Source organism: Carassius carassius, chromosome 12 (assembly GCF_963082965.1).
Source record: "Carassius carassius chromosome 12, fCarCar2.1, whole genome shotgun sequence".
Classification (NCBI taxonomy): Eukaryota; Metazoa; Chordata; class Actinopteri; order Cypriniformes; family Cyprinidae; genus Carassius; species Carassius carassius.
Genome location: NC_081766.1, coordinates 19,118,101 through 19,190,189, shown reverse-complemented (window position 1 = coordinate 19,190,189; position 72,089 = coordinate 19,118,101). Strand labels below are relative to the sequence as shown.

The window sequence follows — 72,089 nt, the reverse complement described above, 5'->3', positions numbered from 1 at the left end:
CTTCAGTCAGATGAGTTTGAACATAGTGTCATTCCAACTGTTAAAAAATGGTTGAAAAAGTAGCTTTACATTAAATAAGTTGTCACTTATTTGTAATGTTATGTTCCTTTCCAAATACACCTCATTGCATCCAATAAGTCTAGATTAGGTCCGTGTACTTTCCTAATTGGTTGACCTCTCTCAAGTTAACATTGATGGACAAGAAGCGTGTTTATCAACGATCCCAGTTTGAGCTTTTTCTAAAATGATCTAAAATCTATATTAAAATTCCAGCCATCATTCCAATTGCGATGCCTTTCATGTGGCTTCTCCCCACAAGCTGGGCTCGTTCCATCCAATTTACAACGGAATCTTTATGATCCAAGCAGTTCATAAGTCAAACCATTTCCAAATACAGCCGTACTCTAAGGACCTGCAATATACGGGATGTTCACTTTGGACAGAAAGCCATTTCCTTTTATTTCAACAGTTTTAACTTGACACAGCACTCTTTGAACCATTTATATCAAGGTCAATGGGCCTTGAAGGTTTCTTAACAAACTGAGTCTCTGGTTGGAGGATTTTTAATGACACATGCAGAAAACTGGACGGAATTGCTACTGTCCTCACGCTTACATCAACCTAACACCTAAGAATGAATTTATGACTCTAAAACGTGAAGAAGTTTTCTCCCGTAATGTTCTCAGGTGGGCTCCTATGCTCATATATGTTTGCTCACACTTTTGATCCTAGAAATAACAAAAAAGCTCTGCTTGCGTCCCTAGGAGAGTTGTTAGAGGAAGCCACTAGAAAAGAAAGAAAAAACAACTTTCATGTTGTCTCCTCTGTCCCCCTGCATGAGCGTCCATCTTACCTTTCACAGCCTGGGCTCGCTGACCCCAAGTGCTTCCAGATGTCTGGAACTCTGACCTGAGCCCCAGCGGCCCAGATCATACATCCACCCCACCCCCACATCCCTCTGCACCCTGCAGCCCACTGACAGAGCCTCCCCATGGATGGACAGCTCACACCCATCAACCTCCACATCTGGAGCCCATTAGGAAGGAGACAGTCAGAGAGAGAGAGAGAGAGAGCGCTAAAGAGAAAGGGGTGGGGGTTCAGTTAAACTAGAGCTTGGCTGGAGTTGCGGTTTGATCTCTCCTCGTGCCGTTACCTTTGAAAATCCACTTTTCTTATGTATAGCTCTGTATAGTAATAATCACGATGCTCTTGTGTTGATAATCTCAGAGGGAAATATCATTTTTTATGGAAAAAGGAAAATAAAAGTTCTTGCCATATAACAATTCATACACAACCCCCATAGAAGCACAACAGGTCAAAAATAGACTTCTTAATGACTTTTTTTAAAAACTTGTTTTCTAGTAAAAATCTCTAAAAATCATTAAAAACTAAAAAGTAATTTGAGAAGCAACACTGCATAACATGGAAAAAGTCTGCCAGTTCAGTAAGACAGAATACACTTAGGCTTAATATCTTATGTAGTTTTGTTCTCAGTCAAATTGGTATTGTTTCACAGATATTTCAATAATGAAATATTAAAATGAATTTCAGTTGTTTTTCTAACGGATATTTTGATTAGCGATTTTAAAAGGAAAGAAAAAGTACATAAGACACACCCATTAAGAATTTTTTGTAGTTCATGAAAGAATTATAAATATTCCTAATGCAATATAGTTCAAGTCTTTTGATGCTGAGTCTTGAAGTCATAATATTCACCCCCACTAAAGTTTTAGTTGACATCAACGTCCAGACTTGAAAATGGTGTGTAAATATCACTGACAGTGACAGTAAAACTCGTTTGGAATATACTTGAGCTTGGCCCATTCAAATATAAAATAAAATGTAAACAATAGAATGTAAATGATAAAATCTGCTTTTCAAATGAATTATATGTCAGAATATAGAAAGAAATTGCTTGTTTCTTGAAGACGGCATTCCAGATCGTGTGAGTTATGAGTCTTTGAACGTTGTTATGAATTTTTCAGGGATGACGAATGCTGGAGACGATGAATGCAGGCTTGAAAATGACCCTGGTGATCCTCAAGCATTGAAAAATATTCTCTGAAAGCCCCGAAAGAAGCCACTCCTGACCTCATGAGATACACTGACCCAGCAACAGTCATGTCTGATCAATATGTTGGAGTTTAGAGAATATTAAATAGAATTTCAATTTTTTTTCTAATGGTCTGTCCTCAAACAACCTCTAGTTTCCTCGATGGAAGTCTTCCAATTGCCTTCAGGAGAAGTTAGTTGAAAAGGACATCTCCAGTTGATAATAATGCCTACTGGGACAGTTCAAACCCAGAAATCATCAACGCAAACAATCCCAACATTCTCCGCTCAGTCTCTGTTCTCTCTCAGAGCAGCACAAACCTGTCTGACTCTCATTTCCTCACCTTTGTCACGGTTCATTACTTTAGATACACAGGCGTTCAGGGCGAGAGAGTGAGCCAGATTTGAGGTGAAACTATAAATGTTCCATATTGGAGGAAATGTGTCTGAAATGATTCAACAGCTGTAAGGAGCATAAGTTAACTAAACCATTTCAGTCTCTATCCATTTTGGATCTTGTGTATCTGAAGAATTTTTGGATTAATGAATAATTTTGAGAATAAACAGGTCGGTTCTTTTAAAAAAACAAAATAATTAACATCCAGTGGTGTCAGACATGAGATTCAGTTTCATTGGATAATGTGATGGCACTCTATAATTCAGTGGGTCAAAGAGTTTATTATAGATCTATGTATTATAGACCATTTGTATATCATTATAATTTATATATTATTATTATAGATCATTTATTTATCATTATAATTTACATATTATTATTAGAATTATTATACATTTTTATTTATCATTATAATTTGCAGTACATATTATTAATAATAATAATATAGTTGTTGTTTGGGTTTACCATTTTAGACTGTAACAATAGATTATATATTATAGATTTTTTTTATATAGCATTATTAGTTATTATTCTATATATTAGTATATTATTATATGACTACTATATCATTATTATTTTAGATTATATATTATAGTTATTTTATTATAATGTATGTATATATGTATTATTATTATTATAGATCATTTCTAAATTATTATAATTAACACATTATTATTCTTATAGACTATGTATTATCACTTATTTATATAACATTATAGGTTATATATATTATTATTATCAATATTTTATTTATAATTGTAACTTACATATTATTAATTATTATTGTAATTCGGTATAATTATTATTATTCTCTCCCCCACATTTTACAATTTTATTTTTTAAAACATAGTAGCCTAATAAAACTTTTACATTGAGTGGGTCACCTCATGTTGGCCTCCATATTGAGATCACATGACATGTCAAAACTGGTCACTTTATCTCTGTAACTGACTTTATCACTCACTGCAATCATGAGAATACTGTGTTTCTACAAAACATTAGCTTTTGTGTGATGCTGGTAAGTCTAAATGATGGTATATGGGCCAGTACAACATCAACAAAAAATACTGAGTGTACCAAATGAACTTCGCCTTTACTTTTCTTCTATGTTGCTTTAATGGCAACTCCCTCCTTCCTAAAGTGAAGGAAACAACACTACACTAAAACTCCAGGAGAAGGAAAACAGGTTGGGGCGGAAGACGGCATGAGAGAGTTTTTCTAACAAAGTAGCCACACCATAAATCTGCAGCATGGGCTTATAGAAGGAAGTAGTGATATTATACATGTGTCCCAGAGGCTTTGCACCTTCCTCCTCAGGCTGATTAAGTGGGCTCATTCATAAAGGCCAAAAACAGGCCTACTATTGTGCTACCTTATCATAACTCATCCGTATATTCAATAAAATCAGCCCCCTGCTGCAGGTAAAAAAAATCCACTGATTTGCACGCTTAATTACAGACCTCACTGGACCAAAGATTTGGGGACAAACTAGCATGTTATCACTTTGTTGAGTTTGTTGAGAAAAATGCATTGATAGCAAATGATCACATTATGGAAAGTTATTAACGAGCAGACCCTGGAAAATGACCCTGACTGAGATAAATCACAATTTTTAGAACGTCTGATTCATTTCAATAGTAGTTTGTTCGTTATATTACTTTGTTCGATCTTGTTTTGTACCAGATGAATACTACTTTAAAGAAATGAATACTTTTATTCAGCAAAGATGCATTAAATGGATTAAAAGTGTTGTTTGATCCAAATAAGTACATCTGATAAAACTTCAAGCGATTAATCTGGTCGATGTACTTTTATCATGTAATTTTTTTACTTTTAATTTGATAAAAAATGTAATATTTAAAGATGTACATTATACTGTACAAAAAATATATTTTATCGGTTATAATATAATATCGGTGTTAAACTGTACTTTTATTTTGACAGGTTGCCATGAAGTTTCTGTGTGTATACAGTATGATGATGCTAGTATTCTGAAATGAAACAGTAAAATTCTCACGAAGTGACTCTCACAGCAGCTCTGGAGGTTATGCTTTTTTGTTCAAGGCGTCATATAGTGTGACGCAGAGATCGAAAATCACTGCGAGCATCACGCGTGCTTCAGTATTTGTGTAGGAAACAAACACACGTATTTATAAATGGACTCCACGGTCCTGTCTGCATTTTTGCCAAAACCATATGGCCCTAGAAATGTAACCACACTTCAGAATCTTTCGGTTTGCCCTGTGTGTTGTCTGAACCAGTTGCAGGGATGACAACACATCACAGGGTCTCACTTTCTCAGGAACCAAAATTTAGCACCGATTGATTTAACGTGAATCGGTACTCGTTAGTACCACTGCAATTGTTCTTACAAGTACCGAGTTTGGTACCCAACCCTAAATGTAACAAGGACACCGTGAAATAAAGTGTAACGAGACATTCCTAAGATTTCTAATTCTAATGTTCTTTTGAACATTTTATTAATTGAAGAATCCTGACTAAAATGAATAATGGCTCAACAATAAGTTTTTTCTCAAGCATCAAATTAACATTTAAGAATGATTTCTGAAGAATCGTGTGACACTGAAAACTGGAATAATTCATCACAGTAATAAATGACATTTTAAACATATGAAAACAGAAAACTGTCATAATATTTCACAATATTACTGATTTTACTGTATTTTTGCTCACGCCTTAAGGCCTTTTCACACCAAGGACGATAACTATAAAGATAACGATAAAGATGTAGTTCTAAAAATCTTTCTCAGTATTAAAGTATAGCAGAGTCCACACCACAACTATAACGATAAAGACACAGAGAATATGTATCTTTGGAATCACTTTCTAAACGATTTTTCCAATCAGCCAATCAGAATCCATCCAATGAGTAACAAGCTCAATAATTAAAGAGGCAGACGAGCATGCGCTTAGAGTAAACAGACGATCATTATGTGGACGCTAATATCGTTGTCTTTATAGTTATAATTATAGTTATCGTTCTTCTTGTGAACAGGGCTTTAGCGAGTATAATGGTGCTTTCAAGTACTCCTGGGAAGTTGGTAGGCACGAGGTGGAAAGTTGTGCTTACGACCAGGGTTCTAAATTAACACCCGCCAACCCGGTGTTAATTAAAACTTACTAGCCAGTTTGGCTGGTGATCCATGGCATGAGGCTCTGTTCTCGGTCATTTATCCCCCTGGCAGCACTTCCTACATTTCCCATGAAAGAAAATGAAAGTGAAAGTGACATGACATTCAGCCAAGTATGGTGACCCATACTCACAATTTGTGTTCTGCATTTAACCCATCCGAAGTGCACACACACAGAGCAGTGAACACACACACACACACACTGTGAACACACACCCGGATCAGTGGGCAGCCATTTATGCTGCGGCGAACGGGGAGCAGTTGGGGGTTCGATGCCTTGCTCAAGGGCACCTAAGTCGTGGTATTGAAGGTGGAGAGAGAACTGTACATTGAACTGAACACTGTGCTGTAATGCTACGTGATGACGTTTCATATAACCATTGGCTGCACGCAGTTTGCAGTTAAACCAGCGCGAAAAAACATGGAAACGATAAGAGCGTCCATCAGAAAACACAAGGAAGAAGAACGAATGGAGCCAGAGCAGGGAACATAGACTGAAAGAGGAGGGAGTTAGCTATTAAAGAAAAAAATTACGATTAAACTAAATGCGGCGGTGGTTGGGACAGATTTCTGGGGGCGAAAAGAGGAACGAGTCAGGGGTTGAGGATATTACGGAGCCGAAAAAACGAAAAAACAATCAATCCGTGGCGACGGTTTTGCAATCCGTCCCCTCAGTTTATAAACCGTACTCACGAATTCATAAACTCTTCCTTCGGTTTAACAAACCGTGCCCACGAATTTCCAATCCGTGCGCTCAGATTTTGTAAACCGCACCCTCGGTTTTTTAATCTGTACCCACGAATTCATAACCTGGGCGCACACTTTCGCAATCCATTCCCATGGATTTGTAAACCGTACTCACAGATTCATGCAGCAAGCTCCTACGTGTTAACATACAGTTTTAATGAATATTATTATGTGGAATGGGTCTACAGCAAAGTGTCTTCAAAAACCGAGGGTACGGTTTACAAAATCTGAGCGCACGGATTGGGAATTCGTGGCCACGGTTTGTTAATCCGTGGGCACGATTTGTTAAACCGAGGGAACAGTTTATGAATTCGTGAGTACGGTTTATAAACTGTGGGGACGGATTGCAAAACCGTCGCCACGGATTGATTTTTTTCTCCTACAGGTGATGTGCGGGGCTCCGTATTACGGACAGAGAAACAAAGAAAAGAAAATTCAATGCCAAATGGCTGACGGGTCATGAATGGCTTGTGTTTGATCACAAGAATGTCGTAATGCTTTGTCAGGATTGCCGCATGTAAGTTACGCGAAAGAACAATGTTAACAATGTTAATAAAATGATCAAATGCATTCAGTGGCACTCATAATTTGTTATTTTTACCGAAAAAAAAATGGCTAGTGGAAATTCTGATTGGCTGGTAACTTTAGAAAGTTACCAGCCACATTGGCTGGTGCTCAAAAAAGTTAATTTAGAACCCTGCTTACGACGGCATGTGCATTCAAGTCACTTTTGTTGGAGCAAGATGGCGGAGTACTTTCTTTTAATTCTTTTAAAAAATGTTCTTTCTAGAAAATGAAGAACAAAGAAATGTGCATTAGGTGTACTTCATTTTTTTATGTTTTAAATTAATTTATGAAGCCACTGCCAACTTTATTGTTACAAGTTGCATTGTTATATTATAATGCCATCATATAATGCGTCTTCGATTAACTTACTGTGCTGTAAATGGAAAAGCCTGACAATATCCCAGCTAAATACCTTTAAGTATTGTGTATTCCGCCATGTTAATCACTGACACGCCCCCAACTCATACAGATCAGGGCTTAAAGAAAATCCCGAACTCCCCACTGGTATTTACGATATTGTGGTGGCGTTTATGTGCATTCAACTCGTAAATACGATCCATACGAGATGACTTGAACGCACCATAGAGACTCCTTTCAAAACGTTCAAACAATTTTACCGACCCCAAAACTTTAAACAATATATAATTTGCCACCTTAGGTTAATAGTATTGTTATTTTAGTGTAAGAGCAGCAACTTGACAGAAGTCGAGCTATTTTAATTCATGAGTACCTTGACAAGCAATAATTTAAAAGTAACTTCCTGGATATGAAATCCATTTTAGGTTTCAGTCATACTAATGAGATATTTAATTATATCACATCCCATGTATGTGAGTGTTCGTTCCAAACAGGGTCTGGTCAGGAGGCCGAGGAAAATCTGCCTTCAATTTCCTGTCTGGCAGCAAACTGACAGCACGTGGAAGTGAACCGTGATGTTTAGCTTTCCAATTACCAATTATGACTCATTGGCAGTGTGGCGAGAAGATCTCCATGATACTAAATGCTATTATCAAGCACTTTAGATCTGATAGCAGCGTTTGTAGATGCTGATAGCAGTCAGAGCTGATTTGCTGGAGAGCTGATTCAAGTCTGATGTAGTGATTTTCCCATATTATTATTATTTCTTTCATTATGAAGTCTTCTAAGAGACTTTCAGAGGATCAAAAGAATAAAAATAAAAAAAGCAACAGTTCCTAAACTAGTATTCATAGTATGCAAACTTCTTTGTCATATGTTGACTTACAGACGTTACATCATAATAACATTATCTTTGATGACAGTTTTCATTCACTTTTATCATAATCAGACGGGAAGTAGTTAGAAAGCCTGAGTAAACAAAAAAAATAATGTGTAGAAATTAATCTGGTTGATCTGGTAAGACAAAAACATGCTTGTGTCATCTGTTTTAAATCTGCTAGTAATTGCGTTGGATAGTATTTTAATGACGTTCACTCCCTTTCTCTTTCTCTCCTTGCGTTTTCTCACTCTCCATCTCTCTCTCTCTTTTCTTTCTCGCTCTCATTTGGTTTTGATTAGGGTTGATGAGGATCTCTGCCAGAGTGTTTCACAAACACACTGGTGGGCAACCGCGGCAAGCCCTGCAACTAGATTCCAATGTGTGTTTTATTACATGCTAGATTTACAAGATTCCCTAATTCATTTTCCAGTCCTCCATGATTAGGGGTAAAATGTTGGGTCCTCAAGCCCTTGTTGGTGATGTCAGTGTCAGATCGAATACAAGTGTAAAGCTGCACATAAAAAAACATACAAATTTTATAATAGAATGCAACAAAAAAATAAATAAAATGCAAAAAAGGGAGGATCACATTCAAAGGTTTTCCTTTTCCTGAAAATGTGTGTTATTTGTTGCTTCATCCAAAAACATCTCTCATCATTTATTCACCCTCATGCCGTCCCAGATGTATATGAATTTTCCTTCTTTAGATGAACACAAAGGAATATTTTTAGAAAAATAATCCATCTCTGTGAGTTCATATAATGCAAGTGTACAGGATTTCCAATACTAACGCTTCAAAAACAACACAAAGTGAACACAATGGTAATCCATACAACCCCAGGTAATGAATCAATAATGTATTATAAAGCAAAACGATAGGTGTGTGTAAGAAAAACATTAATATTTGTGGTTTGTGTGGTTTTTGACGTGTCAGATTTGGAGGTCCCATACACTTGCATTATATGAACACATAGAGACAGATTATTTCTCTACAAATATTTGTTTTTGTTCATCTGAAGAAAGAAAGTTTCTACAAAATACAAAACTGGGATGGCACAAGGCTAGGTAAATGATGAGAGACTTTTTATTTTTGGGTGGAGTATCCCTTTAAGAAACACACACACACACACACACACACTCTCTCTCACACACACACACACACACACACACGGAGCTTTGCTCTCTTCACACGAACACTGCTCCATTGCAACTCATACCTACCACAATTGTCGAGTTAAGTTGCTAAGAAAGTCGTACTGACTCTTGACTCAGAGTGGAAAGAATTCCCTCCTTAAATCTGGAAACTCTGACTACAATGTCAAGGGGAATAGCTGAAAGACCACTTCAAGGGTGGAGAGTGAAAGCGTGGGTTTTTGTTTTCCATCATCATGCGAGTCCAAAGAATGACTAAAGAGTGGGATCAGTTATCCTTCGCCGCCACTGCACAGGAGAGGAGGTGTGAGGGAATTATTATTTATCCCACACTACAAATGCTAACAAACACTCTTCCATGCCTGAAGTCTTTAACAGACTGACTTGATATGTGCCACATGGTTTCTGACACATTAAAACACCACACACAAACGTGCACACAAACAAATGCACTGTGCTTCAGAGGTGTGGGTGCTTTGAACAGAACTGGGCTAAATACAATTTAGACAAAAATCATTTGCTTAAACCATACATCTGAAGCCCAAATTCCTACTTTGAAGTTCATATAAATACAATTAACTCTGTGTAGCAATTTACAGTTAAACTGAATTAAGAAAAATGATGTTAGTGGTAGAGAGTGATTCTGAATCGCTCTTTCATGCCGTGCTGTTTGAATCTGGCCCTTGTAACCATGCCGTGCGCTGTACATCAGTACTATCAGTTTTCAGCCAGTCCTCAGTAGGGATCGTTGAGGAATGCTGTGCATTTCCCCTCTCCGAGCCCAGCCTGGCTTCAGCCTCGTGTCACATGATCAGCTCCTCATCAGCCTCACAAACTCCAGCCAATGACAAATTATCTGAAATGAGGCAAATATTAACACACCGGAGCGAGCTGCTGGGTGACTCTTAAGAATACATTGGTGTTCTGTGGGATGATCAGAGAGTATACACACACACACTACTACTACTACTACTACTACTACTACTACTACTACCACCAATACTTAGTATACACTAAGTACTGTATAGCACCATATTTTTAGTATTTGGCAACTATTTATAATGCTGTGTCACCTCAAAATTGGGCAGCAAGTGACCCATGTTTTAAGCATGCAGTAATGCTAAATCCTCTTCGGTATGTACTGTATGACATGAAAGTGCATGTCCTTTTCAAACAAAACCTACTCCACTTTTCACAAACTTGATGCTTAAATATAATAATCATATTTGTTAGTGTAGGCCAATTGTTTCAACGTATAAATGTGGTTTAATTTTTTCCCCCTCCAAAATAGCACTTTTTACTATTAACAAACTGCTTAATATTATGCTGTAAGTTCAGCCAGAAGGTTAAAGACCTCTTTCCCCGCTTGACATTCATTTATTCCTTCGTTCATTAATTAAATGTTTTTTACAATCACATAACTCGATTACATTTATCTTCTTTGTCTTCTGTCTCTTTTCTCAAATGATTAACTGAATCCAAAACAAACCTTTAAAACCGTCCGGTTCGAGTGCAGGAAAAACGTCAACACACCCAGCATGTTCACATCTACCACATTTTTGACATCATCCATCATCATACACCTAGGCCAGGACAAAATGTAACTTTTTGAGAGTCTGGGGCACTGTGAAGCTTTTGCTGAGTTTTTGCGGCTGTGATATTTGGCATACTCTTTTCAACATACTAGGTTTTGAGACACTCTAATCTCACATACTATTTAGGATGGATACCATATACACAGGGACAGTGAGTCATTTACTCAACTGATTCGTTCAGAAACTGATTCCCTCAGTAGTAAAACACCAGTGCTGTGTGTAGCTCCGCTCTGTGCCTTTGTTTGGAAATATTTTAGAAAAAACTATAAAAACTGTAGCTGTCTAAAATGTCAGTTACTTATCAAGGACATGTTTATTGAACTGTTGTGTAAAAGCAGTTTCACGCTTTAAACAATGCTGTTGGTTTGAACATCAGTACTGAAAAAACCTAAGAGCCCAGAGAGGTGTCAAACAAACCAATCCAGTGGGACATGCTTGCATGTCAAAATCATAACATGGTACTGTAGTTTGAAGAGGCAATTATTATTCTGTAAGTGTTCTGCAGAGATCTCTGTAAGCTTTACCAACTCCATAATAGAGATGATTTACGGCTATGTGGAGTGCATGTTTCTTGTCCACAGGCAGGTCATTTGAACAGCAGCTGTCTAAACACAACACACGTGGTGGGTGTGATGATCCAGTGGCAGCATTCTCTCTTCCACTCTTCTCCATCTCTCAATCGTTTTATTCACCCGCCGCAGCAAAAGTGAACATGCCAATTCCAACTAAGACCTCAACAGAGACATCAGATGACACAGATATGCGTGATCGAATCCAAACCTCTTCTCAAAACTCAAAAAGTTTAGATAAATATGCAAAGCTTAAAAAGACTTACTTCATGACTACTAATACAATTATGTAGTTATTCATGGATAAATTCCAGTTAATTTCCCAGTTTTTGTTTGTAGCATATTTTAGAAGTGAATGTTGAATTCTGGCTTCAATTTGTAACATATGGCACCAACAACAACCAACACCAAACAGATTCTCCAGAATCAGCCATTGGAAATATGAGCATGTTACTCATTGATAATCAGGCCTTGGGGCCTGAATCATGTTTAAGAAGGGGGATGAATACATGTCATTCTTGGAAAGCACCACTAAGTTCATGTTTTTCCCAGGCCCTGGTGGTTAGAGGTCCAGTATGCTGAGATATCTAGAGGAGAGAGCTGCCTCCCTCCATAATGGTGGCATTGACAGCTCGTTTTCTATAGGCTCTGTCAGTGCCAATCACATCTAATTTACAAAAAGCTACAGTCATATTCAAACATACTACAGAAGGGAGACTTTAAATGAAAAAAAATGTAAATAGTCTATCAAATCCCAAGATTGGTTCCTTGGAGTATGGTGAACCTCAGTTAAATTGCAGTTGTCTTTAGCCCACACCAGTGCTGTTTTACACATTAGAATGCTGAAATGTGCACTTGCACAGAGATTTTTGGAAACTGACCCATGGTGTTCCTCCTGGATCGGTACTACATCCACACCGGTTGTCTTTGGATGGAACAACAAACTTTTATAGCCCTGGACAAAGTAGCTTGATGCATAATAAATAGACATATGTCTAAAGTGCCAGATGATGTAATATGATGAAAAATGAATATAGCCATATTTTACATAGTAATAAAACATTGAAAGCTCTGAGTGGGCTGATCAATACACCAGAGAACAATAAATGAAGATGATTAACTCATTCATTGCATGAATTCAAGTACAAGGCTAAATGCGAAGCCAAAGTCGAGTCCTTCTTTATTTGCAAAGCTGAAACTATGAAACATTCGGTTTATTTGAATTTTAAACTATGAAATATTCCGATTATTCAAACTTTGAAACATTCCGATTATTCAAACTTTGAAACATTCTATTTATTTAAACTCCAAACTATAAAGCATTCTATTTATGTAGTGACTTTATTTCTAAAAGAAAAAATTACCTTTGTTTCTAAAAAGATAAGTAATAAAGCTGAGGTTTTATGCACTAAATGCTTGATCAGACATTATTTTAAAATCAAACAGAACAGCTAAGAAACTCCTAAGTTTCCGGCTGTTTTAGGGTAGTTATTATCATTAATTTAGGCCATTTTTTGCAAAAGCCTCTCTTTTTTACTTTCTGGACAACTTTGTTCATTTCAGTTTCATTCTGTCAAGATTGATCATGTTCTTTAACAGCTGGATTTTATTTATTTTTTTCCAGCAACTGTTTCTATTTCCTGTTGTTGTTTTCAATTAGGTTATGAAGTCTTTAAATGTCCCTCACCATTAAAACCTGTCTGATCTGTTCCCCGTGATGGTTTTAATCATCTCTAATGAGTGTGTGCAGTAAATGTTTAGGACCTGTTACATGTTTGATTGCTGCCAATATGGATGTGATTGTGGCCTCTTGGCATCCTCCAAATAAAAACCATATCAGCATTATTATCTCTCTGAGGTTTCACCTCCTGGATTTTTCTCTCACTTTAACCAGCAGGGCACTGCTTGCCATCTGACAAGGCTTTAAAGCATTGTGTTCTAACAGGGGAGTGAAGAACAGGCCCTTTCTTGTCAGCTGTGAGAATATGCCGAAGGTTAAATGCTTGATTTCCAACAGCACACGATCAACAAAACACTATTATTCAAGCGGTGTGAGCCTATATTACAAAGGCTGAGATTATATACCTTACGATCCAGGCAACTCACTATAAAAATGTCTTTTGTAGACTTTAGATGCACGCAAACAAATATTATTTTAGTATATATATATATATATATGATAATTAGTAATACAGTTTATTTCAAATAATGGATGGTTTTAGCTAACTATAATAAAATATGGTCCAATTTTTGCACCTGCGGCACTGATTGACTAAAACATTTTAATCATGTCCTCCCATTTCCAAAATTTGAAAAAGTTGAAATCAGGATATGGCACCCTTCACAAACAAGCAGTTTTGGCTCCACTCGATGGCCATTAAGAGGAAGTCCATCCATCCCTTTCACAGGCACAGAGGGCAGGAGAAAAAAAATGCTGTATAAGGACAGAAAACCTACTTGACCACATATTACACAACTGCAAGCTTATAAGCTCAAATCAAAATGTTGCTTTTGCTTCCAACATAATAATAAATTAAATGCACAGTAAACTTGGCTAAATAAGAAAAGAATAAAACCTCTATATTTGCCATTCATTAACAGAATATCTCGAAAAGTAGGGTGAAAGGAAAAAAGCATTGATTAATAGCATCATTAGTAGTTTACTTTAGAGAGTGTTCCAGATCTGCAGGGAGCAGTCTAGTATTATTACACAAAGCATATTAGAAATACACTGGCTGAAAGGCACAGCAATATGTATGAATATGTATAAATAAAGCAAATTAAAAGAATGGCTTGCCTGTAGATTTTGGTTTTCATTGCAAACAGATTTGTGCCTAATGAGGAGCAGATTATGGAATGATTCTTGTGTAAATTAAACAGCAGGTGTTAAGGGCTGCGGGAGGCACAAGCTAATGTATACTGCATGTTTTTTAATGTGTATCAACAGTACTGCACTTAAAGGAATATTTCACACACAAAAGCTAAAAAATTAATTAATAAAAAATTGCTGAAAATGTACTTATTACTCCTCAGGCCATCCAATGTAGACAAGTTTGTTTCTTCTTTAGAACAAATTTGGAGAAATTTTGCATTATATGACTTGCTCACCCCAGTGGTCCTCTGCAGTGAATGGGTGCCGTTAGAATGAGAGTTCAAAAAGCTGATAAAAACAACACAATAATTCACAAGTAATCCCAACAACTCCAGTCCATTGGTCAACGTTGTTCAGAACTGTTTTCACTAGTAAACAGTGCTTAATCTGAGCATATATCTTTCCTGATTAAGACAAGATGACTTTCACTGGAGAAAGTGGCAATATATATTATAAATAATAGATAAAGGACTCATTTTTAGCAAAAAAAACAAAACACTAAAAGATTAATTTGATTTAAAAACAAATTTAAAAACATGCAGCTTTTCAATCACTGAAACAAGACATTAACTTATGAACTGGAGTCGTGTAGATCACTTTTGGATTATTGTGATGTTTTTATCAGCTGTTTGGACTCTCATTCTGACGGCACCCATTCACTGCAGTGGATCATTTGGTGAGCAAGTGATATAATACTTAATTTCTCCAAATCTGTTGTGATGAAGAAACAAACTCATCTTGGAAAGCCTGAGGGTGAGTACATTTTCAGCAAATTTTCATTTTTGGGTGAGCTCTTTCTTTATAATGCAATGGGAAAACTTAATGTTTTCTCAAATGATCCACATATAAGAGATCGGTCCAAACATGCTGAAGGTTTCTCTCCGAAAGTACTAATAAAAAAACCTGAAAAGGCGGAAAATAGGCTACATCCGTACTGACAAGTAACTTCTACACAGCACTGTTATTGTTTAAAGCTCAAAGAGAAGCAAAGTGTGCTGTGCCGTACAGGGTCTCTTTAACAATCTATTGTTACACAATAACATAATGGATAATTCACAGTGGTTTCTATAAACGCTGTTCCAATTAGTGATAATTGCCCCTTAATAGAATACAGCTGAAGGCATGGTTTTGATTGTTTTCTTCCCTTCAAAACAAAGATGTTATTAATAAATATTTGGTGGGATTTTCCGGTGGTCAATTTTGAGCAGTGTTGTACATGAACGGAGATGAATAGATCAGGTGCAACTAAAAATTATTTACACATTAACAAACGAATAAACTCCAGTTTTGGATAAATAACCAGAAATCTCATGCTGCTTTTATTTTTTATTATTATTATTATTTTTTTACTACTTTTTTACTGTTTTATAAAGAGAAATTATGCATTAATGTATTGAAGTACTATTACTCTTGTATACTCTTGCAACACTCATATTAAGCAAACTTTGATTACTATTATTACAATAATGTCTGAACAGTATTAAAACAAATGAATGAGTCTCTTTTATAATGTGTGTAATTGTTTGGAGCATCAGGAAATGAATGCAGTCACACAGCCAGCACACAACAGGCATTAGTTAACATTTTAAACATGAGACTGTATCCACCTCTCGGACTCTTTTGCCACCTTGTGGACAAAAGCTACACATAAGGGACATCCAAGATGTCACACTCCTCACCAAGGCTGCATGTATTTGATCAGAATGCAGCAAAAACTGTATCATTGTGCAATAATATTACAGTTTCAAAATGATTAGAATAGGTTTTAAAATGTAATTTATTCTTGAGCTGGCAAAGCTGTATTTTCAGCATGAATTACTCTAGTCTTCAGTGGCACAGAATCTTTCTAATATGCTGGTTTCGTGGAGAAACAAGATTTATTATAATTTTTTAAAATTAATTATTATTATCAATGTTGAAAAAAGCTGTGCAATTGAATGATTCCCTGCTAAATAAAAGCATTTTTTTTTTAAACTCTTTTATTTAAAATTAGTTTTGAACAAGATCTCAAAAATAAATTACAAATAAAAATGCAATCATCTTTTACAAACAATGATTTTGTTGACTGATTCCACTACAGTTGACTATTTGATCCAATCCAGTTACATTAGAGAGTCAGCCTTTATGGTTTATTTGAAGTGTTAAAAGTCTTGAGCATCACGCAGGATCAGCTGACCAGATGTTGAAACTACTCACAATGACACTGCATTCCTGCTAAACAGTAACTAGTTACAAAGACAGGTTACATTGCATCACCTCTAGATACAGAAACGTCTGTTCATAAAGAACATTTATTCTGTTCAGTAAATTATATGAACAGAAAACATGTCAGACACAAACGTCTCACATATGAAAACATATTTATGCATATACATTTCTTTTGAAAGATAACAAAATGCTAGTGGATATGTGGAAAAATGCTCATTATTGACTCTCTGGTGATAAGCCACGTATCTCAGAGCTGAAAACATGCCTCGAAATGCCAAAACATGGCTTCATGTCACCTGATTTAAAATAGCGATTCTTCCCTTTTCATGAATTCCCTTATGAAACATCAGTATAATCTGAAATCCTGCATCCATCATAACGTGCATCTTGCGTTAACTTCATGATAACGTCAATAGTTTTGCAAAGAATTTAAATAAATTCCCTTATTTTTATGGATTGGATTTTAAAAAAAAAACGTAACTAAATTTATAATCATATATAAAAACAAAACTGTAAATTATAAACAAAACAAATGTGCGTAAGAAAAATAATCCCTTCATTAAAGAAAAAGTGTCTGTCTATGGTGGGTTATGTGAGAACTATGAAATGAGAAGCCACAATTGAACACACGATAGTGTTCAACTAATCAGGTCTAAAGATTCACCACATCTTTGGGTCTCAGTGAAATGATCTTGTGTGTCGAGATGTGGCCGCCCTGTAGCAAAACTTGGCCTGTGTTAATCTGATTTGAATTCTAACCTTTACCACTGTGATGTAAGTGTCAACTAAAAGCTCTCTGCATCTCAACTGATGAATCTGTTGCGTGTTCAGTTGACTGACGGCTGCTCAGAGCTCTCCAAGTCCTCTCCATCACTCCCCATAAGGCCAGGCACCTCAGGCAGATCTGAAAAACATTACAGACATTAGATACTGCATGTACAAATTCATGTGTCAGTCAAATGTTTGGGGTCAGTACAAAACATTTTTTTTCAAAGAAACTGATACTCTTATTCATCAAGGGCACATTAAATTGATAGTAAATATATTTATATTGTTACAAAAGTTGTTTTGAGCTTTCTATTCATCAATGAATATTAAAAATATAAAGATAAATGTACCACCGTTTCCACAAAAATACTAAGTAGTACAACTGTTTACAGCGCGGTTGATAATAATAAGAAGCATTTCTTGAGCAGCAAATCAGCGCATTAGACTGATTTCTGAAAGATCTCGTGACACTGAAGACTGAAGTAATACGTGTCGAAAATATAGCTTTGATCACAGGAATAAATTACATTTTAACATATTAAGATCAAAAAGAGTCATTTTTAAACTGTAATATTAAACAATAAATATGACTGACCCTAAACTTTTAAAAAGGTAGTTTAAATATTTAGTTTAAACCTAAGGAAACAACCTTTTATTATCTGATTTGTTTTTTTTGTTTTGTTTTTTATTAATACTTTTAAAGAGGACATAATTTAGTTTATCAAGACCATTTTCCACATTCTTCACCTTCAGTAGCACAAGGTTTGGCAAACTTTCGCAACATTGTATCATTAGTTCTTCTGGGGTTTTTAACAGATGTGCTTAGAATAACTGCATCAGAGTATTTAGAATAGATCCGGGTTATATGAATTCACACTGATTTTTCTTACAATCCATCATCTCAAAACATTTTCAATCATTTCAATTGCCTTGTGATTTGGCCCCTTTAAATTAAAGGTGGAAGATTGATGCTTCCGATTGTTTTTATGTGGCGAAAATCATTCCGTTCAGATTTCTGATTGTAATTTCAGATGCTGACGTGTGGCCCTCACCCTTTAAGTCTTTGCTGTTTATTGAACCATTCATATGATCCTGCTTAGATACTGTAATACAAAACATCACGTCAGCCATGAGGTGAAGCGGTTATCGAGTAACACTATTAAAAAAAAAAGTCAAAGAGGAAGTACATGTTTAAACGTGAGAAAGACAGGAATTGTTTAGGTTCTTACAGTGGACAATCTTTATAGGCCAGATAAGGATTGTGCAGAGGCTCAGAGCTGCTAAAACGGCCACTCCACCAGTGACGATGACCATGATATAGTGATAATACCACACGCAGCCTGGACAGCATACCATTGTCCTATAAGAGAGAAATCACATGTAAATATAAATATTAGAAATCATTTCATTCATATTTAACATAAAATGAAACCATTTAAACAGTCTCTCACTTCAAATTCTAGTATGCATCCATGCAAGCATGTGCACACTCACCGGCAGGGGTGTAGCGTCTGAATAATCATAACTCCTAGCCCATTAGCCACCTTGTCTGTGAAGCTCATAGCTCCATAAACAAAAGCCCCACTTTGCTGTCAGGAGGACAAGAAAAGTCTTATTAGAAATTTGAACACTTCTTTAAAAGCATATTTTTAGTTCTCTGCGACCATTTTTACACTTTTGAGTCACTCTGAAGCATATGCCTTTTTCACTGCTGCTGACGTTTGCAAATTTTACTGGCTCGATCATGCGTTAGTGTTGAAGCCGTTAGTGCTGAATAAGCTAAATAAAACATTAGCTTGAAGTGGTTCCTTCTCATTTTCAGTTCCCCAACACAGACTGAAATCAGCACTTACTGTTTGGTCTCCTATGAGCTCAGCCGTCATGGCAAGCGACATCACCAGGATGGTAGCAGAGCCCACCCCCAGCAATACAGCTGTGCCGTACACCTTTTCTCCCATGTGTGCATCCAGCAGCACCCAAAAGGAGAACGCCATAATCAACAAGAGTCCCAAAAAATAGGTAATCTATCGATAAGGGACAATGAAACTTTAATGTAAACAAAATCCTTCTATCATATTGTATTAGCTTCCAATACTGTACATGAAATATCTAGTGAACTGTTTTATCTTTGTCCTTTTAAAAATTTAATGGTGACCAAGGGACCCACCAGCTGGCCTTCAGAGGGCTTACAATGATTTAAAACAAGCTTTAAATAAGCTAAAACAACTATACGAGATATTTCTTATTTTAATTGACCCCCAGCTTTTTTACTTATTTTGAGGAAGAATCCGGGTTCTTGAAAAACCTGCAAATCTTATTTGGCAGTTACAAGATCAGTTGATTAAGAGTAGAAGGGAAGCATTGCAACATGATTTAACATAAATTGGCTGCACTAATGCAACGAGGATGCACTTCATGGGTGTTTTTAAAATCTATAATTGACACCTCCAACTCAAGCTTGGGCTCAAAGAAAAATCACACATTCCCCCACTTGTAATTGCAGCTTTACAGTGGTGTTCGTGTCTGCTCAACTCATAAATTTGATCACACGTATATGACGCAGCAAAACTGACTGTATCTCTGGATTGTTAATCACTTCCAACAATGGGAAGAGGTATTTTAACTTCTATTTCAATCAAAAGACACGCATGCAAACTCATACTCACACATTTGCCTATTAGCTTGCTTAGAGGCTTCATGATAAATGAGGAAGCAAAGCCACTTAGGAACATGACCAGGGGAATGATGGCTATGTACTTCTGCAAAAAAGAGGATCAAACAGAAATCAGTGACTTTTTCTTCAATGCTTTTGTTGATGAACTGGGTGCAAACTAAGTGTAGTATACTATCGTTGTTTTACCTTTGGCAGCATTAGTGTGTAGGTCAGATACATGGATATGTATGTTTGCGACAGGTTCACTATCAGTCTGGTGGACATATAAAGCAAAGCCACCTGAATAACAGAGCAGGGATTAGAGAGGTTGTCAGTTATAATGGACAGTTGCTAAATACAGTCCTGAATGTTTTCACACCACTGTGATTGAGTGATAACATTGTGTTTCAAGCCACTATTCAGATTAATCACAAAAGAAGAGTGCTGAGAATTGCATTACACGCCACTGAAGAGTAACAGGGGTCCTGCTAACCTGGTAGAATGATGGCTGTCGCAGCCAGTGCTTCCACTGCAGTAGATTTGTGGGAGGAGCGACAGTGGTGTTGTTAAGAAGAGGCTGGCGCTCCCCAGGACTAGACCCCTCCTCCTCCTGACCGGGACGTGCCCCCTTCTCCTGTGTGCCCAGGTGAAATAGCAGCGAGAACAGAGCTCCAATGCCCACTACTGTAAGACTTAGACCCTGAGTGTGAACAGATATTAACAAAATCAATTTAATAAGTCATGTCATCTCTGAAATGCTTTCTGGCATGCAAGTGCAGCTCCTATGTCTTTGAATGGGGAAACATCAAATTGTCCAAATATGTTCACCAACTTTATGATTAAATTTCCTATTTGAAATCACCAATGAAATCTGACAACAACGGTCTCATAACGTTGTTGCTTAAGCACCAATAGCATTAAAAAAGGAATATTTTTCAGGCTAGACCAGCCAATGCACAAGCACAGTCCTAAGCGTGCATCTCCAGAACGCTGACTTGCGGGGCTTCCTTCGATAGAGCGGCCATACTGAGCATTGCATTGTTCCCCATTCAAAAACGGTATGAGTGACACGTCTTGGGTATTCTATAGTCTTTGATATCACTGCATAAAACTTGTTTAAGAGCTGTTTGACCAGGCCTACATTATGTAACATGTTAGGTTAACATCAACAGAAGCAAAGAATGAAAAGACATTCTAATATGCTGATTTAGTGCCTAACATTATTTTTATATTATAATATTTTTGAAACTGTGACATTTCTTCCAGAATTCTCTGATGAATAGAAAAAAAAAAAGTATTTTGATATTTTTTGCAACATAATATGTCTTTACTGTCTCTTTTGATCCGTTTTGTTTCTTTTAATTTTTCTTAAAAAAAAAAAACTTTGCATGGCAGTGTTTGTAACAGAGTATAGTTGTAAATATATTTATTTGATTAAATATAATTTAGGCTGGTCGCACGCTAGACGATTTTAACACTGATTTGCATCCCAGAACGATCGGGGGGTGTGGCTTGATTTGCGTCTTGTCGTAAATGATTTTGTGTGGTGTCATTATGATTATTTATTTGCTCCCGATCGAGACCGAGCGTCGCCGAACTCAAACATGTTTGATATTTATGACTCTTGATCAGACTGCCTCTGACGTGATCCCTGCAACAGCCAATGAGAGTGAGAAAGCATCATCTACCAGATGTTGCATGCTGCCTCCTATAGCTGAAACTTGGCAAGCAACAAACATGCTATGAAAGCAGAGAACATCACCCATATTCTTTTTTTATACTTCATTTTTCACTGTGAAACAGAACGCGCCCCAGGAGAGCCAGCTGACAACATTACTTGTCCTCTATTTGTTTTTCCTCTCAAGTCTCTGTGAGATCAAGTGTCACTGTGAAATCGTTCCTACTATAATCAAGTGTGTGGTCTCGTGGTCTGGTCTTCTTGCCTGTGGTCTCCCATGGTTTTAAAATCGACTCAGATTTGAAAATCGTCTAGTGTGCAGCCAGTTAAAAGAGTACACTAGCATACACAGTCACAACATTTTTTAAATCATGGGATCATCTTTAAATTGAACTGTTTTTAAAACAGGATGAAATGACCAAGGAAATCGTTCAGCATTATGCCTTAAACTCACTCTGAAAACAGGGATGTCAACCAGGCCAAGGTTTTCCATAATGGCAGGATCCTCTCCTTCCTGAGTCTGAAAATGAAACATCAGCCAGGCCACTCCATACACTGTGATGTTGGCTATCACAGTAAAGGCATACCTAACGGATTCAAACGAAAAATACAATAAAAAGCTAAGACATCATCCCGGTCACTACAGACAAAGTCCTCCAAACAACATCACGAGAATAGTTGATCATTACATGCGCAGATGTGCACGAGTTTACCTGTACGCAGTGAGCTCCACCTTTTCATGTTCGCAAGTCACCAGCTCGGGAATGAGGGAGAGATGGGAAATCTGGGTGGCCGCCCATCCAAACTGGAAGATGACGATGAAGGGGGTGAAGTAGGTGAGACTGACCCACTGTGGAGTGTCCACATCACAGCCCAGGCACTGGTTAAATATAAAGGGGAACGACAAGAGGACGCTAATAGTTCCTAAATAAAGTAAAAAGAGTAAATTAGAAAAATATCCTACATAAATATGCAAATGATAAACCTTAAACAGACAATTTACCCCAAAACAAATTGTGTCATAATTTACTAAAGACATACTATGAAAATTAAAGTGAATTCATTCCTGAGGTCTTTTTTTGAAAGTCATAAAGGTCTATAACAACAATGGTGAGGACAGACTCATTTTTGGCTGAACTGTCCCTTTAAGTTCCTCGTCACTCACCGACTAAATGCCATGTTTTTCTCTTCCCATATGATCCACAGCCGGGTGTCTTATCAGACTCATAGCCGATGAGTGGTGTACACACTCCATCCGCTATCTGTCCCACTAGCAGTAACAAACCAGCATATGTGTTCTCAAAGCCCAGCACTGAGTGATAGAACACCAGCAGGTATGTGAACCACATAGAGGCGCACAGGTCGTTGAGAAAATGCCCCACTGAGTAACTCAAGCGCCTGAACGCGGGTAAAGACTCTCCTGAGAAGTCCGGCATGATCAATGCGATACAGTCAACCCTCAGTCGGCTAAAAATACGTATTTCCTTTTAGCAACCTCAGCATATTGTCCTCTCCAGCGCTGGCTTCCAGACTGAAGGGAGAATGAGTCTGGTGTGAAGTTCAGGGCTCTTCCATCACTGTAGAAAAAGAGTCCGTTCCTAAGGATTTGGTCAGCTGACTTCGTAAATGAGTCACGATGGAGGAGGCGCGAATCGACATCGTAACATTCTCTTTCATGGATCGAGGCTTACAGTTTTAAATGTCATGTTGGTAAATGTTAATGCAGCATAGTTAATGTTGAATTTGTCTAGTGCGAAAAAACGTAGTATAGCGTAGTAGCGCCATATTTTCAATTCGTGTTGTCATGACGTGTTTATTAAGCCACACCCTCTCTCGTCCTTATCGTGTTGCCATATCCTCTTTAATACAAGCGACTGTGGTGGTCGCAAAATATGAACAGTCGTGGTTTTTAATGTATTTTCCACAACACGCGGTTTTTAAGCTTATTTCCATAATACAGTCGCGTATTTTTTGGAGTACTAGTGTATGAGCAACATAACACAATGTAGCTCTTGTCAAATCCCCCTCTGCTGTTCAATCAGTACTCTATATACATGTTATTTCCGTGTTTCTGCTTTGCTTTCCTTATCTCATGTGCGCTCGAGAGATTTAGTTTAGCAATTTATTTTTGTTGATTTAATTATTGTATTTTTTAGGGAAATCTGGCAACACTGCGTCCACTCATTCATTCACACACACACACGAAATGTACTTATTGCCACTCAGCTACACTAAATTCAATGCGCATTTAGTTTATTTAAATTGTCTAAGTTTAACCCCAAAAATTAATTTACTCAACTTAATGTTATTGCAGACCTGTACGACTTTTGGTTCCTGTTGACTTCCATTATGTTCTCATATAGTGGATGTCAATGGGAACCAGACCAGTTTGGTTACCAACACTCTTCAAAAAATCTGTTGTGTTCCACAGAAGTCACACGTCTGGAACAACATAAGGGTGAACAAATGATGACAGAACTGATTTCTTTTGTGATGAACTATCCCTTTAGTTCACCCACTCAAAAAAAAATTTTTTTTCCGTTAAAAAATGTAAATTAAAACGATATATGAGGTAGTCTGATTTTAAAAGCATGATTTTCTAGACCCCTTCTAGTCATTTAAATTAATACAATCATAACGATTCATGGACATCTTTATAAAAAACAAACAAAAACCTTATTTATCATCAACCAGTAAATCATGAATTAACTGGTAAAGAAGCACTGCTCTACACTAGATCTAAAAACAAGCCATTCATGTTTCTTGACATTCGGTTATAAAAGGTTAATGATTGAATAATCACAGGATGTCTTAATTTGTTTCCTTTTCTACATTTAAGAAATGAAGAGGAAAATGGTAGTTTGGAAGTATAAAAAAAACGTCCTGCTCTATGACAACCTTTTTATTTTGAAGATTGCTGGTAATCAAATAGTTGGTGGTTGCCATTGACTTCCATAGTATTTTTTATTTTCCTATTATGGAAGTCAATGGCAACCACAAATTTTGATTACCAGCAATCTTCAAAATATCTTCTTTTATGTTCAACATAAGAAAGCAACTCATACAGGTTTGGAATGACATGAGGGTGATTAAATGATGACAGGAGTTTCATATTTGGGTGAACTATCTATCTACCCTTTAAGGCACTTGCCCAGCAGCTCCATTTGTATTCTATTGCACCGCATCCCGGTGATTCACTGCAACTGCCTCTGTATGTCACATGATGTTGACTGTACTGAAATAATTGTTGCAGAAATAACCGCAATGATTAACCACAACCATAAACTTAAAACAGAGATTGTGCACAGACACAACATGTAACATGAGGCATAAAAGGAAAGCAACATTTAATAGGCATGTAAATCACTACACATCCTCATTCCTCAATTATAAACCCACAGACTCAAATCGTGGAGCTTTGCTGTGATGCACTTTACAACAGTGAAAAAAAATAAAAATCAGAGAAAAGCCAACAGGCTCCATTAGGCTAGCATGGAGCACACAGTAGAGAACAAACAATCTGAGAGGGCCATGGACACTTCACCTGGATAGGAACCATAGAGAGGGGACACATTAGTGTTAAATGTTTTACTTGGAAAGGCACAAACTATGATTCCCAGGTAAATTAATCTAAAGCGAAAAAGAAATGAAAAAGCACAATTTTGACTGAGAGAATCACTTCTGTCCCTTTGGGAGAGACCAGCCTGCTGTATAAATGATCCAACATCTGCCTTTATTTCTGTTGCTTTCGGTTCATTTCAATGCCGAACGGTTGCTTTTCTCCCCCCAAAAGTGCAATTCACATAGGAGAGATCCAATGCATTTCTCTCCATCTCCCACAGTACCTGAGACCAGCCACTGTGCTACAACAACATCATCCACATCAACAGGAAAAAAGAGAGGATGTAAGAAAACAAAAAAAGAGCAAATAAAAAAAACACTAAGAACGGTTAAAAAAAAGAAATGTTCACACATTCTATAACATGAGTAAAACTGGGAGAGCAGACCTTCAAAACAACTTTTTAAATTACAAAAACAAAAAGGAAAGACAGACTTTACATTGGTTGTCTGAAACGGTGTACTTTCCTCCATACGTCAGTCAACAACGAGTCTTTCCCCACCTATTTTAATCCCATAAAAAACAAAAACACCTTGGAGCACATCACTCACTCATCCAGCCAGCGTCAAAGTGAACAGATGTCTGTGTGTAAGTCTGAGCCTGGTTGCCTTTTAGTTCTCAAATAACAGTTTTGCATGTCATCTAAAATACAAGATTAAACAGTCCACCTGGGTTTAAGTCACATAACATATATCATCTTATTTCTGACCACTGAAGTCTCTTCTGGTGTCCCACATTGTACAAATATATTTATTTGTTCCACTGAATTGTTTCCTTACAAAGGTTGTCAGAGTACTGAGGGGTCCTCTCTGAGCAGATGCCAAAAGTGAGGCAGTGAGTTTCTGTTCTGAGGTGGAGCAGAGACAGAAAGGGAGAGAACTCCACATTTCAGCTCAAGTCCTTTGCTTTTGTTTTTAGTTTATACGCACCAGTGACTCTTAACGTTTCAAAGATGCCCCTCCTCACTTGTGCCGCTGGAGCGTTTTCCTCTTCCTCCTCTTGAAGAAACAACAGCACCTGAAAAGAGTGAATGAGTTGAAGACAGTTTTGCAATCTCCTCTCTTCATTTTCAAACAGTTTTAGTTAAACAGTTGAAAAAAATAAATAAAATTAGAACAAAAACAGGACCAAATGTCTCCTAATGTTAGCATGAATCAGACTGCACAAATGTGTAAAACGTTTGTAAAAACTCTACTTACTTTGTATCATCAGCCACCTCTGCTTCAGCAGGGGCAGTTATGGGAGCGTTGGAGTGTCCCGCTGTGGGATCGTCTGTATTCACTTCTCCGTTGGTTGAGCTCATAACCTGAACATTAATTTAATGCAGCAGGTAGTGAGTTTTTAATACAGTTTGGCGAAGATGAGTAACAACACAAAACCACAGTACACACTTGAATTTAATCTAACAGTGCTTTCACACTAGCACTTTTGGTGCGCACACGGTTTCAATTGACATCAGAGCTCGACTCATTTGGATGATGTGATCGCTGTCTTCCAAACTCGGGTGCGCAATCTGTGAACCGTACCATAGTCCAATTAAAAAGGGTGGTCTGGGGTACAGTTCATGTGAACTCCAGTATGGTTCACTGCTGATATGAATGCAATCTTACCAAATCACGGATGTGAACTGCTATTAATGACGCATTATTTGATAAAAATGTGTGTTTGTGTGTGTGTGTTTCACTCACTTTCTTGACAAGCATGACTGACACGCTGCAAACAGAGAGCTGAATATATCCAATTTCTGTTTGCCTTCAGCGTTATTTAGAGCATTTGCAGTACATTCGTTAGACAGACGTAAGTGCCGTTATGTACCGCAGCTTTGTAAACAAAATGAATGGTTAAAAAAAACGTAAATATATAAAAGTGCAGAGAGCACTTACTAAGTTACTAAGCAATGGGGAAAACAGCTGCTGGCTTCATGATGCAAAGGAAACCGTGGTTCGGACCCAAATAAAATAATATGAATGCAGTCCAGCAGGAGGAGGGGGGAGCACCCAAACTCGGGTTCGGATCAGGCAAGCGAACCAAGTGTGAAAGCACCCTAAATTACACATTATATTTATCAGTTCATGTAACTTGGGTTGGGGCTTAGTAACCTATTAAGGACACTTTTTTAAATAATTAGAGTTGTTCCGATTCCGATATTAGTATCGGAAATATCACTGATACCACAACAAATTCTGGCAAATTCTGTTCATTCAGTTCATGAACTCATATACCGATCCGATACCATTTTCTTAAACAAGACCTAGTTATGACCGCTAGCTTTGCCTAACCGCTGCACAGTTCTTCTCCGCTGCTCAGAATGCATTGCAAACACAGGAAGTTGTGCTGTGTTGCCACAAGCAACCCCTGTTTAGAGCAGCGAAGAAGAAAATAAAACGCGTTAGCAGTATGTCCACTGTTTAGCAGTATTTCAGACTGGACCAACCAGACAGTAAAACGGGGACTAGGGATGCCCCAAGTACTGGCACTTTACTACCAAGTCGGTGCTGAAAATTAAAAAAATATGATACCAGCGTCTCTGTAGTACCGTTAGTAAGTTACCGACTCCCGAGTGTATTCGATACGCGCAGCTGCGTTCAGTCACTTCAGTGTTAGTCTAAGCGCAGGGCTCCAGACTGTAGCCGAATATATACTAGTGTCTTAATATATTGTCAATGACAGTTTTCTCAATTGAAACGGTAAATTCTCATGAAGTGACGGTTTATGCGTTCGTGTCCTCATATAGTGACACACGGCAGAGACTACAATAGAGCGAGCTCCCGCGCACCTGCGCCCATCACCCACAGAGATGTAGAATTTGCAGGAGTAATATTTAAATAGTATTTAGCAGTTTAATATTCACAGACACTAGTATATATTCGGCTACAGTCTGGAGCCCTGCGCTTAGACTAACACGGAAGCGACTGAACGCAGCTGCGGGTACCGAATATACTCAGGAGTCGGTAACTTACTACCAGTACTAAGTTACCAACTCCCGAGTATATTCGGTACCCGCAGCTGCGTTCAGTCGCTTCCATATGAGGACACGAACGCATAAACTGTCACTTCATGAGAATTTACCGTTTCAATTGAGAAAACGGTCATATCATAAACACAGACACTCAAAGATCTTCATGGCAACCCATCAAAATAAATGTTCGGTTTAACGTGAGCTTAATATATTAAGCTACTGTTGTAGCCTACAGCAGATTTAGCTACGTCTCTATGTAGTAATAATAATAAGTCTCTATTAATAATAATAAATATGCCTAGATGGTTGCTTGTTTTTTACTTGTTTTGTTGTAAAGAGATTATCTGATTAATATATCATTTTTTATATTCCTAGACTTATTTGTTGCAGTCTTTTATACAGTTATAATGTAAAACTAAAATCCCTTTTTAAGTTCTTTTTCGCTTAAGAAAATAAATAATATTACTGTCAAATTCATGTCAGATAATAAAAATACTGTAATGAATACAGTAGTTCACCATGTATTTGTTCATGTTTTATTAAGTCTGAAGCACACCATAAAATAATTCTAGCAATTTACACAGGGCTAGTAGTATATACAGCTGTATATACTGAACAGATACACACCCAGGTATCGGATAAGTACTCTGTATCGGCCGATACCCTGAGCCCAGGTATCGGTATTGGGAAGAGAAAAAGGGTATCGGAACATCTCTATAAATAATTAAACGATTCAAATTAAGGTTGCTTAGCACTAACCAGGGACGGTCAAGTCAAATAATGGAAATACGTCAACACAGAAAATGAGCACGTTTAGTTGGAAATCTAATATATTTAAAATGTAAAAATTTACACCCTGGATAACTAGAAGTACACAAGCAAACATCCATTTGTCTTGCTGAGCTACTTATTTACAATACAAGCAGTATTTTCACACTGAAGTCATCAGATCCCAAGCCTACCCATCAAGAGCCTGCAAGTGATGTGTGTTAGACAAAGACAAGAGAGGAAAAGACCATTTAAGTGTTCACAGCTGGAAAATGGACAGAGGTGTCTCAAGTGAGAGGATGACAGGAACAGAGAACAAGAACAGAGAAAGGAGGAGATCGACACTAACGGCATGCAGTACTGCGCAAACACCCAGTACCTGGACAGAGCCCCCCAGCCTATCGGCCGTGAGGTGCGACCCCAGGAGCTCCCTGTTGGTCACAGGAGTGGGCTGGGACTCACTTCCTTTAGGTTCTGGAGACTGGCATGACAGCGATGGGGGAAAGGGGTGAGGGGTGGCAAAGGGCATAAGAGATGTTTTTGAAAAGAGTTGAGGGTGTAAAGAAAAAAAGAACAGAACGAGTTTAAAGAGGAACGCCTTTCATGCACAAGCAGACTATTCTAGCTAACAGGATTGAGGTGGAAATATAAGTGTGAGTGAAAAAACAAGAGATCACACGACATGCAGAGATGGAGAGGGAAGCTAAGCTCTTCCACAAAATAGTCAATCATATCAAAACTTACAATGTAATGGCCATTTATCTAAGGGACTGTGACCAACACATGAAAAAAACCATCTAAAAGAATGACAGCATTTGAGGAAATTACAGATCTTCAGACTAGCAAAAACTACTCTGGCTGCAGGAAGCTGTCTTGGGATTGTTGATGAGTGAAACAAAAAAATACTATTGACATGATTTAAGAGAGAATCATAAAACACTGAGATAACATTCAAAAAATTACACTGCATAAAATAATGTTTCTCCAAAAATAACCAAAGAAAATTAAAAAAGGGAAGCTGGTACATAAAAGTAATAACTGTGGCCCATTCTTCCTCTTTTAGATCAACAAGGATTTGACCGTAAAACCGAAAGTGAAGTATGCCAAATATAACACCGTAATTATAACAAAACAAAGAAGTCAATACTAAAATGTAAACTAAAATTACTTTGTCAAATTGATAAATAAATACATTTAAATTGGTTAATGTTTTTTTAAAAAGTTAAATTAACAATAAATTAATAAATAATTAAATTAAATATTAAAAAAATGCCAAAGTGCAGTTTATGCAAGAGTACAATAGAAATTAAATAAAAAAATAGATAATATTACAAAATAATAATAGTTTTAAATATGGATATTAGCCAATATGAATAGTTATTTCATTATTTAATTCCTTCATTTTATTTTAAATTGCCACCTTAAGAAAAGCCATTAAATTACTTATCGCTTGACCACATACTGTAAAATTGCACAAAAAAGGGATATGTGTAATTTATAATTGCATAAAGGTATAATGACTTATCCCACCTGGTTTTTGGTCTGGGGTTGTGCTTTGTCTCTGTTGCTGGGCTGCAGAGGTGTGTCACTAGGCATGGGTCCTATTGGCGTCGGCTGTATAGACGCAAAGAAAACTCAACATCCATGTACTTTTTTACATCATATACAAGTGGTTTATGATAGGACATCCAATTAGGCTCACCAGCGGCTTGCCAACCCAGTCATATTCATAGTCAAAGACATAGCCATTTCTATCAAAGAGGTCTGTAAAGAGCTTTCTCAAGTAGTCGTAATCTGGTTTTTCAAAGAAATCCAGTCTCCGGACGTAGCGCAGGTAGGTGGCCATTTCTTCTGTGAAAGGATGTCAAAGTTAAGGCAATGCACTGGAGATGAGACAGCATGAGATATGTGGCCATTTGAAAAAGAACCGGCTTACCAGGGAAACTCTCACAGAGCACTTCTATAGGGGTTGACCTTTTGGTATCTCCAATTTTCTGATAGCGCTCCTTCAGTGTGTCAGCCTTAATGAACGAAACGGGACACAACAAACATAAGAACATTTTGGGAATCAATGAAGACATTTGTCTAGTAAATTGCTATCTTTTATACCATTAGCATTAACCATTTCACAGTCATGTTCGCTATGTACATATGTATTTACTACAGTACTGCTAGGGCTGTACAATATAACGATATATATCGGATGGACGAAATAATAAGTCTATCGTTTCATATTATGCTCTATCGTTTATTTCATGGACTCGCAAAATACATTGTTTATGGTAATACGTTTTAATCATTTGAATGACTGCGATATTTAAACGCCACCACGACAGAACCAGGTGGAGAACGACCAGCCAGGACAAAACGAGGAGCTCGTTCCTAAACAAGGGACTACATCTGTAGCATGGACACGCGTTTTTAAGCACCGCAGTTTTAAAACAACCGATGTTTAAGCCATTGAAACAAACAACAGAGCTAACTTCTGTCTGTTTCTGTGTGAGCACATTTTTTTGTCGCTTTATTGGCTTTGAATGATTACATAAACACACTTTTGTGTGTCAGAATCCCTGTCTTTGCAAGTATCCTCATAAACACAGAGATTTAGGTCTTAAAAGAGAGTAAACAGCTGAAAAGTAATCGCATATGTAACAGTATATTGGATCTGGACTTTGGTCTTAAAGGGGAAGCTGTCCAATGTTCATCCTGTCTCTCATTTATATCAATCAAATAACAGTGAGAGAAAATCTTTTGTAACTTTAATAATAAGAAGAAAAAAGTAACAATAATGATATATTTATCTACCGTATTTTTTGGACTATAAGTCGCACCTGAGTATAAGTCGCATCAGTCCAAAAATACGTCATGATGAGGAAAAAAACATATATAAGTTGCACTGGACTATAAGTCGCATGTATTTAGAACCAAGCACCAAGAGAAAACATTACCGTCTACAGCCACGAGAGGGCGCTCTGTGCTGCTCAGTGTAGACTACAGGAGCACTGAGCAGCATAGAGAGCCCTCTTGCGGCTGTAGACGGTAATGTTTTCTCTAGGTTCATTTCTCTCGGTTCATGCCAAATTAATTTTGATAAATAAGTCGCACCTGACTATGAGTCGCAGGACCAGCCAAACTATGAAAAAAAGTGCTACTTATAGTCCGGAAAATACGGTAGATGTATAGAATCTATATTCATAATACACGTGTTAATTATATCAGATAGCTAGATTAGAGCTGAAAATCTTTTCCCGAACCCGACGGGACCTGATTGGACCCGACGGGTTCGATCGGGTTCAGGCTTAATTTATATCATCTTACTCGGGCTCGGGCTTGCGCTCCGGTTCGCGAGGTAAACGAGCAGTTATGTGATGTGTTTTGATTAGCGCGAGAAGATGCGAAAATGAATGCGGAGTAGGTGAAACGGAGGCTTGCCTCTGGCGATTATGTTTTGGTTGCACCAGCAACTAAAGCAAAGTCTGAGGTTTGGAAAAGTTTTGACTGTGATCATAATGAGAATAATGAGTGAATAACGCACCATCAGGCTGCAGTGGCTCAGTGGTTCATGTAGGTTGTCTACAAACCAGAAGGTTGGTGGTTCAATCCCCGGCTCCACCTGACCAAGTGTCGAGGTGTCCTTGAGCAAGACACCTAACCCCAGCTGCTCCCGACGAGCTGGATGGCGCCTTGAATGGCAGACACCGCAGTCGGTGTGTGAATGCGAGTGTGAATGGGTGAATGTGAGGCAAAATTGTAAAGCGCTTTGGATGGCCATGTGGTCTGTTGAAAGCGCTATATAAATGCAGTCCATTTACCATTTACCATCAGTGAGCGCAGGAATGAGCTGAAGACATCTACAGTGGATTCAATCATTTTCCTCCACAAAAACATGTAGACTTACCCTAATCTCTGTGAGTAAAGGTTTTTTTTAAATGATAACTAAATATTAATTGAGTCTTAAATGCATAATGTGGACAGAGTATTTACGCTAATGTTGGCATTATTCTTTTATTAAGTATCATCTGCTAGTGCGAAGCAAATCTGGCGGAGCCTTTATATTAATTTCGTTATTGCCAAATAGCCTACCCATCTTTATTTAAAATTTATCTTAATTTAATTTGTTAAAAATGACTCGTTTTTATTGGTGTGTTGGTCTATTTATAGGTTAAATGAACCTATGTCTAGAATGCTGAGATGTTACGATGTCACAGAGGACTTATTTTATTTCTTTATTCCAACTTCCAAGTGGTCTAGTCTACGTTAGTTATGAATAAATTATGTTAAAATATGTATAAATGACTCATTCTTGACAAAGGCAAAAGAGCTGTCTGCATGTGCACATTTAAATAATGTCGGGCTGTAAACGGGTTCGGGCTTTTGAAGAGCTGTCAATCAAAATGTACTTGTCGGGCTCGGGCCGAAACCTGTCGGGATCGGGTCCTGTCGGGCCTAACTTTTAAGGCCTGATTACAGCTCTAAGCTAGATAGATATAATTAAAGTGAAGACTAATTAATTTACACAATGTAGCATGTCTTATTTATTGTAGTTTTTTTGTCCTATTGCTTGCAATTAGTTTCTTAGTTAAATGTTCCATATAAAGTTTATGCGGCAAAAGTGGAACGAAACACCGCGACTCATTTGAAGCATGCCACATGAACCCTTTATCCGCTCGGATAAAAGTTCAAACTGCTATAAACAGCGCTGTGAGATCCAGGTGTGAAGCGCTTGAATTCAGCGATTAACACAAATGACTCTAGTTTAAAGCCAAACAGGAGAAACATAGTCAGAAGGCTTTTCAATCTACACATCGCCATCATTTACCATGGATTTACTGTAGTAACACTCACTGCACCATGGTATTGTGGCAGAAATTTAGGATATTCACACTGAATTTTAATACAGGAGTAATGATAAGTATAGTATGTATTTGTGATTAAGCTATAGCATGTGTGCATTTATACTGAATGTTTTAGACTACTGTTTTTCATACTAAGAGGCTACCTAAAAAACAGTTATATTTTTACCATGGTTTTGAGGACATTTTAACTGTTTATCATGATTTAAATGTATTTTACTATGGGAGGCCAATGCTTAATAAAATTTTTTTTAAAAACCTTAGTCAGTATACATTTATCCATAGGTTGCTACAATTGTTACAGATGTTACTGATTTTGATAGTGAACAAAAATTTACCTCTGCATCCCAACTTAAGTTATTATCAAATGTGTATTTCTAAGTGATATTACTATTAATATCAGGCAACCCAAATCTGTTTCTTGATTTGAAACAATATCACTCATTAGAACATGCAGACACTAAGAAATACATTTTTCTATTTAGATATTTATTTTCTTAAAGAAAATAAATGGGTTGGTTTCTGCAGCTTTCACTTTGAAGCATAAATCTGGCTTTAAACTTGAAAGATTTGACGTGATAATTATCAATATTGACTGATATGAAAAAAATGTTGGCCATATCGCCCAGCCCTAGTACTACCCCTGAACCTAACATTGACCCATGTAGTTACCATGTGTCTCCTGTACAGCCACAGCTTTCAAAATTATACTGAAATGCAGATGAGCATGCATAGACAAGTTTGATACATGCTCAGTACCACCTAGTATACGCAACATTGACCGTGCGCCTGTGCTGTTGTTAAGAGAATTATACAACTGAATAGAGCGGAAACTCTAACCATAGATTTTTACTTTACCAGACTTTAAGTATCTGTGTATTTGCAGAAGACATTGATCTCTCATACATGACTGTCACGATTCCTCCATTCAATTTGAATACTCAATTTAAAAAAAAATCCTCAAATGCAATTTGCCTGCATCAAGTAAGGTAAACCATTTATAAACCTATGCAAACACACAGGAGGACACATCAGTATATTTCTGAACAACTGTTCATGACATTTTCAAAATAAAACTCAAACTCGCACTCTTGAGTTTGCACGTTTTGATGTCCACATATTCAAGAAATGACAGTGGCTGTAGCATTTCTGACATTAAGAAATGGCCCAATATTAAGATTAAGTGTACATTTGAATTAAATGTTGTTTAGTCAATATTAAACAAGGATAAGATCTTGCAGTAAAGTGTAAAAACAATCGTCACGCCATTGGCGCCCTCTGCAGTCATTTCTATTGTTCTATTGTTTATGATACATTATGTATTAACAGTTTTGCTCAATAAAACCATAAGCTCACTTGCTTTTGATACTTAATTTGAACTAATTATTTTTGCGTCATTGCTATTATATTTTAAAGGCTATTGTTCACTTGTGTCTATTTTTATTACCACAAAGAAATTAATATAATTATCCAATTAATTGTCAGAATAATCAACTGATTAATCGATTACCAAAATAATCGTTAGTGCCAGCCCTACTCTCATATATACAAAATCTGGTTTAAAGCAATGTAACAGAATAAAACAAACTGCATTTTTCTAAAATGCTATGATTTTCACAGTAAATGTTTTGAAACAAACCCCTAAATCAAAATGCATGAAGGCAGCAAACATTTCTTTCAGTCCACCTACAACAGTACCTTTAAACCTTGCCAGGGCAGACTGCCTCGTAGGAAGTACATAAACATATGACCCAGCGCCTCCAAATCATCCCGTCTGCTTTGCTCTGCAAGATAGAAAGACATGCAAAATTATGAAACTGCCAGCTATACTAGAATCTGTCTTCAGTCAGACAAGAAACTTGTGCAACAATGCGCAAACTATTTTCTTTTTGCATTTAGCATAAATAAACAAAAAAAGGCTAAATCTATCCAATGCATCATGATTAAATCTAAGTGCTGTGCCTGAACATGCAGAGATTTGTGTCAATAACAGTCTAGTCTTTATCCCCCCATGAAATTCTAATAACCCTAAGCCCTGACAGAGCGAATCTTCCCCGTGTGTGCGGCGGCTCTTACCCTTCCCCAGGTGTGTGTTGATGCTCATGTAGCGAGCTGTCCCTGTTAAGCTTTTGTGCTCCCTGTAAGGAATGTGTTTTTTGGTCTCAGGGTCAATGTATTCTTTGGCAAGCCCAAAGTCGATGATGTGGATTGTATGTTGCCTCTTGGTCCCTGGCCGGCCCACCAAAAAGTTCTCGGGCTTAACGTCCCTGTAGATCAGACTTCTTGTGTGCACATACTCCATCCGTGTGATCTATGATAGAGGTAAATGTCATATTAGGGGTGGGCGCTATACTGGTATTGTTGTTCCATGATATGGATTTTGCTATACTGTGGATACTGTTATATATTCATGAATTCAAATATTGCGTTTATATTGTTTTGTTTAATTTGGTACGCTTTGCAAATTTTAACACAAATGATGATAAAGAGGCTAGGCTGAATGTTTTCGCCGTACTCGAACTAATAAATTTAAAAAAAAAAATGTAACATCTTTGTCTCATAAGTGAGAGACCACACTGACCAGCTGAATTGCGATCATGAGGACAGTCTTGAGGGAAAAGGTTCTGTCGCAGAGGTCAAACAGGTCCTCCAGACTGGGGCCCAGCAGCTCCAGCACCATGGCATTGTATTTCCCACAAGGCCCAAAGTAGTACACCTGAGGAACACCCTCTGAACACATATATATGCTGTTAGAAAACAGATCCACAGAGCTCTGAAATGTAAGTACAAACTGGCAATTAAGCACAGCATTAACTAAAATGAGGTTATATAATAAGATTACATAAAGACAGGGAACGATAATCTTTTGTTATGTGGTGTTCAGACAGATGAACCTTAAAAATCTTGAATAAATAGTAAAACATTTTCTAACAAAAAGTGCCAAGTAACAAGTAGAAAAAAAGAAAAATGCACAAATAACTTGTATGGAGATTTTTCCCTGACCTTCTTTTCTCTGTAAATTCAGGGTGCACAATATTGCGGAAAAACACAATCACTATTTAGCAGTCAGATGTCCGTATGCACAAAGGCACAGATCCCTAAACAAGACCATATCTACAGATGAAACAGAAAACGACTCTTTGCTGTCTCATCTTGCTATCTGACACACACCTGAAGCGCGTACACAAGCCTTATCTCGGAGAGCGTCTCATCCGTTTTCTGTGCGCATAGCCGCCGCACACACATAGACATGTTTCAGACAGCACGTGAACTAGGGTTGTGCCGATAGACGATAGTATCGTGTATCGACGATAGTCAGAGATATCGACATAAGCAGATTTCTCTGTCAATAATAAAGACGATATTAGGCTCATTTTCCTATTATTGTATTGGATTATAATAATAATAATAATAATAACAACTATTATTTTTATTAGGCAGCTTATTATAATTAGGCTTTCAAACTGCCCAGCAATTTCACTTCAGCACCGCATTTCTCACACACACATGCACACACACATGCGCGCACGCAAGCGCAGGAAGATTAGAGCCTGTAGTTGCTGAAGTTGTCCACTTTGACTCGGATAACTCGTTAAATGCATGAAATGAAAGAGATAGAAAACGAGGAGTTGGTGTCCCACACATTTAATGGCTGCTGCACAGCAAAGCGCTCTTCTCATTCATGAGCAATTAACTCTTTCTTGGCGTTACAAATAAAGTAAAGACAATATAATAAGGCGGCAGAGCAAACTTATCCATAGTGGTTCTCATGTAGTCCTTTTCTTAAAGACTGATCACTTATAATGCACACTATGTGGTGATGACATAGGAGGACTATGTGAGAACCATTAAGGATAAGTTCGCTCTGCCGCCTTATTATTTTCATGCACTCCGCACTATATGTGATGCATGCAAAATACAGTTTTGGCCGTTTCAAATTTCAATCCACAAACAGACGTACATCGTCTGCAGATATAAGGTATTTCATTGCACTTTAACAAGTAATCTGAACGGCCTATATATGTGCAATATTTTAAACGAGCCCACACTGAGTTAAATGCCACAGTTATGTTAGAAGGCATCTCATTCTTGTTTCTGTGACGGTGCATCACTGTCATCATGAGGCGCGTGGTCCATAGCGCTGTATGACTGATGCAGCAGTTCAATTCAACTTTACTCCAAATATATGAACTTACCTGTTTTGAATACTTTTATATTTAGCATGTTCGATTATGTCCAATATTAGTGTCAAACTGTTGAACTTTAAATATAAACTATATAAACTATATGACTATATAGACTATATAAAACTAGCTGTTTTAAATACAGTATTTTTATATTTAACGTTAGTTCATCAGTATGTTTGAAAGTAGACTTGTGCCGGTATTCGGTAATGCGATATATTGCGGTGATTAATATGCACGATATTGTTATCGTGGTCACTACTAAATACCGTGAATAAATATACATTACAAATTATTCAGAATTTGGAATGCATTTTAAGAATAGTATTCCCATCAGCTGCTTAAAATGCACAACATCGCTGCGTGCTGCTTGAAAGAGCACATGTGTGCTCTGATGTAAACAAGCATGCATGAGAAGCACATGGAGGAACACGTGAGAGACATGCTGAATGAAAGCAGATCCACTCTCTGACAGCAGATGGTGCTAAAATGCAGCCCTTACCCTGTAAACACAGTAAATAAAGCAACTGTTACTTTCTAAACCATATTTAAATAATTTTTAATTACCATTCAGATTTGTGTTTTCCCTATGGTGTCTAGTACAGAGCCAACTACTGAAATATTTTTTATTTTATTTTTAATCTGGACTACAAATGCCCTAGATATTGTTTGAAAGTGTTTTGATCTTTTGTTGTTCATTGACACTTTACATTATGGCTTCATTAGTTAAACTGCCAATGAAAAAATTATTCTGAACATTCATTAATCTTAGGTATTCCAATATTTAATAACACAATGTTAAAATTGAAAGTTGCAACTGTGTTATTTAATGAGCTAACATGAACTAAGACTTGTATTTTTTTAACAAAGATTAATAACATCTCTATCAAATGAAGCTATTGCTCATTGTTTAGCTGTGCATTTATTGAATGAGCACTATGCGATGTCCGAACTGATTACACTATATTTTATGTATTGCACTGTATTTTATGTAAAATCATCTGTCTTAAATTCATTTTAAGTCAATTTTTAAATCATTTTCATTTTCAAGTTCTTAAATTGCTTGTTTTATTTTTGTAATTATTGTTCTTCATGACTTTTTTTATACTTTCTTTTATGTAAAGCACTTTGAATTACCATTGTGTACGAAATGTGCTATGTAAATAAATTTGCCTTGCCTTGAATGTTAATGCATTAACTAAGGTTAACTAATAAGGTCTTATTGTAAAGTGATACCTATTGGTCTTTATAGTTCTTTTGCACTTTAATGTGTAAAACAATTTAACTTTTATATATTTTTTCTGTATTGCTTTATTGTTTTAAATGTTTAGTTATTTTTGTTATAAGAAAAAAGTTATTTAACCTGTTATACTGTATTATGACCACTTTTTTTAAAACAAAATTGCAATACTGTGATAATACCGTATACCGTGATTAAAGCATTATCAATTAACCGCAACAGGAAAATTTGATACCGGCATATCCCTATTTGAAAGTATATTTTTTCAATTATTGGTGATTCCATAGGCTCTCTCTCGGCGCATCTGTGCGGTTTAAAACACCAAATAGTTATGCTATGACAAGAACAAAGAGTCTCTCTCTTGCTCCACCCATGCACGATAATATCGTGTATCGTTGATCTCACAGGCTGACGATATGAAAAATGACCATATCGCGAACACAGAGCTGATTCGTCTTTCACATCTCCTCTTTATGTTTAAGCAGACACATACACACAGAACTGTGCCAATAGTACCCATCATTCTCATAAACGCAGCTGGTTAGGTTTTAAATGAATGTAAACAGCTGAGAAAGATATCGGACGTGTATCATCATACTGGATCCATCCAGTCAGTCTATTAAAAAAAAAAGGGACAATGGCCTATAAATACCTGCTGCTGAAAATGTCACTTTTGTTAATCAAACAACAAAACACAGCTATAACAAAGATAAATCTAAATTTAATGCATACAGTGAACACTATGCAGTGTTCTCTTACGAGAGCTCTCTCGTACTGCGTCTTAGCTAAGACGCTACGGGAAAAGTCTCTTTTGACGAAATACTGAAGCAAAAAATTATCCTTAATTTTGTATTTTTGTAAAGCGCATTTGCAGCAGTACACAGCCATAGGCGAGACGGCTCGTTTGCTCATTGGCTTGTTCTGCGGCAACTGCACAGCCTATCGAGCGTGGGCTGATGCAACCCTTCGCGCACTTCGCGCCACTTCCCGCCGAAACAGGTGTGGCCCAACCTATAAAAGGAGCTCGAAAAGGCTGACTCACCTGATTTTTCATCTCTTCAGCGAAGCTCACGCATCGCTGGATCACGGAGGAAGCAAGCGCCGTCTGAGAAAGCATATCAGCAGGACGAGCCATTCTGAAGCTGCTGGCATCGCCGCCTTCCACTGCCGTTCCTGCTGCGCTATCCGGCGCCTATATCCTTTCAATTCTGTTATATCCAGCTGTTCTTATGTGTGTGTGTGTTCGCCCTGCGACACACACTCGTAAAAGAGCTCGCGTCTTTTTTAAGATGCCTTCCTGCGGCTCGTCAGAGCCCCACTCAGCGAGGGAGACTGGTACGTCATCTGTGTCTCCTGCCTGGGTGAAGATCATGCAGCGCTCGCGCTCTGAGGACTCGTCTGGCCTTTTTCTCTGAGCCTGCATTCTCCGCTGCGCTGAGGTGCCATAAAAGCATCGCTTCCAGCGGATTCCAGAACCGTCTTCAGCTCAACCGAGCTCGCCGGTTTGCCCTGCTTCACCGGCCACCCCTGCATCGCTTCCCGGCTGTTTGCCGGCGCGTCGTCCGAGGAAGTCGATCTCAGGGCCACGTCGGGGGAAGAGGACACGCGCTCTCTGCTAGCTTCGGGCAGTGAGGGCTGGGCGAGCTCCGAGGATCTCGCGCCTTCTGCTCAGAAGCCCAGCAGACGAGCTGACATCGAGAAGGAGCCGGGGCGAATGCCCGTGTTGGCCGCGACGAGTCTCGGCCGCGAGTGGTCTGCACCAGCGCCCCCCCTCTCGTTCCCGGCTGGATGGTATTTCCCTTTCGGATGAGCGTACTTCTCAAAGCCCGCCTCATTTCTTCCTGAGCTTCACGAAGAGGTGGCGAAGGCTTGGAACGCTCCATATTCAGCGCGAACTCGTTCGTCTGTCTCACTAGCATTCTCCACACTGATGATGCTAAAAACAGGAACTACAAGTCACTTCCGCCGGTGGATCAGGCGATAGCGACGCACCTTTGTCCGCCCTCTGCTGGACGGCGGCAAAAGCGGTGTTGCCATCTAAAGCCTGCTGTGTGACGCTGCGGCTGCACTACTCGCGATGGCTGCTTCATCGAAGTGCAGGTGTACAAGTTCCGCTGTGGCCGAGCTCTCACTCAAGCGCGCCGCTGTTTCAGTTCCAGGAATTGTGACTGTCTCAGCGTTTTCTGCAACGCGCAAGCCTGCACTGTTGCCCGCTTGCCTGCACACAAAAGCCGTTATCACAACAGCTTCAGCAACGCAGCTCGAGACCCCCGTTCTCGCTCTACCGGCCGTCGCTCGGCGCCGGATTACGGTGAAGCCGGGAGCCCCGAAGCCATCCTAGGAAAGCCATCTATGCATGCTGCATGACGCTGCGTCGGCACTACAGACGATGGCTGCTTCATCGAAGCGCCGGTGTACGAGTTCCGCTGTGGCCGGGCTCTCACCTAAGCGCGCCGCTGTTTCAGTTCCAGAGATTGTAACTGTTTCAGCGTCTTTTGCAATGCGCAAGCCTGTACGGTTGCCCGCTTGCTTGCACACAAAAACCGTTATCACGGCTACCCAGATATTTCCCGAAAAAGGTGTAATTTCTGGTGTCCCGGCCACGGCCGATGGTGCTATAAATGTAGTGACGATGCCCACTGCTCAGTGCCCATCTCCACATATAAGCACAGCCCTTCACACAGGGCTCGTGCCCATAAAAGCGACTCAAGTCGATCACGCGCACTACATAGTAGACGTGCCCACTCCTCAGTGCCCACAATCACTATGTCACACGCGTCATGTGGTTTCTGTAAAAACGAAACCCGTGCACGTTCGTCCGGCCACGGCCGATGGTGCTATAAATGTAGTGACGATGCCCACTCCTCAGTGCCCATCTCCACATGTAAGCACAGCCCTGCACACAGGGCTCGCGCACATAAGATCGACACAGATCGGTCGAGCGCGCCGCATAGTAAACGTGCCCACTCCCCAGTGCCCACATACACTATGTCACATACGGCGCGTGGCTTCTGTAAAAACGAGGCCCGTGCATGTACGCTCTGCACAGGCAGACAGCGAGTTGAAAGTGGTAAATGTGCACATATGCAGCCCACAGTCACTCGCAGACATATCGAGTCCCACGGGACCTGCTCAGCCTTCCCCCAGTCGGTTAGCGCTGGGACGGGGTCGAGGAGGAGCGATCTGCCCGCTGTGATCAGCGCGCTCCCCGCCTCAAATGCGCAGCACATCCGAGCGCCGCCGTTGCCCGGTCAACAGAGCGCGCTTCGCATTCAGCCCTTAGCCATTCATGCAAATGCATGGTCAGCGCTTCCAGGGGTTTTGGATTGGGTGCTAGGCATTATAAAGAGAGGCTACTCGCTACAGTTTTTTCGACGCCCTCCGCGCTTTTCAGCGCGTGTCGAAACTACGGTCAAAACAAAAGTAGCACACGTACTTCGGCCCGAAATATCAAAACTGTTGAGCAAAGGGGCTGTAGAGCCTGTGTCTCAAGCTCAAAGCGAGGGGGGGCTGTACAGCAGATACTTTCTGGTGCCCAAGAGAGACGGGGGTCTCAGGCCCATACCGGATCTAAGACAGCTGAACAAGGCATTGATGAAACGCAGTTTCAAAATGCTTACGACCAGGAAACTCCTCGCGCAGATTCGCAGAGGGGACTGGTTCATGTCAATAGATCTGAGGGACGCGTATTTTCAAATACAGATAGCGTCAAACCACAGGCAATATTTGAGATTCGCCTTTGAGGGCCAGGCATACCAGTTTACAGTCCTCTGTGGCTCCTCGTACGTTTACGAGGTGCATGGATGCAGCGCTCGCTCCTCTCAGACGCAGAGGCATGCGAGTGCTGGATTATTTGGACGACTGACTGGTTCTGGCCCGATCACGAGCGGAGCTTGTGGACCACAGGGCCATTTTACTCGATCACCTCGAGAAGCTCGGCCTCAGTGTCAATTGGGCGAAGAGTTTGCTGAACCCCAGTCAGACGATTCTGTTTCTGGGTATAGTTCTGAACTCATGTTCCATGACGGCGCGGCTGTCACCACAGCGCGTGATGGGCATTCAGCGCGCAGCGAGTTCTTTCCGCTGCGGCGCGACAGTGTCGCTCAAACACTGTCAGAAGATGCTGGGCCTCATGGCCTCAGTATCTCCGACTCTGCAGCTGGGCTTGCTCCGCATGCACCCCCTGCAGTTCTGGCTGAAGACGCGGGTGCCACGCAGAGCGTGGGCGTCTGGCTGGCTGCATCTCAAGGTAAATCAGTCAGTGTTATTGGTCTGATGTTGCATCAGCCCACGCTCGATAGGCTGTGCAGTTGCCGCAGAACAAGCCAATGAGTGAACGAGCCGTCTCGCCTATGGCTGTGTACTGCTGCAAATGCGCTTTACAAAAATACAAAATTAAGGATAATTTTTTGCTTCAGTATTTCGTGAAAAGAGACTTTTCCCGTAGCGTCTTAGCTAAGACGCAGTACTCGTTCGCTCTTCTAGAGAGAACCGAGGTTACATTTAGTAACCGAGTACGTTTTATTTGACACTTAATTATTAAATTGCTGTACCTGAATACTACTGTTTATTTTATCTATGCTTGAAATTGTGTATTTGTTCTTTTTCTTTACTGACTGTTCAATTGCCTTTAATCATGTTTGAACTTTTTTAGGTTATAGTTTTTGCTGTTGTATATGAAGAAGTGGGCTACATATTAAAGTGTATTTTAAGTAATAAACGGAAAGCAAAGTACATTGCTATAAAATTATTGGCATTTATTTTTTAGTTTGTTTGTTCACATCGATGTTAAAATTACATTTTCAGATTTGTGACATTACTTTTTATGTAAAACACTGCTGGTCACTTTAAGAAGTTTTCCAAGAAAGAATGTGAAACTAATTGGTTATATAAATTTCATTTTTAACTATTTTAAAGTATAATTTAAATAGATTTTCACATTTTTAGCAATATTGTATTGCATAATTAATATATCACATTTTTTTTACAATGATTAACGCTTCATGCTGTTCACAGAGCAATGATCATTGTAGCCAATGCAGTCATAGTTGAGCACGTGAACACAATGGCCAATCGGACCCGTTTAAGAATTTTCTCAATGTTGCTTGATATGCTAGAAGGAAATGCTGACTGTCACAATTTTTTTACATTTCATTACCGAATGGTACCGACATCTGTACTTTTGACAACACTATTTCACACACTCTTCTTTGTGCCTCATGACTACATAGTGACAGTGTTAAACAAAAGCTATTTAAATAACTCTCATTTTCCTCAGGAGCAGTTAGGAACTGAGTTAGGAAGTTTAAATTGCTTGGGCCAACAAGTTCTTTCAAACCGTCCATTTCAATGAATAAGTTGTACACATAATTTGCATCCACAACCAATGTTCACAGAAGTGAAGAAATTACCTAATAACTCAATTATCCAAAAGATTTATGTATTTAAAATTAAATCTAGTTCACAACAATGACTGTTGGGTGCAGCAAAAAAAAAATTCACTTTAAAGCAAATATGTAAACAGATACATAAACTCTTCGAATGCTGAAAAATACCAAGACCCATGATTTTTATCAATATCTCTGAGCCCTAGTCTGGCCTGATGCTTGAGTCAATCTCGCAGTACCTTTGACAACAATCACAAAAACATAATACCTGAGAAACCACAAACACAAACAAACAGATTCACAATACAACTGAGGAATGACTGAATATGAAAGTGTAAAGTGTCATCATTTTCTTAAGCTCTCCTCAAAAAAAAAATGCATAGCAGAATAAAAAGGGTCTGGGGCCTTAATGCTGGAAACAGAGATCTCTAGCTCAACAGCAGTAAAAGATGAGCGCTTCAACCAGCAACTGTAGGCTTTATTTCATCTAAGCCTTAATAGGCATTCTTTGACTGAGTTTTGAAATAAGCTATAAGTTAACCTTTCACATCTCTGAATATAAGTTAGCCTCTATCTGTCCTGCAAGTCTTATCAAAAGTTGTCTGAAAAGAACACACCAAGTAGAGCAATCGATGCACAGAAACCAAAGCTTGTGCTGTGGTCTGAATATGCTAAATAATCTAAAATGCTAAACAGAAAGTTTTAAAGTGGATGTAATGTGTGGTGTAAGAAGATAAAACAAAAGTACTGCATATTGCTTACCCGAGTTCCCCAACTGTTTGTAAAACCTGTACTCGAGATGGAGCTGGGGTGCTCTGGATTTGATTGGCTCCTATAAAAGAGCAAAATTAACATAATTAGTTTTGGTGACCTTCTTAAGTAGCAATAAGATTCCAGTTATTAACGTTGCTTCAGCATAAAAGCAGTAAAACAAAGATGGATAATTTGACATGGTAAAAACTCTGTGTAAATATATTGTTGTGAATCCTCATATTCGCACAAACATTCAGTGGCCAAGATAACTAATACGTGGCCTTCTATCATTAGGATATTGCTAGGCATGGAAGACTCGGGTTATGCCATCACTAAGTGATCAATGTGAGGTGGCCCATTCAGCTGAATGCTGAATGTTTTTTCATAATGTGTGCGAGTGCGTTCAGATTAGTGCAGGATTCAGGATTGAGTCATCTGTGGCACCAACAGCTCTGAACATGTGAAAGAAAAGCGCTACTAAGCAGGAAGCAGAATGGATGAGCAAAATAAATGTATAAATAAAAACAAACAGATTGCATAAAGACCACAGGGTGTATTAAATACCCAGCAGTGGAGAGTGAGGAGTACAACAGGTTTACGCTTTTAGCATGTATTTCCAGCATGAATTTACACTTATAAATAGTCAAATCAGAGTAACATCACCCTCTATTTAGTACCAGTAATTGGGTAATGCAGCCTTAATGCAGCTTCTCCAGAGTGGATATTTGTCGTTTAACAGAGTCCACACCATCAGGCAGACATGTATCATAGCAGAATGAAGAGCTGAAATCAGTGTTGTAGCATCTCAATGATGCTGTTTTCAACAGACCCATACTTCAATTGCATCACTCTTATCAACAAATGTATCACTACATTTTATGTAAGTGTGATTAATGATCTCTGTAAAGGTGAGAGCAAGGAGCTTAAAAACATAAAAGTGACAAAGTCTCACTTACATGATCACAGTCCCATTTCTTTTAAAGCAGAACAGTTTGCAACATGCTAAAAGCAATACAGAGAGAAGTGTATTTGAGACTTCTGTAATTCTAATATGTCCCTAGATAATATTCTAATCACTAACTCATCTTTCCCTGTGTATTTTTGGATAAGCAGCCTTGAAACCAAATCCAATTAAAATATCGATATGGAAAAACAGATTTTAAATTGTATTTGCATGGCTTGCACAGCAACTAACCATAAAAAAGGTGGATGTTTTTCTAACTAAGAGGGTAGGACACGACTCCACAATATGACATTGACCAATCGTAAAACAAATATTTACACTACTATTTAAAAGGTTGGGATCTGTAAGACCTCATATGCTTATCAAGGATACACTATTTGATCAAAAAAAGTATTTAAAAAAATATTATTTTAACAATTTATATGCACATAATTTATATTATTATAAATAAATATACATAACACCAAAGTTAGCAGTTGAATGGTAGTTTTTTGTAAAATTTATATTTTACTTTTATAATAATCTGTTTTTAGTGTTTATTAAATCTAATTTGCCATTGAATTTCATCTACCAGCAACAGGAGTGTACAGTCGTGGCCAAAAGTTTTGAGAATTACATAAATATTGGAAATTGGAAAAGTTGCTGCTTAAGTTTTTATAATAGCAATTTTCATATACTCCAGAATGTTATGAAGAGTGATCAGATGAATTGCATAGTCTTTCTTTGCCATGAAAATTATTTTAATCCCAAAAAAACCTTTCCACTGCATTTCATTGCTGTCATTAAATGACCTGCTGAGATCATTTCAGTAATCGTCTTGTTAACTCAGGTGAGAATGTTGACGAGCACAAGGCTGGAGATCATTATGTCAGGCTGATTGGGTTAGAATGGCAGACTTGACATGTTAAAAGGAGGGTGATGCTTGAAATCATTGTTCTTCCATTGTTAACCATGGTGACCTGCAAAGAAACACGTGCAGCCATCATTGCGTTGCATAAAAATGGCTTCACAGGCAAGGATATTGTGGCTACTAAGATTGCACCTAAATCAACAATTTATAGAAAGTCCAGCAAGCACCAGGATCGTCTCCTAAAGAGGATTCAGCTGCGGGATTGGAGTGCCACCAGTGCAGAGTAGGGATGGGATGATAACCGGTTTTATTGATAACCGTGATAAAATGTGCTGAAGGTTAGTAATATCGTTTAAAAATGAATTATCATTAAAACCGTGTTTGATTATCGCGGTTTTAATAACTCACTATTAAATCATGTCCAGCCAGCAACAGTCTGACGCAAGCGCAGCGCACAATGTTTTTTTTGTTTTTTTTCGAGAAGGAATGGTGAAAGTCAGTGACTTTTCTATGCTTTTCTATACTTCTACACTTTTCATTGTAAGGAAGGAAATGCCACAGAATTTAATCTTTCTTTAAATTAAGTGCATAGAGTTGCTTGTTTTATTAGTTGTTTGTTGATTATTAAATATAAAACTTGCTGAAATGTTTTCAGTGTGAGCATCAACTATTTTTGAACACTTTCATCTCGTTTCAACAAAACCGTGATAATATTGATAATCGTGATAATTTTAGTCACTATAATCGTGATATTAAATTTTCATACCGTCCCATCCCTAGTGCAGAGCTTGCTCAGGAATGGCAGAAGCGAGGTGTGAGCGCATCTGCACGCACAGTGAGGCGAAGACTTTTGGAAGATGGCCTGGTGTCAAGAAGGGCAGCAAAGAAGCCACTTCTCTCCAAAAAAAACATCAGGGACAGATTGATCTTCTGCAGAAAGTATAGTGAATGGACTGCTGAGGACTGGGGCAAAGTCATATTCTCCGATGAAGCCCCTTTCCGATTATTTGGGGCATCTGGAAAAAGGCTTGTCCGGAGAAGAAAAGGCGAGCGCTACCATCAGTCCTGTGTCATGCCAACAGTAAAGCATCCTGACACCATTCATGTGTGGGGTTGCTTCTCATCCAAGGGAGTGGGCTCACTCACAATTCTGCCCAAAAACACAGCCATGAATAAAGAATGGTACCAAAACAACCTCCAACAGCAACTTCTTCCAACAATCCAACATCATTTGGTGAAGAACAATGCATTTTCCAGCACGATGGAGCACCGTGCCATAAGGCAAAAGTGATAACTAAGTGGCTCGGGGACCAGAATGTTGACATTTTGGGTCCATGGCCTGGAAACTCCCCAGATCTTAATCCCATTGAGAACTTGTGGTCAATCCTCAAGAGGCGGATGGACAAACAAAAACCCACTAATTCTGACAAACTCCAAGAAGTGATTATGAAAGAATGGGTTGCTATCAGTCAGGATTTGGCCCAGAAGTTGATTGAGAGCATGCCCAGTCGAATTGCAGAGGTCCTGAAAAAGAAGGGCCAACACTGCAAATACTGACTCTTTGCATAAATGTCATGTAATTGTCGATAAAAGCCTTTGAAACGTATGAAGTGCTCGTAATTATATTTCAGTACATCACAGAAACAACTGAAACAAAGATCTAAAAGCAGTTTAGCAGCAAACTTTTTGAAAACTAATGTTTATGTAATTATTTTGGCCATGACTGTAGTACTCATACATGGCATTCAATACACATTTTACTACATTTTATCTTGAAAAGTTAATCTTTTGTTCATTAAGAGTACATTCCACACCACATGTCAGGAAATTGAAAAAAATATGGATGTTCAGCATAATAGGTTTTAAAAAGAGTTACATCTGTGGAAACTGTAGAATAAAAGGTTCAAGTAATTACATGGTAATGAGTAAGCGTAAAAAGATTGTTCTTCCAAATGGAACTGGGTGAACAAAAGCGAACACAAGCACTGCATATTAATGTAATGTGGTTTAGATGTTATAAACTACTGTGTGTTTATTTTGTAACCCAAAGGTTGCAGGTTCCGGCAGGGATTGTAGGTGGGGGGATGAATGAACAGAGCTCTCTTCCACCTTCAATACCACGAGAGACCCTTGAGCAGGGCACCGAACCCCCAACTGCTCCTCGGGCACCATAGCAAAAATGGTTGCCCACTGTTCCGGGTGTGTGTGTGTGTGTGTGTGTTCACTACTCACTGCTGTGTGTGTGCACTTGGATGGGTTAAATGCAGAGCAAAAATTCCAGGTATGGGACACCACACTTGGCTGCACATCACGACACTTTTTTTTTTAATGTTTAACAGCACACATATACACTACAGGCAGCAGATGAATTTCAGGTGCATTAACTTCTAAAATAAACACAATATCAACTGTTTTTGTGTGGAACTTACCAGTTTAATGGCCACATATTCATTGGTGTAAAGATTTTTCCCGAGTCGAAGCTCTCCAAAGTTACCGCAGCCGATCTTCTTTCCCACTCTGAAATTAGGGCCAACCATAAGCACCCCAGAATTGGACCCAGACCCTCGGCCACCCCCATGCCCTGTCCTGCTCCCACCAGTCTTAGACATTCTCTTTCCTTCCTCCGCCTCTCCTTTTTCCTCCTCCTCCTACTCCTCTCTTATCAAAATCCATAAGCTTGTGATAACCCGGCCTCTCCACGATTACTCCACTGCCATAAAATCACAGAGCCACCAAAACAACTAACAACAGGGGCACGGGGAACGGGATGAAGGAGAGGAATTTAGAGAGAAAGAGAGTGGAGGGAATGGCTTATCCACAACACGGCTCTACACATATAAATTAAACTAAACATTAACTGCTTTTAAAGGCAGGGAAGGTATAGCAGACAATCCAAGGTCAATCCAATTCAGGACGAAGACATCATTTGGAAATCTTCCTTAAATCCAACCACGTTCCTTGGGAGAAAGATGAACACGACCCTAGCTGGTAATAGTGAGGCGGTGTCTGGCATCGGTTTCCATCCTTTGCGTCCACTCCAGGTGGTTTTGCAGAGATATGACAGGCATTCCTTGAGTCCAAGTATGAATGCAGAGCATATCAAAGTTTGCGTTGAGAGGAAACAGGCGGAACATCAGCTGCTTATCACTTTATAATATCTGGGGCAGAGAAAAGGCACAATTAGCACTAAATAGACTGCTTAAAAGTACATAAAGAGAACTGCATTGGCACATGTTCTACTATGGAGGTGAGGAACACACATTGTATTTATCATTTTAAGGGACAGTTCAGTCAAAAATAACAAATTCTCTCATTAAGAAAGTCAGACAGTTAGGGTTGCAAAGGGGTGGAAAATTTCCAGAAACTTTCCAAAGGTTTAGGAAATGTTCCAACTTTTTGCAACCCTACATACAGGTTTGGAAGAAATTGTTATTCCCGGGTGAACGACCCCATTAATATATGAATGATTTAAAAGACACCTTAACAACTCTTAATAGAAACATACTGATGAAACCCCCCAAAAAAACTTTATTTTTTTTACCCCGTTTTTATCTCAGAGGCCAGGGCTAAATAAGAAAGCTTTCTTGCATTACCAATAACAACTTCTAAATCTATTACAGCTAACAGCAGCTTTTAACACTCTGAGGCAAGACAATGAATTAAAACATTTATACATAAGCATATACAAGTCCTCACTAAACACAGTTAGCTTTGTTTTAAAAGCTTTAATCTCTTGTAAGATCTCAAATAAAACAGAACAATAAAAAAATGCAGAGAGAATACTGCACCATCACTGCCTCTATGAAACGCTTAAGTCTGAACATTTGAGAGACACGAAACCGGAGACCATCTCCCTGCAGGAAATGTTATCTAGCGTTTCTGACTTCCAGCTCTAAAAATACATCCCTCAGGCGCTCGAGATGAGGCTTGAGGTCATGAGAAGATGAGCCAAGCCGGAGTCATCTTGGATAGAACGTCTCGGGTGTGTTGATACTGGAGGGAGGCACCTCACAAGATGTTACAGATGATTTCTATTTTCCTTTGACAGACATATAAAACTAGCCACTTAACCTGTGTTATCTTAGCTGTATACTACTGACATATAGATACTACTCTGACCAGTAACAGATTACATCCTGATTGTACCACTGAAAATCATTTGATACCATTGATCCCTTTCAGCAAAGCTGCTTTGAAAGAATATGTATTGTGAAATGCACTATACAAATGAGATTGAATTTTTAACAAAGAATGTCCCCTTAAAATCAAACTTAAAAGAATAGCTAGAATAGATAAATAGCTAGCCAGGTAGATAGAGCTCCTTGTCAAGCACATATTCACTGCTTACGGTGACATAAAAACATCTAAATGACCTTCCAACAAAATGTTCCTTGTAGCCTAATCCACTCAGAATTAATTCACTGAAATAATGCATCTTAATAAAGAACTGTCAATTAAACTATTGACATATTACATTTTATGACAAAGAAAACGGTTGTCTTTACATCCAAACATTTTATGATGCACAACATTTGATCAGTCTAAAAAAATAAAATGTTTTTACTAACTGCCTGTGGACTTAGCATTAATTCCACTTCCAAAAACAAGGTATACGTTTCATGTATAAGTATCATAAACTATGATTAAACATTATCAAATCTATAAAGTGAACCATCCAGCTAAGACTACAATTCATCGTCTCATGTCGGATCAGGCCAGATCTAATGCATCGACAACAAAACTGTTTTACAACGCCAACAAATGTGCTATCAGGCCTGCACAGTGGCCTTCTCTCTCGATTCAGAAGCTGGTCTTACCGATGAACGACTCTTAGTCCGAAAACACGCTATACTGTCAGATATTTATGTCGAAACGATATCTAAAAGGCTAAGTTACTTGCGGAAAATAAATTAACCATATGTGCCTGCTAGCCTAAATCAGCTCGCCACCAAAGTATGAGAAAGAAACTTGCGTTGGTAAGATGAACTTCGAACATATTTTGGTACGTTGTGTTCCCTTTGTAAAAGTACATTTTACGAACGTAAAGACAGCAAAGAAGAGACGTTCTTGTGAATCCTCGCGTGCTGAAGAGCTAATGTTGTCAGTTAGCCACTGAGTTGCCAACTAAGCAGCAGAAATGAGTGAACACGGCTAACGCGCTAACTAACGTTAGCCCAAACAAGCTAACGATATGTGGCCTGCGCTCCAGCGAGCTAACGAGAGTTACCAAACCCGCATAACAACACCAGCGGGGTTATGGAAAATAAAAGACAGCTTGTTATTGTCTACATTCACATTATACATGCGTCAAAGCAATATTTGTTGACAAGCACAGATAGTTTGTTGCCAGCCATTAACCGGGCAACTCCTTAATCCTGAACAGTCGAAATTGGTTTAAATTACGTTCACGGAATTTCCCATAAATCGTCCAAGGAGGAAGTCGTATCAACAGATTAGACACTTTTACCTAGATCTCTGTATTATAAATCGATGACAGTTCCCATTTGGTCGGGTTTAATGCTCATTCCTTGAAGCCATTATCATTTTTTCTCCCTCTTCGCTGATGTCTCTTTAAGCCTCTCCGTACAGCTGGCGCGTTTCCTCCGCTGTCGTCGATCACATTACTAAGGCTAAGTTTCAAACCTTGCGTGGTTGGGTTTGGAGAATACCGGGTCATACAATTCCGCGCTCTTCGGAAAAATAATGCGCAGTTTCATTCAACGTAAAACAACCAGAAACTGAACCAGATGACGTAGAAACTAGTGTAGACCGATTTTAATTTCAATAATGAAAATGTTTGTACTGTACTTGGGTATTATGCAAAAGATACTCATGTTCCCAGTATTGTCTTAGTATACTAGATAAAGTACTGAACTCACTTAAATTATGTTCGTTTGCAGGTGGGTTAACCCTATGGTTTTTATCGGTCATTTTTTTTTATTTTAAAAATCGCTACTTCATCGGAATGGAACCACAAAATAATAATACAAATAAATAAATAGATGAAAGAAAGAAAGAAAGACTTTTCGAGGACTTGATTTGAAAAAGCTAAATGGTCGTAAAAAAATTGTCAAAAATGACTGCCATTTGGAAATACAACACCAGCTTCGACTAATACCTCATATACCAGCCTTACACCATCAAGTAAGTTTATCCATTAACTCATTTAATATATCGAAAGTTAAAATATCTGAGACTTAATTCATACAGAATTTTGAATATTGAAATAAACCATTAAAGTAGCATTTAGTCTGAAGGAAAAGTTCACACCAAAATGAACATTTGACAATTAATCACCCCCATGATATCCAAAATGTAGATGAGTTTGTTTCTTCATCTGACCAGAATTGGGGAAAATTAGCATTACATCATTAGGTCACCAACGGATCTTCTGCAGTGAATGCATCATTAAGGCATTTGAACTTTTAACTGTTGCTTCTGGTCAAAATATGAGACATTTTCATCACTGAAGAAAGCAAAATTATCACCTGTTTGGACTCTCTTCCTTTGGCACCCATTCACTGCAGAGGATCCATTGGTGAACAAGTGATGTAATGCTAAAATTATCCAATTCTGAACCAATTCAACTATATGTTTGGATGACGGAGGGGGAATAATGTTTCTGCAAATTTTCATTTTTAGGTGAACTATAGGCCTATTTCTTTAATGATGATTTATTGGCTTTGTCCAGGAATGCAATGGTACAAAGCAATTTGCAGGATGACCAAAAAATAACGTTTGTTGACAACTTTAATACAATATAATTTTATTCTTCTATTGTCCTGCTAAGACATTGCTCCGACATATGACACATATAACAACCATTAAAACAATATTGTGAATGAAAGATTTTGTATGGTCACAAAGTGAATTACAACAGAAAAAAAAATGTAATTGAATACTGATAAAAATGTTAGTTCTGCAACAGTTGTCTTTGATCATTTCAATCTCAATTTAATCATTTCAATTTAATAAAATTTCATGTAGTTTATCAAATCTGTATTATTTTGCTACTGAATGAACTCTGTGAATCTTTATTTCTGAGTTTCACAAATAAATCTCCATTGTCTTTTAACTGAATGTGTGTGTGTTTCTGTCTTCATAAGGGGTCTTGGAACCAGTGCTGAAATGGTATGTGCTGTTCAAGACAGAGGTTTTTGTCATCGGATCATTAACTGCAGCACTGATACACAGCAAAATTGCAAGTGTTAATTCAACTAAGTTAAAATCAACTCCGAAAAAGTATACATATTGTCCCAATCTTTTCAGAATTACATTAACACTCTTCAAAGAGTTACTTGTTTAACCCAATGAATGAGTTATTTGTACACGGTATAGAGTAAAAAAAAACAACTCTGGTCCACACCACAGAGTGTTGATTTTTCCTTAACACCAGTGTAAAGAGTTACAATTTAACACCTTTAAGATAGATTTTAACTCATGATATTTTAACTCCAGTGTATTGAGTTAGCATTACAAAAACTCTCTTGCACAGCAACAAAGCCAGTGTACAATTAACTCAATTCAAGTCAAAATTAACCCTCCTGGAATGTATATATGACAATAAATAAATTAATCCACAAATCAGTACACACAAAGCTGTAGCTGTGAAAAAAAGCATTGTTAATATACATCTGTTACTGTTCAGAAGTCAAGAACTAGTCCAGAAATAATGTCAAGATCCACAAGAGCAGTAGAGCACCTGACATTAGACTTAAGAACAAAAAATTGTTTTATTACTTTTATTACCCAATATTTTAATCCATATTAGACCCAAGGTTGGGTTGAAACATCCCATCATTTTTTTAGAGTGTAGCATTTACGGTATATGACATTTACAGATTCAGCCCAAGAAGAATATTGAATTCTGTATAACGTCATACAAGAGAAGATGCATGGAGAACATGATTTATTAGATGCATAGTTTTTAATTTATGACAGAAAATCTGGTCATTTTTCAGTGCTTCAGGCACACAAATATTTGATCATGTCTTCATTTTTACTATCAACCAAAATAAAACCATGTTTATAAATTCTCAAATGTTTATCTAATTTGCTATTTGTATCAGATTTGTGTTATTGTTTTTTTTTTTTTTTTGGCATAATTGTCAAATTGTCAAAGACAATAAAGCAGCCTTCTAGGATAGACAATTAAGTTCTTTTATTTGAATTTTGAATTGATCATACCTGATCTCACATTTGCAACAACAACAAAAAAAAGTTAAATGTCCCTTGCTGTAAATTTTATAGTATTGAAATAAACTGTTTAGACAAAATAATATACTAGCACTTACCTTTTATTCATCATATTCTTATAAAAAAAATAAAAAAAAACTGTGTGTTCTGCACTAAACTAGCTGAGGCTTTTGTATACTGTTGTTGTTCTCTCGTTGGTCTCATTGCTTCTATTGTTCTCATTTGTAAGTCGCTTTGGATAAAAGCGTCCGCTAAACGATTAAATGTAAATGTAGATGTAAAAATAATGACGGGATTTTAACACGTGGGGGAGCTCGTGCTTAATTTCAACCCAACAGATTTATCAGATTGTGTTTTGTGTTTTAATTCTGATCAACATGAGGACGTAATATCAGCTATTCTGACACACAGGTAGCTCATCTTTAGAAATTATTCAGGTAAATCACATTCTGTAGTCTTTCCAGCACGTCCTGCAGTATCAGTGACTACCCTTATGTTTTGGGGGAAAATATTTTAATAACATTCTATTTAATTGATTTTTGTAACACCATAATACACTACAATAATGGTAATAACCATTGAGAATAATGATCCAAAAATAAAAAATAAAACATTTGGATATTTTACAATTAGGCCTAGCCTATAGCCTATAGCCTAGTTTTCCCTGTTTACCCATCAGTAAATAAATGCATGTCCTCTGTTATTCAGAAACGCATTGAATGTAAGTGAAGGTTTTGCTGATATGCAGGCAGTAAGTATTACACATGCAAATGTGACCTGCATGCTCGTTATGCATGTGAACTATGGGATAATGAAACATTTACCAAAGCTGTGACATGAGTAGTTATCTTATTCACACATGTACGTAAAAAAGGCATCCGAGTGCGTTTACATGAGGGACAGAAGTTCAGTGATATAGAGACAAGTTAACACAAGCAATTTGTGTGAATATATATATATATATATATATATATATATATATATATATATATATATATACAGTACACAATATTACATTTTTTCTGTATTTTTGATCAAATAAATGCAGGCTTGATGAGCAGAAGAAACTTCTTTCAAAAACATTAAAAATAGTTATGCTTCCAAACTTTTGGTCTGTACTGTAGGCTATATATATAAAAGAGAGAAAGATGTAAACAAAAAGTCACTTGACAAGTTCCAGGAACATCCACAGTGAGTTGCTGCTTGGGGGTGAAAAAAACAATAACCAACAACTCTTTCTATAAATCTTTCTCTTTTAATATTTTGATGAAATGTGGAAAAAAGGCTGATCATTAGAACATCTTCATAAATGCAGATGTTCTCTTTGAATACAAATTAAATAAAAGTTTTAAGGCCTTTATGATATGGATGCTGTTGGCGTCCAAGCAAACACAAAAAGTATAGCTGAGAGTAAAACACATCCAAGTTTGAGAACACACACACACACACACACAGAAATACACAAATGCAATTGTTAAACTATTATACCAATACCCCTTACACATATTTACACACACACACACACACACACACACACACACACACACACACACACACACATTTTGTTGCAGTTATAGATATTCAAAATAAATGATATTTTAAAATAAATATTTTTTAAATAATTTATATACAATTTTCAGGTTTAAGTGTAATCATAATGTGGCTTTTTTTTTTACTGATATGTCTGTATAAATTGTACAACTTTGTATAAATGTGATTTTAAGTCTTATGACAGTGATTTTATACTGTGTAAATGTACATTCAAAAGTAAAACCTGTTAAAAGCACTATATTAGTGAGTTGAATGAGCCCATAAGTGGTCCTTAGCTAGTGGTTATAAATGCAATTTCAAGGAAACTTCCCAAAGAAATATAGGGCCATATTTTAACATTTAAGTGCATGGTCTAACCCCTTGTCCAACTACCCGCACTTGCAGTCGTTGCACTTGATTACTTATATGACTTATTTCCTGTGTTTGGTCCAAGTGTTCAAGTGAGCATGAAGACCACAAGTGTGTGTAGAACTTTTCATTACCTGATGGGACACACTTATAATGTTGTAAAAATGCAAGTGTTTACAGAGCTTTATTTTAATTTTAAATGCTTTGCTGTTCAGTAGTGCCTATATGTCAGATGACAAAATTTTATTTTGTGGTGCGTCTAATTAAGTGATAAAAAGCATTTGCAATTTGCAAATGTTGTACAAAATAAACACTACAAACTTGGACCTATACAACACATGCAAATCTTTGTTTTACTACCATATTTTATGTAATATCCAGTTATCGTTAATATTTTACATACAAGGTTTCTGTGACTTTTCGCAAGATCTCTGCAAAGTCTCACGATTTATTTCCACAACATGATGCATGGTGGCATACACTAAGCCTTGAATACCACTCCAGAGCGGTATTCAAGATAGTGTGGATTTGTTTGAAGACCTGGGACAGTTTTGTGCACTTACTTCCTGTTGTGCGCACGTTTTTTAGGGGTCCAAGACCAAAGGTGTGGGTATTTGGACAAGGGGGCTACATACAAAAATTTTTTAAGTCAGGACTAATGGATGTATACTTAGAGCTGTTTTTAAGCTTCTTCCCTGTTAAAACTCCACGTTTTTTTAAACTGATCTCAAACTGTGCCCTTACATAGGTGTTCGGAGTTTGCTGAAGAGATCTCATTCCGTTCAAGAGTTAAAGTACTTTTAGTAAAAGTGGCCCCTCGTCATTCAAATGTTTTGGCCTCCTTTTGCGATGGGGAGTCAAAAGTTACACTTTTTTTTATATAATTATTGATATTCACTCTCCAGAGAATTTTTCTACACTGTTTTGGTTCCGATAGGCCAAAAAACCTAGGATTAGTTTACAAAAGTAATTTTTCCAAAAAAATCCAAAATACCAAAAACATTTTATCGAATTGAGTTTGACGATTGTTGTGAGCCAAGGATTCCAACGACATAAGGCACTTGAGTCTGCAACTAACGGTTTAGATGCGATTTTGTACTTTTGATTGCTGTAGTGTCTCCATCAGATCAATTGGGGTGGGTCTTAGTGTCGTTGAAGACTGTGAGTATTACCATCCCTCCAAATTTCAAATTTTTAAAAATTACGGTTTGGTCTGCCTGATCAGTTTTTTTTTTTTTGGAGAATACTAAACATTTGCCATTCTAACAACTACATGCTTGAACCCCTAATAAAAATAATAAAGTTAATTCAGATTTAAGGTAGTCCGTCAATTATGAGAGTGTTTTTACAAGAAAGCTGTGACCACAATTTTCCATGTTCTTTATTTTGGCCCCCCTGGGTCAGATGAGAAACAAATGGTACAACCACATGAAAATACAAGATAAACATGAAAGCTACACTACTGGCCCTTAAGATAAATGTAGACTAGTAATTTTCATGTATGAGGGGGTTCAAAAATTAAATGAAAATGCAATTGCAAGTAAAAAACAAAAAACAAAAATTAGGTCTTTCTCAGAAAGAAAGAATAAACTCAGCATATTCCAAAGTGGTTTCCATCAGAAAAAGAGGAAAATCGACTGTATATGCATTTCAAGATAAAAAAAAAAAATATATATATATAGGCTTTTCTTCACTCAGAGTGAGTAGAAGCACTTGGTTTTGTTCCTGGTTGAATATTTACTGGTGACACTATCTGAAAAAAAAGTGTGTCTACAGTCACCTTAGAAAGAAACTGCGGTACAACAGCATCACGGAGAGAAGAAAAAAAAGAAGAAAAAAAAAGAAGAAAAAAAAAAAAAAAAAAAAAAGGATGGGGGGGGGGGGATTCCTCACATTCTCTCATACAAGTTCAACATCCTTACATTTTTATAAAAAGACACTTAAAAAAAGGAAGATGATAATATCCTTTTCCAGCACACACACAAAAATTAATACAATAAAAGAATTTAAAAAAAAAGGGTGGTGGCAAAATAATATAGCAGCATGGCACGCTGGTATGTCGGTAGGTTTCTTGCAAATCTGAGCTTCACCTTTTCATTAGATATTGGCCTACAAGTACAAAATTGAGGCTAACAGAGAACTTAAGGTCTTTTCAAGGAATAATCACCTTTATTCAAACAGTGAATAGAGTCATTGACAGAGATCGTGTTCACGAAACGTTCAATGACTAACTGAATGAATGGTGAAAATGAAACCTTGAAATGCACCTCTGGTCGTTCCTTAAACCCCCCATGAAATGGCATTTCAGGCCAAAAGGGAGAGGAAGCATGAGGAAAGAAAAGGGGGAGGAAATATGACTATGCAACCAATTCCTGTTTTCCTGAGAGGCCAAGTACAAAAGTTGCACTGTACTGCTCGCTCTCCCTTTCCAGTGCGAGGACAAAACATAGAACACCAATGAACTGACATAGAATAAGTCTTTCTGCTTTAAAATCTGCTTTGGTTTCTCATTAAGAGAGAGATCCTGAGGTTTCTTATGAAAACATTTGAGGAGATTTGCTTTTGGCAGAACATAAGTTTTAACAGTTGATTGAAAAGGAGACCTTTTTGGATGACTTGAAATGAATTAATCACTTGCCACTCAAGTCCCAGCAACAGTTACACAGTCTTAGTCTGCCATCAATATCATTTGGTGAGTGACTGATGGAGAAATAAGTCTCAAAGTGGCATTAGTACATATCAAATGATTCGACCGCTGGGAGTCCCATGTGAACGCAAAGGCAAAGAGCAAAAATGTTTTTGCTGATGCTTCGAAATTAAATAGCTTAGGTCCAGTTTTAGATGAATGGAAGCAACTTGAATCCTTTGGTTCCAAAGGGTTTTCATGAACATTGTTACAGTTGACAGATTCCTGGGACTCTCAGACATCAACAAGTCTTTGTCTTGGCCACAACAAGCTTTTTATCCAATCAAAACTACATTTGCAGGGGGCATTTGAGGTGCTTTAAGTGCTACAAGCATCAGAGACCTTTTCACAAGAGCTTCGAGCCCACAAAGTAAGTGGGCAGAGAGGTCAGAGGTCAACACCCTGTCTAGTTGAAGATTCCAATAGCGGTGGTCAGTGGAGAGCAGAGGCTGGAGAATGTGGTAGAGATCAGGCACAGTCGCCCACAATAACAAGTGGGGTGAGGAGCTGGCGTAGTTCAGCGGCGCACACTGCCCCTCGGTGCTGGCTGCCTGGGTTCTTCCTGCGGTGGGCCAGCTTGGACCAGGAGGAAGGAGCCAACCGCATGGAGCCAGCGCTAGAGGAGAGGAGAAGCGGGGAAGAGAGCTCATTCTCTAACTGCTGCTGCTCCGCACTCTCTTCCCTCTCAGCCAGCTGCCGGTTCATGGCTACAGCCTGCCCTGCAAAGAACGTCAGGTCCTGAGCGCTCCCACCCCTGGAGAAAGAACATTGAAGGTCAGGAAAGTATGATTAATGCTCTGCTATTTATGGTCAAAACTATTGCTGCTGGAATTTATAAATGTATCACCCCCAATATACTTCTAAATTGAAGAAAACACTGGCATTGCACCATTTCCAACTAACAACATTAAGAGAAAATAAGGTTTGCAAACTTTCCAAAAAAAAGCTTGCTCTGGTTGGTAAACAACTTTGAACTACAGTACCATTGCTCCATGGCAATTACTTAACCGGTAGGTGTGCTCAGGTATTTCAAGCTTCTTTTTACCCCACTAAAAAAAAAAATTAAATATACTTGAAGCAAAGTTATATCAGGACATTAGTATGAAATATACTCACCTCTGATGTAAAATAGATGCAGACACAGCGTTGGGTGCACACTAAGGTGAAGAATAGAAATGGGTCACAAAACATGATTGGATACAGTCCAAGCAGCAAATCATTTAATTGGGTTAAATAAAGTGTCAAGTCCTAGAGCTGGAAGGGAATGGACATACCCCCTTGACCCAAGGGTGCTTTAGAACTTGGGCAGCACTGAGGCGGTTTTTGGCATCCCGCACCAACAGCCTGGTGATGAGATCTTTGGCTGCAGGGGAGATGTGTGCCCAGTCCTTCTCTGGAAACTCATACTTGCCTTCCTGAATACTCTCAAACAGCATGCACTGAGGACACATTGTGATGAATGATAATAATCATCAATTTTCAGAAGAAATATAACTTTATGGGGTCAACCAGAAGGTTTTTTTTCCTTTTTAAATTGGCTTTTTAAACTTGAGACAATGCAACCCAATAGGTCTAGTGATGATTTAGTCGGGCAGTCCTTACGGTCAAACCCTGACTATGAAACCAGATGGCTAGACCAGGTCATTCCTGCTATGATTCAATGGAAAGTTTTGAACTTTCAGTACTTTCGATACTAAACACTTTTCCAGGAAACTATGTGTCTTGCCTAAGTAAGTGGAGTACCTGGCAGGCTTGGCAGGGCTCTCCCCAGTCCCAACCACAGTCTGTTCCACAGCGACCCACAAAGGGCGGGTATCCACTCAGCATGATGTAGAGGATGACGCCAAGGCTCCACAAGTCACAGCGCTTGTCGTAGATGCTAGCTTCTTCACTAAAGGCCTCCACCACCTCAGGGGCCATGTATTCAGCTGAGCCACACTGTAAGAATAAAATACATTTTAGTACTGTAAAAGTCCTCAGACACGCAAGGAAAAGTCCACAAATCTCCCCCTGGGTTTTAAAGGCCACAAGGACTCGTGGCTAGAGCAGAGAGGAACTATACGGTTTCTGTTCATGTTTACTACATACATCATTACTGTCCCATCACCATGTCACCAGTATAAAAGACGGTCAGGACAGTTGACGCCTTGAACGGACAAATACACACAAAGTATGTTACAATACCCATCTTGGCAAGTAACTTCGTAGCTTTAACAATGATTAATCAATATATAATGTATACAGTGTAGTACAAATTTTATAATTTTTTTCTCATACCGTTTCTGTTCCAGGCTTGCACACAAACTGCATTGCAATCGTTTTCGAAAATGTCATTTGTGTGGAAATATCACGAAAGTATATAAACGGCCATTTTCAGAGACCAGAGATGCTGAAGACTGAAGCAAAGAAGAGAAAATACTGTAGCAGGCAGAACAAACTCCATTCACGATGCACACAATATTGGAAGAAAGTCTTGGGGAAAGAATTGGGATGGGGGGTTTATCTGACTTTTCAGAAAACCTTACATGGCGCTTTTCATATTGCATCTGTAATGCATACTGAAGTAGTATTTATAAGTGCAGAGCTGCTGTATTTACAACAGTAACCAAGGGAACGCTAAATTACTGCTGTTCCAAAAGCGCCACCTGCTGCCAAAGCGCGAATTTGCATTTTCATTCAGTCCATCTGCTGTTTGATTTGTCCAGATGTGTTTTATGTTGTATAGTTTCTTAAAGCTAATTTCAAACTATTCTAATTTTGAAGAATTAGTTTAATCAAAAACCACATGTCAGTTGCATGTAGCATTTGTGACTAAAATGCGTGGACGCCTAGTTTTAAATGGCTACAGACATTTTCAATCTTTCTCGTTTATTGATTCAGATAATTAAATAAATGGGGCAATTTGTTTGTTAAAAAAAAAAAAAAAAAAAAAAAAAAAAAAAAAATTCCGGATTGCTATGTCACTAACTGAAGAATATGCAGTGTTATTTTACATGTGATTATTCAATCTGTACCCAAACACCTACAAACCTAAAGCACGGTTTAATCTGTATTTTTGTTTTGCTGTGGTATCGAAATCGAGATTTGTAAAATTTAATTGGGGTCTAAAAATGTTGGTGTCATATAAGCTTATTTATTATTTTATAAATAAAATAATTTCACCTGCAGGGCATTATCAAGTTCATTGTTCTGAGTTAAGCTCGGGTGGCCTGATCCGATTCAGACCTGGACGCGTCAGCGGACAACGGTTCCAGCAGGGCCCACAGGCTGCTGCTGCGGTCTGCACAGAGTCATGTGCAAACTAGGCCAAAAGGTTGCTGCTCTGGGAGGAAAAAAAGAAAAAGGATTTAAGCCACTCTAAACCAGCTGGGGATAAACAAGTCCCAACCCTGTTTGACTGTTACATAATGCACACGTATGAATGGACACCCTGAATGATGCACTTATACTTAATGCAACAAACAAAACCACTCCGTGAGAACAGAGGAGGTTAGCAGTTTAGCGGGACACAAGCAAACCAGTTTATTTTTATTTTTTATAGAAGAGCAGCTGTCTCGTAAAAGATGGTTACACAACTAATGTATGAATCACTGATGCAAACGGAGGAAGCTGATGATGTTATGCCGATGTTTCGGTGCAGACCGAGGGGCGGAGACTACATATCCTCAAATGACACTCCAAAAAACAAGCCAGGACTGCAATCTCTCCGACCCTGACAAATCAACCTTGCAAGCACACGCCACGTTCCCTCAAAACAATTAAGCTCTGTAAATGTGTCAGGGGCATCACTTCCTTGTAATCACAATCCTTGTAATCCGAAGTAAGAGCTCTTGGCTAACCAATCAATCAAAGCTAATACAAGATCACCTGATTGTGGGAGCACAACTGAAACACTTCCACTAGGCACATAACTATAGTACTTGTCCCACATCAGGAAAAGTGGTACACTGATTAATCAAAATCACAGACAGTCCAACAATGATCCCCAATTGTCAGTTTATTGCCGGCTGGTTTTGCTTTCAGCACGACTTGGCTCTTACAGAACGCTCCACTCAACAAGAGGAAATCTTAGGAGCGTCACACAAAGCAGTTTCTGTCGGAGCTCTAGCCACTTCCTCTCATCATTAGAAAGAAAAAATGTTGTTTCCAGACAACACATAGGTTACAGAGTAATTATTTGCAAATAATTTGCCAGGCACAAGAGTGTAGCAGTGCACAAAGCAAAAGACAGAAAGCCTGAATAAATGTACAACTTGTTTGTCAGTGACTTAAGCCACTGCAAGTTATCTTTGGCATTGCATCAGTCTCAATAACTGTAGGTTCTTGGATGTTTATGAAGCAAATGTTATCATGGCAAGACAGGACTTTAGCTTTTAGTTTCCCTGGTGACTATTCTAGCAAGCAAAACCACAATTGTGGGTGAAAATGCAAAGGTTTTCAAAGTGAGCGTTCACCCAAAAATGAAAACGGTGTCATCTGTTATTCAATGTTCAAAACTCTTAAGACATTTATTCATAGAGTACATTTAAGCTTCTACTGACCATATTTGATGCAGGTTGATAAACTCCTAAATATGACTTAAATTAAATTTGTTCATCATACAAAGTGTACCTCTTCAGAAGGATTGGATTAAACTTCACAATTAATTTAGATTTCTTAAGATGCCTTCATAAACTTTAAGAACAATCAACATTTTAGTGGTAATAACTTTTAATGGAGAAACAATCTGAGGTTTTATTTTTTTTAAAAATGCATGTTTCAAAAACGAACAAATGTCTTATGGGTTTTCACTGACATAACTGTATAAAAGTAAAATTACTTTTTTGGGGGGGGAGGGGGGTGAACTAAACCATTAACATGGTATGCCACAGAGGGAAAAGTTAATGCTTCAAATCAGTTGAAATTAAATGATGAAAAGGTTAAATGCCATGTACCATCAATCCAAGTTCTGACCCACCCCTTCCCCTTTAGAGGAAATTCTCCAAGAAAAAAAGAAAAACTCTGTAGACATCAGAAAGAACAGACCATACATAACCACAACCCAGTGGTAAGCCAGGCCTGAGCACTTCAAAAGCATCTGAAAACCCCAGGGTGTGGTGAGAAGATTGAGGTATGGGCGAAAGGATCTCCATGAGGAATTGTGTTTATACTCTTTGTACATGTACATTAAAAGACCTTTGCCCATTCCATTCAGACTCAAGAGCTGATAAACCTGCTTTTAGTCTACTGTGTTCCTTGATCTGTAATCTTGAGAATTCGTTGACCCAAGGTAACAAAAACCTGTTCAACCCTCACAAAGCTCAGTTACTGGAGGTGATCACTTGGAGGTTTATTGGCTGTGGCTTAAAATCATTAACCTTTATCACTGCTCATCTTATTTTGACATCTAGGAAAAAAAAAAAGTCTAGTTTTAGAGCCTTGAATTATGTAACACCAAATTAAATGTCAGTGACATAATATGTCCATATGGAAAAGTGTGAATAAGTCTTCAAAATCTTCAAATCAAAATGCTAAATATTTGATCCTTTCTGGCTGAAGTCACAACTCCCTCACTTTTTCATGGTCCTACAGGTCTGCAATTCACGTTTTTAACATTTTTATTAAATGGAAAAAATACTATATTTTCATAAACATTAAGTTTAAATTAATTTTATTGCAAGAGGTGTTATTCACCATTTATTTAAATTTAAATGGAGTGATATCATATAGGTCATCAGCTACCCTGCGGTCTAAGATACTGGCAAACAAAAAGTCCATATCATTCAACCATTAATATGGGTTAAACTCACTGGAGTCAAGAGCTCAGGGGTGGAGATGGGAGAGCGGTCACTATTCAGTTTGATCCCGCTACCCAAATCAAAATCGCAGATCTTCACTGGAGAGATCTACAGAAAAGAAAGAAAAAAAAATCCTATAAAATGCAACAGTCTGAAATGAAAGGAGTTAAGAAGTGGGGCCATTGACAATTCCTAAAACGATAACCAGCTTAATTCAGGTTTTTGTTCAAGAGCACAAAAAATGTTACTGTACCCAACAGATTTTTCAAAAATCTGGTAAGAAATGCAGTGCATGTGTGTTCTCCTCAGATGTCTCATGTCTCCTCATGTACAGAGGGAGACTCACCCTGTCACTATGTTCACAGAGGATATTCTCTGGCTTTAGGTCTCGATGTGCCATCCCTATAACGAGACATAAACAATCATCTGTTGATAATATATAGAGTGCATGATTAACATTACATTGTATCAACACTAACATGTTCCAACCTTTGTTGTGTAGGAAGTCCAGAGCACTGGCGATGTCCTGCACCATTATGCTGGCTTCCTGCTCATTGAAGTGTTGTCTTCGATGTATGTGAGTCAAGATAGAACCTTGGAAATCGAATGGATGCATGAATAATTAAGATTATAGATTATTTACAAAATGAACACATACACCAGTTCAAAAGTCTAGGGTAGGTAAGATTTTGTTTTTATGTTTTTCAAATGTCTTATGCTTACTAAGGCTGCATTTATTTTAATAATGAAAAAAATTATTTTACATGCATACATTTTGTGTTTTAATACACTATATCAGCAGTACTTATTTCCATATTCACACACACACAAATAAATAAAATTTAAACACTTACCACCTCTCAGTTTTTCAAAGACTAAATAAAATTTGTCCTCTTCCTCAAAGTATTCCACCAATTCCAAAATGTTTCTGTGGTAAGAAAAAAAAAACCCATTAGTAATCAATTATGCACATGGAATCTTAATGAGCTTCACAAGTGTTGTTCCAAAACCTACGAAGCAGTCTTGCGGTCCATGTAGGCAGCTGTCTTTAAAGGCAGCATCCTGACAGTCACAATACTGAAAAACTATTTATTTTAATGTGGTTGCATTCAGCCAAGCTAGCTGCATAATACTTAAAGCATAAAAAAATAAAACAAAATTATAAATACTGGGCAAAGTAGAGTATTAAATGACATTTCTCTCCCCTTTGCCACCATGTTGGGTTTATTTTTTTTCCCCACAGAGTTTGTTGCAATGCACTTTTGAATTAGTTTACATGCAACTTTGCCTTCGAGAGGTTTTGAACAGACCAGTAGTGTCTGGGATTCCCGTACCTGTGGCCCTGGCACTGGTAGAGCATCTCCACCTCCCTGAAAACACGGCTCCGACTGTGGCCTGGCCTCTTCTCAATTATCTGTATAACATTGAAACATCATATTAATGGCCATCCATGCCATCCATCCAAGTATTCAGCTTACGTAGACCGATCTGCATGTCCCTCTGTGGATCCCCCACACTCGGTGGGTGTGGGAGATTAGCAAGCACACAGATGACACGCCACTGCCTGCCTACAAAAGATCATCTCAGACCACTGATTCAGCAGGTCACCACATGGTCATCAGGCTTTACAAGCTGGAGGACTAGACAGACAATCAGGTTTCACAACATACAGGGTGTCCGGACCATGTGCGTAGTACAAAGTAGTGGCAGGTTCCTCCCCCCTAGTAAAGGGTTGATTCACTTATAAATCAATTCTCTAATAGAACAATGCCACCAATTTTCTGGATTTGTTCATTTGGTGCAGCGCACTTATTACAGCAGACAGGTGTGATGAATGACTATATGAGAAAGTATTCCACAAGACATTTTTAGCATCATGTACCTCGGTCTTAAAATCAATGAACTACTTTGACACTGTTCTTTTCTGTCCTGACAATCGATAACAATACTTAAATGAAATATGAGAGATAAAAGGAGTAGATCAAGAGTTCTTGAATGGATTATATATGTACACACATCACAGCTAGATTTCAAATGTGAACTCTGTTTATGAATTGCCTGGATGCTTACCACATATTCTCTGTCCTTGTTTATAATTTCAAAACTGTTTCTAAACTTCACTTTCCCTTGCTCCTTTTGTGCTCTTCACCTCAGAATCTCGACTTTGAAAAAAAGTCAAGCTACACTCTGAAAATTGAGGCATCCAACAGGAACATAGACCCACGGTTCTTGTCTCAAGGACCGTTTAGTGATACAGCGATGATAAATCAAAAGGACATCAATAGCTAGGAAACTGTTGATAAGCAGAGTATAGCAGTGAACTTCAAATTAAATAGCAGAACTTTTAACACTGCCATTCAAAAGCTTGCCATCTGAGTTGGTGTTTGCCCGTTTTTAAAACTAATCTCTTAGGCACACCAAGCCTGCATTTATTGATCAAATACATTACAAACCGTAATATTGTGAAATAATACAATTTAAAACAAATGTTGTCCATTTTTATTTTAAAATGTGAGTTTTGATTGCAAAGCTGAAACTGGAGCAGCCCATGATCCTTCAGAAATCATTCTAATATGCTGATTTGCGGTTCATGAAACTTTTCTTAGCAATGATGAAAACAGTTGTGCCACTTCGAGGAAAGTAAATTCCTTGAATGGGTAGAAAGAACAGCATTTGTGTTTTAATAAAACTTTTGTAACAATATAAATGTCTTTAGCATCACTTTAAAACAATTAAATGCAAACTTGCTGAAAAGTATTAAATTAAAAAAAAAATAATTCTTACTGTGCCCAAACCTTTGAACAGTAGTCGGTTTCTAAAGGGCTCACACTAACATCATGTGTTGCCTCCCTTAATTCAGTCTATGTACTGGTTTATCTTCCATCTGTCCCTTTGATTGTACCGAATAAAATCCATTTAGCTTGGCATTAGACTATTATTCCATGTAATGTGTATAGTATCAATTTATTTTAATGCATAAATGAGCATTTATGCCACAGTATCCGAAAAGTGGTAAGCATTAGCAAAACATTTTACCCAAAGTACACAGCAAATGGGATGCAAATGACAAAATTAACTTAAATTTTCTCTAGCTTCCAGAAGAGCACTGGTCCATAAGATTCCACGACATCAGCCATGTGTGGACGAACCTGCTGTTTTCGATTTTGCGTTCCCTTTGGAAAGTTACAGAACATTTGCTATGAAACGCCACATGAACATCCTGCACACGCTTCATTGAGCACCCATGGCTTCCATTATATATTACCATTCCAACTTCTAGAAGTCAAACAGGTGTAACGAGAGACGCCACACTGCATTTTCGAAGATCGCATGTCCTGCGTCACAATATCAACAATTGAAAAGAGGAAATTTCTCTGCTGAGCAGGCACTGTGGTCATTTATATTTTTGTTCCACAGCTGCAGCCCGGTAGCTGGCAAGCCATTGTTCCAGAGAGAAGTACACGTAACATAAACAAAACCGCTTCTAAAGAACACAGCTGAAACGTCCATGAATCAAAGCTGGTGTGATGACAGCCGTCACAAGATCAGCTCAAATCACATTGCTAACTGATCATAATTAACACCCAACTACAGTAAGATCCAATTTGGCTACGGTCTGAGATTCTGTGACCACAAAATCAGAGCAATAATCATGCAAGGAGGGTACGGCCTAAAAAGGTCGTAAAAAACTGGAGTTTAACCTGAACACCGATAAGACACTGATTATTTGATAGCTCCATGAGCAGTGAGCACTGACAACAGTTTGTTTAGCAGTATGCTATCTAACAAAAAGAGGGTGCGGATACTTGCCTTTACTGCATATTCTTTATTGGTGATCAGATTGATGCAGGTGTGAACAACAGCATAAGCCCCTTCTCCAAGAATCTCATTTCGTAGTTTGTAAACATCTAGAAATGAAAAAAGAAAATATTTTCCCTCCTTAGAAGGTGAAGCTGTACTCCAGGCTTGAGCATTTACAAAAAGGCAAAAAAGGGCTTGCCTTCAAAACGTCCTGAGAAACTGTCAGTGGCTCTGCATCTTTTTTTCTTCTTATTTCTCTTCTTGGCATCAGGGATATTGATGGGCAGGCTGGATGGTAGGTCTTAAAAAAAATACAAATAAAGTTAAGATGAATAATGTGTGCTAAGTCCATCACTCTAATCTGCTATGAATTTTGCATAAAGCTTGAGAGATAAGCAATATCTCCTCAATAAGTATTTCATCAGGGTTTACTTCAGTCTCAAAAACTGATAAAAACGGTCAATATTAATGGAAAAAGTAGGCAAAACAGCAGTACCAGGCCTTGGCGAGCGGTCGAACTTGAAGGACAAGTCAAGATGGGGTTCAGAATCTATGAATTCATCAGTCTTGAAAGGATTTTGCCCCTAGGAACAAGGAATAAGGATAACAAATTAAAGTCTGCCATTTCACACTCACTCAGGACATAAAACATTTTCTGGTAAATCAGAAGTAATTGCAAACCTTGAAGGAGCGATGGAATCCTGTGACCTCTGTGATTTTGTTTTGTACCATGTTTTCAAATGGTCAGATAATGATGTGCGGCTTGGTGCTTTAATCACAGTGCAGTGGCTCCTTCCAATCAAATACTGATCACCTCTGATCTGATCACCTTAAGATGACTCCTATATACACAGAGACAGAAATATCATCATGGCCCTGAACTGATGCTCTTCCAGCAAAATAATCTCAAAGAGCATAAAAAAAGAAGAGGAAAGCTCATGTACAGACTTGTATTTTTCGCATTGCAAGTCAACAAAGTCGGGAAATTTAATATAAAAAATGAATTAACTTTCTATTAAAATTGAGAATTTGCATCAACTGAGAAATCTTATGTAATTTAAGCAGATAAATCTTGTTTAATCCTAGTTTACAAACTAATTTACCAGTAACCCATCTCTAGACTGCATGCGGTTTCAGTCAAAAAGACCGGAGTTTTTAAATGTTTCTCCTTCCTTAAAAAGAGTTTCAGGAATCATTTTATAGGTAGGGGAAAGGGATTCGTCTTACCCCGTTACTAGCCGTGAGACGCCAGCGTTCATGCCGTTGCTCCGACCTACCGTTTAATAGTTTATTACTCTGTGTTTGTAACCTAAAGTTGAGAGCACAACGCATATATAAGGTCGTATCTCACACTCCGCCCACTCTACATTCCACATCCAATCAAAATCATTGCTATGAGACTCCGAATTAAAAACTAAGAACACTATTGGACATGTCAATAACAGGGGCGGGGCATCCCGTTCCTAAAGTCATCTATTCAGAATGTGAACTGTACTGGCGCTTTAGTGACCGGACTTCTAAATGAACACACTTCATGAAACACACACACACACACATAACATTTTTGCCTAACGTAAAGCTTACAAACCAGGTCTGGAAAAGACTGAAATTTGATGGCCAATACCTATAATATTCCAGTGTTTACTGTTTATGAACTATTGGAAAATAAAATATTGAAAGTTGCAATAACACAACCCAGAACATAGAAACATTTCTTCATGTTTAATATTCCCTGCATAATTACAGCCAGAGTAACAGTTCATTTATTTGAAATGATTTTTCGGTAACCCTAACATTTTAATTGAATAATTTTATTCAATCATTTTATATGACTGAGTCAACCTGATAAACGCCAATAAAAGCGGATGATTGCAACTTTCTTACGTAAAAAGGTCTTATTGTTTACTATCATATACATATGTGCATAGGTTGATGCAAATATTGTTGGTAACAGCTATTTTATAGGTTTTAAACTGTTCAAGTCAATTAAATATATAAGTATCTCATCTTAATCGTTCAAGTTTTTTTCTTTTCCTTTTTATTATTTGTTATTGTTAGATTCTTTTAATATAACTTAATTTATTGTTCAGAACTGGTCTGTTGTGAGCAGGGAGGATGTGTGGCTCCCTGCAGCCATCTACTGGTCATCTCGGTCAATTAAAAATGCATAAGTTTTGATAACTTTGTTAATTTTTTGTTGTTACTATTTCCTTTAAAATTCCAAACGAAATGCATAAGATAAACATTAATTACTTTAGTTAAAGAATTACCCATATTGTGTATACGAATCAGTCTCTGCTAATAATTAAACTGTTTTTTAACAAAAACCCACCATTTCACTCAACAAGTTAGGCAATGACTTTGCTTGGTTTCTCTACATAATCCATTCACTATTTGGAAAAAAAGTTTTGTTTGTCTAAGATGATCAAATGGCCACTTATACTGTTTCAGGAATGATAAAAACGAATTTTTTACGCAAGAGAATTTGTTAAATCATGCCCCGAGT

General features: G+C 38.0%; 2 protein-coding genes and 1 pseudogene across 4 annotated transcripts; all 3 read right to left on the bottom strand.

Moving 5' to 3' along the window:
* Positions 1 to 16,412: 16,412 nt before the first annotated feature.
* LOC132155048 (major facilitator superfamily domain-containing protein 12-like) lies at positions 16,413 to 23,451 on the bottom strand. 2 transcript variants are annotated; one of them, XM_059563820.1, is made up of 11 exons: positions 22,813 to 23,451; positions 22,361 to 22,571; positions 22,102 to 22,234; positions 20,463 to 20,669; positions 20,177 to 20,269; positions 19,983 to 20,075; positions 19,170 to 19,340; positions 18,811 to 18,905; positions 18,546 to 18,676; positions 18,369 to 18,419; positions 16,413 to 17,452 (listed from the first exon to the last, which is right to left on the bottom strand). In XM_059563820.1, the coding sequence occupies exons 1-11, from the start codon at positions 23,081 to 23,083 to the stop codon at positions 17,376 to 17,378; spliced, it is 1,533 nt and encodes a 510-aa protein (XP_059419803.1). In that variant the 5' UTR covers positions 23,084 to 23,451; the 3' UTR covers positions 16,413 to 17,375. The 2 variants fall into 2 exon arrangements, with proteins under 2 accessions (XP_059419803.1, XP_059419804.1); XM_059563821.1 differs by lacking the exon at positions 18,369 to 18,419 and having other exon boundaries at positions 22,813 to 23,450.
* Positions 23,452 to 25,359: 1,908 nt separating this feature from the next.
* LOC132155047 (casein kinase I-like) lies at positions 25,360 to 52,848 on the bottom strand (annotated as a pseudogene).
* A 7,246-nt stretch (positions 52,849 to 60,094) lies between these two features.
* Positions 60,095 to 70,934, bottom strand: LOC132155046 (MAP kinase-interacting serine/threonine-protein kinase 2-like). 2 transcript variants are annotated; one of them, XM_059563819.1, is made up of 14 exons: positions 70,811 to 70,934; positions 70,265 to 70,425; positions 70,080 to 70,167; positions 69,783 to 69,884; positions 69,593 to 69,690; positions 67,117 to 67,196; positions 66,637 to 66,710; positions 66,272 to 66,376; positions 66,129 to 66,184; positions 65,795 to 65,890; positions 61,749 to 61,943; positions 61,280 to 61,444; positions 61,122 to 61,162; positions 60,095 to 60,759 (listed from the first exon to the last, which is right to left on the bottom strand). In XM_059563819.1, exons 2-14 carry the CDS (start codon positions 70,313 to 70,315, stop codon positions 60,474 to 60,476), a joined length of 1,437 nt encoding a protein of 478 aa, XP_059419802.1. In that variant the 5' UTR covers positions 70,316 to 70,425; positions 70,811 to 70,934; the 3' UTR covers positions 60,095 to 60,473. The 2 variants fall into 2 exon arrangements, with proteins under 2 accessions (XP_059419802.1, XP_059419801.1); XM_059563818.1 differs by having other exon boundaries at positions 66,129 to 66,376.
* Between the last annotated feature and the right edge of the window lie 1,155 nt (positions 70,935 to 72,089).

Coding starts and splice junctions, on each gene's coding strand:
- LOC132155048 (XM_059563820.1), bottom strand. CDS start 23,083: ATGCCGGACTTCTCAGGAGAGTCTTTACCCGCGTTCAGGCGCTTGAGT. Junction 20,670..22,101: donor TTGACATCCCTGTTTTCAGA/GTGAGTTTAAGG, acceptor GTTCACACTCAG/GGTCTAAGTCTTACAGTAGT. Junction 18,420..18,545: donor GCCTATAAAGATTGTCCACT/GTAAGAACCTAA, acceptor TTTGTATTACAG/TATCTAAGCAGGATCATATG.
- LOC132155046 (XM_059563818.1), bottom strand. CDS start 70,315: ATGGTACAAAACAAAATCACAGAGGTCACAGGATTCCATCGCTCCTTC. Junction 70,168..70,264: donor GATTCCATCGCTCCTTCAAG/GTTTGCAATTAC, acceptor CCTTGTTCCTAG/GGGCAAAATCCTTTCAAGAC. Junction 67,197..69,592: donor ATAAAGAATATGCAGTAAAG/GCAAGTATCCGC, acceptor AATGTTATACAG/ATAATTGAGAAGAGGCCAGG.